This window comes from Lycium barbarum, chromosome 12, assembly GCF_019175385.1.
Source record: "Lycium barbarum isolate Lr01 chromosome 12, ASM1917538v2, whole genome shotgun sequence".
Classification (NCBI taxonomy): domain Eukaryota; kingdom Viridiplantae; phylum Streptophyta; class Magnoliopsida; order Solanales; family Solanaceae; genus Lycium; species Lycium barbarum.
The window spans coordinates 87,690,631-87,762,719 of NC_083348.1; the positions used below are offsets into that span (position 1 = coordinate 87,690,631).

Genomic DNA, 72,089 nt, shown 5'->3' on the forward strand with positions numbered 1-72,089 from the left:
GTGCTATAACGCAATATTTTAATGCGCTAAAGGTACTTTGATAACTTTTTTTTTGTTGGGATATTTTGGTTCAAAATAATTTTTTTAGGGACATTTTGGTTCCGGACTCCTCTGCCGTGCATACTTATTCGAAGGCTAGCTTAAGTGACGAAAGTGAATCTTTTTTGCAACAACTTTCAATTCAGCATCATAGCTTACCGAAAAATCAACTGCAAAGGTCAAATGTTCTTGAATTATGCGAAATAAAAATGATTCACTGATCGTTAATAGTTGGCCATGGGGATAAATATGTTTTCACCTCCATTGAAATTTAAGTATTAACTATGCTCTTATTTTCAAACGGCAAAAGCTTAACACACAGTAATATCATGTGTCCCGCAATTAAAATTATTTTCTTTAACAGGGAGCCAATTTAAACGTTTCACGTAATTCAAGAGCAAATTTGACCTTTCTCCCTAATTTTAAGTTTTTAAATTATTTCCGTTCCTCTTTTCTCTCAGCCCCGACACTATTTTTACCACCAATCACGTTTGTCTCTCCCCGCTATTATTGTCACAATCATTAGCCACGGGAGTTTATATTTTATGTATTGACAGAGCAAAAAGTATTTATCGTTCCAATCAGGTCACGTGTAAGGCTATTACAGATAATATTTTATAATAATTATTACTACTACTATTTAATAAATTGGTAAATTTAAAATAAAATAAAATAATTAACTTTTATGTTAAAACTCATTTTATGTATTCACTGTCATTATTACTCGGAATATAGCTTAATCTATTATAAGAATTTTTTACACTGTGGGCCACTCAAAGGATATTTATAAGTAAATATCTTTAATATGTGAAATTTATAATGTAGAGAACAAAATATGTTACCCCAATATGTAAAGGTGACCTAATGATGTGAAAATTCTTTACAGAATTACAGTAATGATGTATATAATTTAAATTCATAGTACATTAGTTATCATCAAGTTACTGATTAATGCAAATCATAAATATCTACCAAAGATCACGTTTTGTTTGTATGTAATGTAATTTTTGTTGAATTATGGAAAAATTCACAAGTAACGTTTTAAGACAACTCGTACTTTTTGTTATCGAAAAATTAATTAAAATAATCGTTTATTAAGGTGATAGGCAGAAAGGATGATCAACAAAATTGGCTACAACCATTGTGCTAGGTGATTGTTTCCAATTTCTAGAGGCTTCTGATTTCCGAATGTTTGACTAAACGCAATGAATTTGGGCATTCACAAAATGAAACAAAAGAGAATTCAATCAAACAGGCTGTCTGTGGCCAAGTCGCCCTCGAGGTTAAATAATTACACACAAACAAAATGCGATCAATTCTAAGGACTGATACAGCGTAATGAACAACGGTAGTGAATTTGTAATAAACTGCGTAAAACTAATATGGCTTGAATAATAAAATTTGGATGGTGATATTGCTTCTTAATAAAAAGTATGATCTGGTAAGTTAGTAGATATAATCTTTGGTTGAACATGCGGTGACTTAATAAAAAGGATTGTTTAGTTTCTATGCCGCTTTTTAACTTAGTCATGTTTGATCGGTATAAGATATGGGTTTGATTAATGGGTTTAGTAGGTTTCTCCTTTCGTATACAAAGGGGGATCACTGCATCTATACATGTTTTGCTCGAAAACCATGTGAAATGTTTTTTATTTTGTAGATGCAACAATGACGTGCCAGACAAAACATGTACTTATGAGTTTGTCACGTCGATTTTGGGTCCCACGTCCAGCTACAAAAAAATTGGTAAGTCCTTGCCTTTTCTATGAGCCCGTTTGGATTGACTTATAAGTTAATCAAATCAGTGTATAAGTCATTTTTTTTACTTATTTTAGTATTTGATAAAATAAAAAATAGCTTAAATTGAATTAAAAAGTGCTTAAAATAAGTCAAAATCAAAAAATTGCTCAACCCAACTTATTTTTTTTTTTGACTTAAAAGCCATTTTAGTTTGACCAACAACTTTATTCTTTTATTCCTTATATTTTTTGTTAATTTCAATATTACTCTTACTTCTAAAAACACTTTTATCAAAATACGTAACTGCTTATTTATAAAATAACTTTCAATAAAAAGTACTTTAAGCACTTATGCTTAAAAACCACTTTTTTCAGCTAATCCAAATGGGCTCATATCTCCTCTCCGAAATTTCTACTACTTGCTTACTTAATGTTTCCATTCACCACTGTTTCTCGGCCTAATTAACTCTTACTCCCAATTTAAGTGTCTTAGTTTAACTGTGCACGCAGTTTAAGAAATAACGAAAGACTTTTGAATTTTGTAGTCTTAAATCAAATATGTGTAGTTCTTTAAATCTTGTGGTCTTAAACTTGCCATATAAAATATTAAAATTTGAAAACCTACTATAAATATATATAAAGAGACACTCTTTTTGGGACAGACCAAGAAGAAAAGTAAGACACTTCAATTGAGATGATTAATCTTTTAAGCTATTATATCAAGCTTGCTTTGACAAGCTACTTGTTATTTTAAAGCAGTCACCCTGACCTCATAGTGCAAAAACCTATATATATATACACTAGATGGCCTATGCCCGTGCTGCGCACGGGCCCAACACTTTAGATTATAGTATATGTAGTTGTATTTGGATAGTGATAATATATATACACACGAAGCATGAGTTTTGTGCTCCGTATCTAAAACTTTATTATATTCGTGTTTGCTACGAAAATTTATTAATACTTTTTAAAAGAGAAGACTTGTTTAAAAGAAAATTATTTTCCTCTCTTTGAGATAAAACAATAGCAATATTTAAGCATCAATTGATACTTTCAATTTTAATTCGATTAATTTTGATTTAAAATACTTATTATTTTTTATCAAATTTTGATTTGGATAATTCTCATTCAAATTATGAAATTAATTTTACATGTTTGAAACGAAACAAAGGAGAAATTGATTTTCTATTTAAACGAAGAAATGGTATTTTTTATTTTTTGGTAAATATTCTCGGTTTAGTTTATTTTACTTGTCATGTTGTCTTTTGCATGGTTTTTTAAGGAAACGTGAATTAGAATTATAGTTTGACTAATTTACCTTATTCATTATTTGATCTCCATTTGATATTAATATGTTTTTACATTTATTAGACTAAGAATAAAAATGAAAAAGTAATTAAATTCTATCTTATTTTAAAATATAAATATTTTAAGTATATTTATTTTAGTAATCATAACAAATAAATGACATGGCGGAATAGCAAATACAACAATTATATATCTAGATTAGATCTTAGACTGATATAAGAAAAGAAAGAAAATTGTATGTATTTGCCTACTAAACCTTTTGAAGAAAAACAATAATATGGGGTCCATGTTTTTTGTTGTGCAATAATTTCATTTGCTCCCACTAATGGGTTAATACGCATGTAGCAATGAATCCACTATTATTGACTTGAGCGGAATGCTTTGGGAATTACATGAATATTGTTTGATTTTTTAATATATGGGGTGCACATATTTTTTTTTGACATTGTTTTTTTTTTAAATATGGGATTCACTTTTTTATGAGTTTGGAGAGGGCGGGATCAATTTTTTTTTTTAATGAGTTTGGAGAGGGTGGGGTCCACTTTTTTTTTTTTTTTAAACTATATAGAAGCACTTTTTTTATAGAAGCATCTTTTTTAAGAGTGACTGACGACAAAGCATGGGTAAACCGATGCTTCTATATAGTAGAAAAATAGAAATATAATAAAGTATTTCTATCTACTTTTTAAAAGAGTTGATAATATAAAGTATAAAATATCATTTTTTTGGCTTCAAATAAAAAGTGGGTGGGACCACAAAGGATTTTTTTCCCTTAAATAAAAAAGTGGGACCAAAGGACGGACGACGATCTTGCTTATAAACTGGCTCTTCTATATAGTAGTAAAGTAATATATATATATATATATATATATATTGTTTAAAACACGATTAATATAACATTGTAATTTGTGCTTCATATCCAAAACTTAATTATATTAGTGTTTGTTACGAATACAAAGTTGGCAAAAATTTGCTAATAGACTTATTCAAAAGGATACCGTTGATACTTTGAATTTTAATTCGATTAATTTAAAAGCGTAAAATATTATATTGTTAATGTATGTAGATTAGGCCTAAACAATACCTATTATTTTTTATCAAATTTTGATTTGGATAATTCTAATTCAAATTATTATATTAATTTTACATGTTTAAAATGCAACAAAGTAGAAATTTGATTTTCTATTTAAATGAAGAACTACTATTTTTTAATTTTTGGTAAATATTTTTTGTTTAACTCATTTTACTTGTCATATTTTCTTTTGCTCGATTTTTTAAGAAAACGTCAATTAGAATTATAATTTCACTGATTTACCTTATTAATTATTTGATCTTCATTTAATATTTTTTTTCTTTTATGACATTAATCTCTTTTCACATTTAGTATTTTAAGTATGTTGCTGTATAATAATTTCATTTGCTCCCACTAATGGATTGATACGCATGTGACAATGAATCCATCATTATTGATTTAATGAGATACTTTGAAAATTACATAAATATTGTTTGATTATTTAATATGAGATGCACTTTTGTTTTTTTGACATTGTTTTTTTTTTAATATGGGATTCATTTTTTTAATATTGCTTGATTTTGTTAATTTGGGGTCCACTTTTTTAATCCATCATTATTGATTTAATGAGATACTTTAGAAATTACATAAATATTGTTTGATTTTTTAATATGGGATGTACTTTTTTTTTTACATTGTTTTTTTTAATATGAGATTCATTTTTTTTAATATTGCTTGATTTTGTTAATATGGGGTCCACTTTTTTTTCCGTGAGTTTTGGATGGTGGTTCCACTTTTTTATTTTATTTTTAATATTGGTTGATGTTTAGTTGGGGCCCACAAAGTTGGCAAAAATTTATTAATAGACTTATTCAAAAGGATACCATTTTCTTCTCTTTGAGATAAAACAATAACAATGTTTAAGCATTAGTTGATACTTTAAATTTTAATTTGATTAATTTAAAGGTATAAAATATTCTATTGTTAATGTATGTAGATTGGGCCTAAACAATACCTATTATTTTTTTTATCAAATTTTGATTTGGATAATTCTAATTCAAATTATTATATTAATTTTATATGTTTAAAATGAAACAAAGTAGAAATTTAATTTTCTATTTAAATGAAGAATAATTTTTTAATATGGGATGCACTCTTTTTTTTTTTTAATATGGGATTCATTTTTTTTAATATTGCTTGATTTTGTTAATATGGGGTCAACTTTTTTTTTCGTGAATTTGGAGATGGCGGTTCCACTTTGTTTTTTTATTTTTTTATTTTTTTAATATTGGTTGGTATTTAGTTGGGGCCCACACTTTTTTTAATATTGGTTGATGTTTAGGTGGGGCCCACACTTTTTGTTTCCAGTGGAAACGGACGGCGAAGGATGGGTGGTCTATGCCTGTGCTGCGCACGGGCCCAACACTTTATATTATAGTGTATCTATATATATGTAGTTGTATTTGGATAGTGATAATATATATATATATATATATATATATATATACACGAAGCATGGGTTTTGTGGTCCGTATCTAAAAATTTATTACATTCGTGTTTGCTACGAAAATTTATTAATACTTTTTAAAAGAGAAGACTTGTTTAAAAGAAAACTATTTTCCTCTCTTTGAGATAAAACAATAGCAATATTTAAGCATCAATTGATACTTTCAATTTTAATTCGATTAATTTAAAGGTGTAAAATACTTATTATTTTTTGTCAAATTTTGATTTGAATAATTCTAATTCAAATTATTAAATTAATTTTACATGTTTTAAACGAAACAAAGTAAACATTGATTTTCTATTTAAACGAAAAAATTCTATTTTTTAATTTTTGGTAAATATTCTCGGTTTAGTTCATTTTCTTGTCATGTTGTGTTTTGCATAGTTTTTTAAGGAAACGTGAATTAGAATTATAATTTGACTAATTTACCTTATTCATTATTTGATCTCCATTTGATATTAATCTCTTTTCACATTTATTAGAATAAGGATAAAAATGAAAAAGTAATTAAATTCTATCTTATTTTAATATATAAGTATTTTAAGTATGTTGCTGTACAATAATTTCATTTGCTCCCACTAATGGATTGATACGCATGTGGCAATGAATCCATCATTATTGATTTAATGAGATACTTTAAAAATTACATAAATATTGTTTGATTTTTTAATATGAGATGCACTTTTTTTTTTGCAGACCCTATGATTTATGCTAATACTCTTAATTAATGAGTATTAATAATATTATTAAACTTTTGAAGTCAAAATGATACTTATGAACTACTCAAAGTTAACTGGAGTTGCTCTTGAGAATAGACTTCTTATTTTAATTAGTAATAAGCAACTCCAGGAAACATTTTCTCAAAAGGGATGTATGTATCTTTTGTGCTTACCAAACTCAAATTGACCCCTTGAAGAAAAACGTTGAATCGCCAAATATTAGGCCATTCACCATCTTAATTAATTATTAGTCATATTGGCCTGTAAAAGGTTTTGCGGGACTAAATTTATCCTTCTCTAATTTTCCCTCTAGTGTTCTTCAACTAAAGTCAATAAATGTTTTCACGTATTTCTTAAATAAAGATGATAATCCGTTTACATTTTTAATTATTCTCTTAAGAAGTATATGTCTGATTATCATATTTACAATATTTAGAAGCCAACAAGGTTGTGTGCCAACACAGCTCTAATGAGTTGTACATGCATAAGGCGGTATTAGTTGTACGGAAGGGTGTTCAAATTTTAAAACAGCCGTGAACTAATACTTTCCAGACACGAGTGTATTGTATTTATGAAACACGTGTACTTTCAAACACGTCTCCTCTCTCACTATTAGGTGTGTTTCTTAAACATCTTGTGACCCAAAACAATATCAAGAATGAAGAAATTGGATTTGGAACTCAAAAATCCTGAAACAATATTAGTCTATGCCGCTTTTTACCTTAGTCATGTTTGATCGGTATAAGATATGGGTTTGATTAATGGATTTAGTAGGTTTCTCCTTTCATATACAAATGTAATCTTTTAATCTAATTTCAGTTTCGGTGTCTATTGCTATCGCCCTATTTTTTCTTAGTGCCTGTCTTTTATAGAAATGGGGGAGCCTAACACTTTGCGTTTAGGAAAAGTAACTAATACTCCATACGTTAGTCCAATTTTCTTGACTCTATATTAAATGATTCTCTTTTTCTTGAAAGGTGTGTAAGTGCACGCAACTGACTGCTAACAAGCAAAATGATCACTTCATCTATAAATGTTTTGCTCGAAAACCATGTGAAATGTTTTTTATTTTGTAGATGCAGCAATGACGCGCCAAACAAAACTTGTACTTATGAGTTTGCCACGTCGATTTTAGATCCCACGTCCAGCGACAAAAAATTTGGTAAGTCTTTGCCTTTTCTATGAGCCCGTTTGGATTGGCTTATATGTTAATAGCGGAAAAACAAACAATACAAGTATAAGATCGAATCTAGGGTTTTAGTTATACATTTAGAAGAGAGAGAATTTATTGAAAGAATATGAAATGAGTCCCAAAATCTGATTACAAAATATCTGTGCAACTAGCTATTTATACACTGGGCCCAACCAGGTACAAATCAATAAATCAGAAGTGGGCCAAGCCCGATACAAAATAAGTGAAGAGAGAATGAGGCCCAAGTCATTAATCAGGAGGAGGGGGTATTATTCCAACACCCCCTTTCAAGTTGGAGAGTGACAGAACCCCCAACTTGGGAAGAAAACCGCGGTGACCAGGCCCAACAAGTGATTTGGTGAAGATATCAGCCAACTAAGAAGACGTAGGGGTGTGCAGTAGTTGAATTAACCCATCAGCCAGCTTGGTCCTTACAAAATGACAATCCAATTTGATGTGTTTTGTCCTCTCATGGAATATAGGATTTCGAGCAATATGGATGGCAGCTTGATTGTCACAGAACACGGGGATGGAAGAACAAGAGATCCCAAAATCAAACAGCAACCGAGATAACCAAGTAACCTCAATAACAGCCTTGCTCATGGCCCTATACTCTGCTTCAGCTGAAGATACGGACACAATGGGCTGCTTTTTAGATTTCCAAGCAACAAGACAACCCCCAAGGAGAACACAAAACCTAGAACCTGATCTTCTTAAGTCTGAGCACGCAACCCAGTCATTATCACAGAACACAGAGATTGAAAAATCTGGCTGGGAGTTGAAAAACACACCATAATCAGGGGTGCCCTTCAAATATCTCAGTAGGTGTAGAGCCGCATGCATATGGGGTAAATGAGTAGATTGCATAAATTGGCTAAGATGTTGAACAGCAAAACAGATGTCAGGCCTAGTATGGGTGAGAAAGTTTAACTTCCCCACCAGAGATATGTAATCTTCTAGTTTAGGTAAAGGAGAACCTTCACCAAGTTTGAGTTTAACATTCAATTCAAGAGGGGACACAACTAGAGATGCTTCTGAACAGTGGAAAATCTGAAGGAGATCATGGATGAACTTCTTCTGATATAGTAAGACTCCAAAATCAAAATAAAACATTTCAATCCCTAGAAAATAACTGAGATGGCCCAAATCCTTAATTCTGAACTGGTTGTGAAGAAAGGTCTTTAAGGCAGAGATTTGATCGACATCAGTCCCAGTAAGGATAATGTCATCCACATACACACGAACACCACAATGGAAGAATCAAAGACTTTTGTGGATAGGGAATAATCATTGAGAGAATGTGTGTAACCCCTTGAAGAAAGAGCTTGAGATAACTTGGCATACCATTGTCTAGATGCCTGGTGTAAGCCATAGAGGGATTTTTGAAGCTTACAAAATAGAGGAGGGGACTGAGAAGGGGCGGTGATGGAATAACCAGGTGGCAGCTTTATGTAAACTTCTTCATCAAGGTCACCATGCAAAAAAGCATTGTTAACATCTAATTGGAACAAGGACCATTTCTGTTTGACAACCACAACAATTAGAGATTTGATAGTGATCATTTTGACCACAGGAGAAAAGGTCTCATGAAAATCAATGTCCTCAACCTGAGTGTCCCCCCTAACTACCAATCTAGCCTTAAACCGTTCAATTGAACTATTAGCTTTATATTTCACCTTATAGACCCATTTATAACTTATAGGTTTCTTATCGGGGGTAAAGGAACTATAGACCAAGTCTCATTAGCTTCCAAAGCAGTAAATTATGTCATTATGGCACCCTGCCAAGCAGGAATGGAGGCAGCTTGACTGTAAGTGTAAGGCTCAAACACAGGGTTTGCAAAAGTAGATAGGAGGGATAAAACAGACTTGGAGCATCAGTTGGAAGAGGTAAAGGAGCATACAAAATCATCAAGGTAGGCAGGTCTGGTATGGGGTCTAGAAGAAGCTCTTAGAGGGACTGCAGGAGGAGGAGGGGAAGGGGGAGGAAAGTCAGGAGAAGAGTGAACAGGCAGAGGAGAAAGATGAGCAGATGAAGGGGAAGGACTAGGACTGGAAGGCAGATGAAGGGGAAGGACTAGGACTGGAAGGAGGCGATGAACATGAATAAGGAGCAGTTGTAGGAGGAGAAGAGGGTATAGGTGCAGTAAGAGGAGTATCAAAATGAATAGGTGCAGGAGAAAAAACAGAGGAATGGGGAGATTTTTGACTCAATGTAAAAGGAAAGATAAGTTCATGGAAAACAACACCCCTGGAGATAAAATAGGATCTGGTTTGTAGGTTGTATAATTTGTAGCCTTTCTTGGCAAAAGGGTAACCTAAGAAAATACAGGGGACAGACCTTGGAGAAAATTTATCCTTGTGAATTTTAGGAATGGTGGCATATGCCAAACAACTAAAAGCCCTTAAGTGACAATAATAGGGGGTTTTCCCATAAAGAACTTTAAAAGGGCATTTATTGTGTAAAGAGGAACTAGGGAACCTATTAATGAGGTATGTGGCAGTTAGAACACAATCACCCCAAAAAGTGAGAGGAAGAGAGGATTGAAAGAGTAGGGCCCTGGCAGTTTCAAGTAAATGTCTATGTTTTCTTTCTACAACACCATTTTGTTGTGGTGTGTGGGGACATGATGTCTGGTGAACTATGCCATGATCAGAAAAATATTTGGTACCAGAGATGCTAGATCCTAGTTCAAGGGCATTGTCACTTCTAACTGTCTTGACAGTGGACTGAAATTGGGTTTGTACCGTGGAGATAAAAGCTTTGAGAAGATCAAAAGCATTGCTCTTAACCCCTATCAGATGTGACCATGTGGCCCTAGAGAAATTATCTACAATTGTAAGAAAATACCTAGCCTAGTGGAGGTGGGAGAATGATATGGTCCCCAGGTGTCTATATGAACTAACTCAAAGGAGGCAATGAAATGATGAACACTATCAGGGAAAGACAGCCTAGTTTGTCTGGCTAATGGACAAACTGAACAAGAAAAAGACTGTTTGGAGGAAAGATATGAATTAATTATATGAATATCTTTCATCCTAGAGAAAGGTATGTGCCCAAGGCGAAAATGCCAAATAATATCCATTTTATTAAGACTTGTACCAACAGTATTACACTCAGACACAACAGTAGTAATAGAAGGATAAACAGAAGCAGGAATACAAGTCAAAGGAATGGAATCAGAAGCATTGGCAGGTGCAGGAATTCTAAGTTTGTATAAGCCATTGTCCAATCTACCAAGAACCAGTGGCTTCCTCAGAGAAAGGGCCTGTAAGAAATAGAACAATCTATTAAATTGTGCAAAACCATCAAATTGAGTGACCAATTGATGCACAAAAATCAGATTATACTGAAAACTTGGCACAAAAAGAACATTATAGAGAGTAAAATTGGGTAGAAGGTTTAGAGAACCAGTGCTAGTAACTTTTACTTTATAGCCATTAGGGAGAGACACAAGACAAGGAAAAGTAAGGGTTTGAATATTGAAAAAAAGGATATTTGGGAGGTCATGTGATCAGAAGCTCCAGAGTCAATTATCCAAATAGATTTATCAACTACTTTTGAAAACATACAAGGTTTGAGCAAAACACTGTGTATAGCTAACCTACCAGCAAAGTGAGCAAAAGCCATGAGAGATTAGGAAGCATCAGGATGGAGGTGAGTGTTTTGCAAAAGCAGCAGCAGTTGAGAGTGTTGTTCCCTGCTTAATCCAAGAGAATCAATACCGTGTCCAGACTCAATAGCTTGACCAGAAGAGGACTCAGCAGGATCAAACACTGCATTTGCATTTGCTTTCCTTGCACCAGAATTCTTAGTGAACTTAAAAGATGGAGGATAGCCATGAAGTCTATGACACTTCTCCATGATATGGCCAGATCTTTTGCAGTATTTGCAGAAAAGAGATGACTTCTAAGAATCAAAATCCACTCTAGGAGCAAATGTTGTCTGGACGAGCCAACATTGGAATGGGCATATGATTGTCTAGGGTAACTAGCATAGGAGGGTGGATATTGTTGTCTACTAGTGTTGTATTGTTGCTTAGTGTGGTTGTAGGAGCTGCTTGCACCAACATGAAAGGAAGCAGACTCTGATGTGAATTGAGAGTGAGCAGACACTTGTCTTTGCTTTTCATCATTCAAAAGAACGCTGTAAACAATGTCTATGGAAGGAAGGGGTTTCATCATAAGGATATTGCTTTTTACTTGGATATAAGTCTCATTCAAACCCATAAGAAATTGATACACTTTTTGTTCAACCTTACTCTTAAGACTGCCACCACATGTACACCTATACGCAGAGGTCATAGAGATGGAAGCTAACTCATCCTACAACTGTTTTATCCTATTGAAGTATGAAGCAATGTCAGAGGAACCTTGAAAGATATGTGCTAAGTCTTTCTTAAGCTCAAACACCCTTGCACCATCAGCCTGTCCATACCTATCCTCTAGTTCTTTCCAGATATTCTTTGCAAGTTTAGAGTAAACAACACTACGATGGATCTCTTTGGTGACAGAGTTAGCAAGCCAAGCAACTACTAGATCATTGCAACGTTGCCATTGGCGGAGTAGAGGAGATCCCTCTAGAGGCCTCTCATAGGTACCATAAATAAAATCGAGCTTATTTCTAACTGATAGTGCAATTAAGATAGATCTACGCCAACTTCCATAACAAGATTCATCAAATAGTTCAGTCACCAAAGAAGAGCCTAACAAATCTGAAGGATGAACACATAGAGGATGGCATGGATGCGTATAGTCATTAACTTCGAAGGGTAAACTAGAATTAGGACCAGTAGATTTACCTAAACTTAAGTTTGTATTATCAAAAACATTTGCTGGAGATGAATTCTCAGGCATTTTCAACACAACACCAAACACAAAACATGAATTGAAAGTCACAACAAAACCTAAATCAACTATGCAACTCAGAAATTGATGAATCAAGCCCTAAATCAGATACTCAGCTCAGAAATTGATGAGTCAAGCCCTAAATCAGATACTCAACCTATAAATTGGGGAAAACAAACCCTAAAATAAAAATAACGAACCCTAGATCAAAATATGAGCTCGAAATAGGCTTGTCAAGTGGGCCAGGCCAGCCCGAACCGGCCCGGTAAACCCGACCCACCACTGGCCCGGCCTAGACCCACTAAGAGGTGTAAGAGGCTGGGCTAGGTGGGATTTATTAGGGGGTTGGGCTGGACAAGGTGGACAGCCCACCAGTAGCCTGGGTGATGGCCCACCGAGGCACCGACCCGGCCCACTTCAAATAAAAAAAAAGATATGTACTACATTTATTACTAATAATAAGTATTTTAAAAACATTGTATCCCAATAAATTAGGAGTCTCTTTTTACGGAGCACTTTAGTTTTCTTTAAAATTGTATTTTAAAGCTAGAAAATCTTGTTTTCTCAACAAATATACCTTTGATACATTTTCAGTATATAGTATATATTAGATTGTGATAGTACTTATCTCAAAATAAATTTGATAAATCATTCAGTTCAATTTCATGCCTTTTCACAAGTGTCTATGCAACACACCGATACCCCCCTCCACCCCTCACCCCCCTAATAGGCTAATACCCGACGCTCCGGACTTGTGGAGATATATGTCACCACAATGTTAACATTTAACATGTTCTTCATTTACTCGCTCAACATGCATCCACACCGCACTTGAAGTTGATCTTCGAACTCGAGGAGAAGGTGGAAGTGAAGTAATGTACAATAGTTGAATAGCAAATTTAGATAAAGAGAGAATTGTGAAAGAATTGTGTGAAAATGAAGAAGAATGGAGGGGTATTTATAGTTTGAAAATATGACCAAAGTGTAGTTATTCATAAATTTAGGGGTTCAAATAAAATTAGCAACGACTAGTTTTTAAATTTACAATGGCTAGCTTATTGAATTTGACGACGACTAAACTTTTTTTAATTTAGCAATTTTATCATTAGTTGTAAATGTTAATTTTATTATTATTAGTAAATGTAAATGTCTATTTTTGGTATTAGAACATAAAAAAAAAGAGGCCCGACCCACTAACTATGGCTCGGCCCGGCCCCATGTGACCCCCATTTATATGGCCCGGCTCAGCCCACTTGGCACCCTTAGCTCGAAATTGAAATGATAGTAGGGAACGAGTATACCAGGTTTCGTCAACACCAGAAAATTGTGAAATCGACCACAAATCGATTGAATCGATTGAAATAACCACCAAACATGCGAAATTGCACCGGGGAAGCATCGACGAACACCGTCAGAGAAGGAAACATAACCAGAACCATCATTATCCAAGATCTGATACCATGTTAACAGCGGAAAAACAAATAATACAAGTATAAGATCGAATCTAGGGTTTTAGTTATACATTTAGAAGAGAGAGAATTTATTGAAAGAATATGGAATGAGTCCCAAAATCTGATTACAAAATATCTGTGCAACTAGATATTTATACACTGGGCTCAACCGGGTACAAATCAATAAATCAGAAGTGTGCCAAGCCCGATACAAAATAAGTGAAGAGAGAATGAGGCCCAAGTCATTAATCAGGAGGAGGAGGAGGAGGTATTATTCCAACATTATAAGTTAGTCAAACTAGCTTATAAGTCATTTTTAATTATTTATTTGAGTATTTGATAAAATAGAAAATAACTTAAATTAAGTTAAAAAGTGCTTAAAATAAGCCAAAATCAAGAAGTTACTCAACCTAACTTTTTTTTTTTTTGACTTAAAAGCCATTTTGGTTTGACCAACAACTTTATTCTTTTATTCCTTATATTTTTGTTAATTTCAATACTACTCTTACTTCTAAAAACACTTTTATCAAAATACGTAACTGCTTATTTATAAAATAACTTTCAGCACTTAAAAAGTACTTTAAGCACTTATGCTTAAAAGCCACTTTTTTCAGCTAATCCAAACGGGCTCATATTTCCTCTCCGAAATTTCTGCTACTTACTTACTTAATGTTTCCATTCACCACTGTTTCTCGGCCTAATTAACTCTTACTCCCAATTTAAGTGTCTTAGTTTAACTGTGCACGCAGTTTAAGAAATAAAGAAAGACTTTTGAATTTTGTAGTCTTAAATCAAATATGTGTAGTTCTTTAAATCTTGTGGTCTTAAACTTTCCATGTAAAATATTGGAATTTGAAAACTTACCATAAATATATATAAAGAGACACTCTTTTTGGGACAGACCAAAAAGGAAAGTAAGACACTTAAATTGAGATGGAGGAAGTACTATTACTTAATCTTTTAAGTATTATATCAAGCTTGCTTTGACAAGCTACTTGTTATTTTAAAGCACGTCACCCTGGCCTTATAGTTCAAAAACCTACTCCCTCCGTTTCAATTTATGTGAACCCATTTGACTGGGCACGGTGTTTAATAAAGTAGAAAAGACTTTTAAACTTGTGGTGTAAAATGAGTCATATATATTTTGTGTGGCTATAAATCATTGAATAAGGGTAAATTGTTTCCAAATATAGAAAGAGGTCATTCTTTTTGGCACGGACTAATAAGGAAATGAGTTCACATAAATTGAAACAGAGGGAGTGTATATATACTGTATTTCCTTGTTCGTGCACGCAACTTAAACTCCTAGTTTTCTTCATTAGGTTAGCCATGATATGGACAAATTGGTTGGCGAGAGGTTGTCTTATTTCAGCATTTTCCCTTCATACAGACCCTATGATTTATGTTAATACTCTTAATTAATGAGTATTAGTAATATTATTAAACTTTTGAAGTCAAAATGATACTCATGAACTACTCAAAGTTATCTGGAGTTGCTCTTGAGAATAGACTTCTTATTTTAATTAGTAACAAGCAACTCCAGTAAACATTTTCTCAAAAGGGATGTATGTATCATCTGTGCTTCGCAAACTCAAATTGACCCCTTGAAGAAAAACGTTTAATCACCAAAATATAATGTCCTTAGGCCATTCACCATCTTAATTAATTATTAGTCATATTGGCCAGTAAAAGGTTTTGCGGGACTAAATTTATCATTCTCTAATTTTCCCTCTAGTGTTCTTCAACTAAAGTCAATAAATGTTTTCACGTATTTCTTAAATAAAGATGATAATCCGTTTACATTTTTAATTATTCTCTTAAGAAGTATATGTCTGATTATCATATTTAAAATATTTTGAAGCCAACAAGGTTATGTACCAACACAGCTCTAATGAGTTGTACATGCATAAGACGGTATTAGTTGTACGGAAGGGCGTTCAAATTTTAAAGCAGCCCTGAACTAATACTTTCCAGATGCGTGTATATTGTATTTATGAAACATGTGTACTTTCAAATACTTCTCCTCTATCACTATTAGGTGTGTTTCTTAAACATCTTGTGACCCAAAACAATATCAAGAATGAAGAAGTTGAATTTGGAACTCAAAAATCCCTGAAACAAGAAATTGGATTTTGGCCAATCCGACAGAGTTCCTTCATCTACGTCCACTCTGTTTAATCATCAGTCTCTTTAGGTTTCTGATTGGGGAATGAATGCATCTCCATGGAATGAACAAATTTTACTCGGTCTAGATCTTTCAGTTGACTGCTTTATGCCAATTTCATCAGATACAACAGCTCAGAAAATTTTAAAATTCGATATAATTTTCAGAATGTAGATGACGGGCTCCGTTCTTATGTTTGGTTTCCTCTCACTTATATTGGTTTCATTCCAGAAATAATCCCCACAAGTAAAGTGATGATATTGATATGAATGTTTATTTTGACGAGATATTGAGTAAGAAGGGCGGAGGTCGGTAAAAGTCTGAGTTGTGCCAGACTTTCTTCTGTCATTCCTTGGGTCAACCGACTGGCTGCTGACAACATTTAACTTATTTTTATTTTTGATTTCCATTTGCTTACTATACTTGATTAATTATTTCATGCAAAGTCAAGTTGTCACAAACTAATCGCTTAGCAACTTCAATAATATTCTTATGGTAATCACTAGGTTTACTTTGGAATCGAAGTTGCAAGAAACTTCCCCCCCCCCCCCCCCCCCCCCCCCCCCGCCCTCAAGCTTGTGAGATTACATGTAATCTGTTTAAAATAACATTAAATCATAATTGTTATGAGATAATATTAAAAATTACACGACAACAAAAGATATAGCCGAAGAAGCTGAGGGAGAGAGATATTTTATTGTTCCTTCAATTGATGTACAAATGAACTGAATTGACTTCTTATTTATAAAGGAACTGAAGCTGTAAGCTACTTCAAAGAAGCTATTGTGTAATCTACTGTATAAGCTACTTGCAAGCTGTCTGCTTGATTGTAAGCTTATCCATGAGAAGCTACTTGCAAAACTACTTGCAAGGTTTGTGTAATCTACTTATAAGCTGCCTGCTTGATTGTAAGCTTATCCGTGAGAAACTACTTGCAAGCTGTTGTGTAAGCTACTTGCAAGTTGTCTGCTTGATTATAATCTTATTCAAGAAACTGTGTATTTGAATGGACATCCAAAATACAGTGTATTTATAACACTCCCCCTTGAATGTTCATCAATGGATAATGTGCCTTGTTAAAATCTTACTTGGAAAACCCCAATGGGAAAAATCCAAGTTAAGGAAAAAGAATACATATCTAGTAATACGCATTACAAGCTGCCTCATTAAAAACTTTACCAGGAAAACCCAAATGAGACAAAACCTTGGTTAAGTAAAAAAGAGTACAATGCGTATTTTACCCCCTCTGATTAAAGCATCACATAATTTTTGAAGAAGAGGTACTTCGATCTTGTATACCAATTTATCATATCTTGAGGTTGGCAAAGCATTTGTGATCAGATCTGTCAAATGATCATTTGACGAATTGGTTGATCATTTGCATCTTCATTCCTTAGATAGAGTTAAATCATCACCATATAATATTGCTAGAATAACGCCAAGTACATTCCTGGCTTGCTTTAACTCGTATCTTTGTATAATTTGAATGTCATGTAGAATAACATAGCATGACAAAAACCTCCCATGGGAATAGATAATATATCTAGATCGAACTCTTACGTCGATTAAATGAATGCCATGTATACCCAAAAAGTATTAACAGTTTTTGTTAGGATAAACACATTCATGTCAAGCCTTTCATTTGCAATATGCAATTTATCCTATTTCAACATTTCTATATAAGAGAGAGATTCTATCATGCTTATAGTTACAACAAGATAGATAAATGCAACAATTGCACAAATGTATGGTACTTTAGAAGCAATCTAATCTCTCATTTCAACTTCTTTTAGTAGATAATCTACTGCTTTTGGAAACTCTTCAAGAGCTCCAATAATATTCAAGTCATCAACTTGCATAATAATATGAAAGGTTCTGATTATCATAAAGAGACAAGGGTAAACAAGATCATCTTTGTTCCCTTCGTTAATGAATATTCACTAAGGTGATTAAATTACATTCACCTTACCTAATTTAATGCATATAAGGATTATGAACAAGTTCCCCAAGAACTTGTAATGTCTGGACTCCAGGTCCAATAAAGTTTAAGCTTACCAAGATGTATGATATCACTTGGTAATTATTTCTACGTCAGCATGCTTTAAGAGACGTAGAACTCAGATCCTCACAATCTTATACAATATTGCGTGCCATATTGTATCAAAGATATCATCGACGAGATATTATTTTGTATCGGGTCGCAATTCAACATAACTTACTAAGATCTAATCACTTCATTATTTTCAGGTACATGAACCTCCCATATGGTTTCATGAAGTGTTATGTCGTAGGCTCTTCAAGAGCACATTGCCTCTTTATTATGATCTTAAATCATTTGCTCCTCACCCTTTTCAAGGGTTATTGCATTTGGAACCGATTCGTCTACCATGCTTCATGCATGCTATAGACTTGTCCTTCAGGGACATTCAATAGGAGTATTTTGCAGTGAAATAAGAAATAGTTGGGTCAGCAAATGCTTCCAGCATTTGACTTTAATTATCTGATGATCATACGAATGATAATTCACAACATATTTCTTACCTGCTTATATCTCACCCTCTTATGTTAGAAAAACTAACATATATACCCACCTTATTTGGAGGATCCAATGGTGTGCATCGTGGTAGATCCATTACGCATATACCGCACAACAAAAGCTATTAGATGGAAATATTTGGTTCCTGACCCTGAACCATTTGTATGGGAAGAATTTATCATAATTTATTGGTCTGGCACATATAAGTGTCGTTGTATGCAATATATCATATCTCATACCAACACCTGAAGCTTTGTTCACATAAGCAATGGTTTAGCTATATTACAGAGGCATCCAATGCTAAACCAGCTTAGATATAAACCAGTATTATCAAGATGACTTGTCTTGATTACATATTCTAAAAATTGTGCTTCCAACTCAATTATTTTCAGCAAGCAACTTCGTAAATGTCAAACTGCCAGTTGACAATAAATGTATATGTTACAGCCTCATAGATGCATCTATTTAAGACATCACATTGCAAGTGAAGGGTCCCACATTCACCTTTTATATTTTTCATAATTAGGGGATTCAATCTCAACGTTACCTGGTGTAATCAACTTGTCATGAGAAGAAGCAACACAAACGAATCCTTGAAGAATATCCTAGTTCTTTAATGTATTTCAAATATTCAATTAGCACATCAGATTTAAATCAGGACAACCAAAATGGTCTTATCAACTGATAAAATTATCTGTACGCCTAAACTTTAAGTTTACCATGACATGTGCTATTTATTTTAGTAAACTTCTGGTTTACTATTGCATGAGATTTTATGTCATAAACTTTTGGTTTATAGTGATATGTGATCCCATCATGCTCGGGTAACGTATCACATACGTATTTCTTACCCGTAGTAACTTGAAGATATTCAATCTTCCAATCATTTGTAGTCTCAATATGATAACCATTTTTCTCGCTAGTAAACTTCAGTTTACTACAATTTATTTTCCAATCGTAGTAATTACGATCTAGGATAAACGGCGCTATCATATATAACCTCTTCAAGAGACTTCAATTTCATATATCTACTACTTCAAGAGTAGATTTCAAGAGTTCTACTGCTTCAGGAGTAGAATCCAGAGTCTTACTATTTCGTGAGTAAGTTGCAGAGTTTTACTACTTCAGGAGTAAATTTCAAAGCCTTACTACTTCAGGAGTAAAGCATAAAATATTCATAATATTTCTTCTCAAATAACTCTTCCGGAGGTCAGTCATGATATCTTCACAACCAAGTGCACGTCTGTATTGATAAGCTTTACAAAATATTATCACATTCACTTCAAGGAATAAATCTATATTTTTAGCTTTTATCAAAAGTTCTCATTCTTCAGGAATAGAACACAATCATTTGAATGTGCCTTAAGAATATCAAATCGTGATATCTTAAAACCTCTTTTAAGATATTTCTACTTCAGGAGCAATTCGAGGTATACATATGATGTAGAGATTTTTTGTCTAACAAATCTTCAATTGTTGCCACAACAATACATAGAAAATATTGTCACGTCTGGTGATCATATATTTCTTGCAAATGCTCATTTAGCCATTAAGGGATAAGAAATTAACATTATAATCCCTCTTAACATTATTGTTCTTTAGGAACAAATTTGAGGTATAAATGATCCAAAACCAATTAGGTTCCCATGGACCCGATAAATCCAACAACTTGTGATAGCCATATATACTCTTTGTGAGGCCATCCTTTTCATTAATAGCCACATATATTGATTTGCTCATAATTAAAGTCAAGTAATCAAATTTGAAGAATTCATACGAGATATAAACAAATATAGCAATAAGCTTACCTGAAACACTCGCATAAAGCTACGATGTTATCAATACTTACGGTTGCTACAATTTATCATCTCAACTGTAAGCCCAAGAAGTGCTCATGACTTTTTATGTCTTTGGAGTGATTCTCCTTTCTACCCTATTCACGAAATAGAAATCAATCTCAGAGTAAGTGCTCAAAATGACAGAGTCTTATGCTGATAATGTGTTATGAAATAATATTAAAAAGTACATAACAACAAAAGATATAGCCAAAGAAGCTGAGGGAGGGAGAGAGATTTTATTGCTCTTTCAATTGATGTACAAATAAACTGAATTGACTTCCTATTTATAAAAGAACTGAAGCTGCTCTGTAAGCTACTTCAAAGAAGCTGCTGTGTAAGCTACTTGCAAGCTGTCTGCTAGATTGTAAGCTTATCCATGAGATGCTACTTGCAAGTTGTTGTGTAAGCGACTTAGAAGCTGTCTGCTTGATTGTAAGCTTATCCATGAGAAGCTACTTGCAAGCTGCTGTGTAAGCTACTTGCAAGTTGTCTGCTTGGTTATAATCTTATCCAGGAAAATGTGTATTTGAATGGACATCCACAATTTAGTGTATTTATAACAGTAATTCTTATATAAAGTTGCATATAGATAAAAATTTAATTTTGACTATGCTACTTTGAGAAGGTTTTTTTTTTACTGCTTATAATGTCACATGTGAGATTTCAAAAGTTGAATGCATCTATAAGAATTCATAGTATATGTGCTCAAAACCAAAAAAGAAATCTAAGAATCTGTAATGTAGGTTCTCAACAGCCAAAACAATGAACTGTCAATCATGTCTTTTTTAGATGTCATTATGTTGTATATGTTGGAAATTTGGTGTTGGAGACTAACTTATCCTCCATCTTAAATACTTATTTTGGTGAATGATGGATAAATACAATTTCTTGTCTGTACGCTCGGTTATTGATAGAGTGAATAGATCTGTCATTTCTTGAAATCTCTCTTCTGATTCAAAATCGTAGTGTAACGTGTATCCACCCCTGTTTCAGTCATGAAATAAATCAAAAAATGGATTTTTGTTCAAGAATGAAATCTTATTGGAACTCTTTCTCTAGGGGATTGTTGTGTAACAAGCGCATAATGTCCACTGGAACGTCCATGGATCTTATCATCAACTTGATAAATTAATTGCAAGATCACCTGTGAAAATAAGTCAACAGATCTTAAATTGATTTATTCACTTGGTCTTGCTCATGCCACTTTTAATTAGTACTTTTAGAAATATTACTCTTCTGGTAACTTTTTTATTTCTTCTTGTTTATAAATAGGACGAAAGGAGAATTGTTTCATAGACAAAGGAATAGTCCGCGCAAGCGCGTTCCTACATCATCTATCGACTACAGTTTGTTTCTTTTCTATTGAAGGGGAGTGTTAGAACTAGAGCAACCCGTTATATGATCAGGATGTCATAGGTTCAAGTTATAAAAGCAACTTCTTGCAGAAATGTACGGTAAGAATTCATATAGAAGTGGCTGCAACATAATAGTATGTGACGAGTTCATCCCAATCTGTTATTTCCGACGTGGAACATAGATTTATGAGTGAAGATCCACTAAAATTTTAGCAAATATTTGATTTTTATTTTTAAAAGTACTATACGATCCCTCTGTCCCTATTTATGTGCATTGTTCAGATTTTTTAGAGTTAAATATTTTAATTTTGACTATGAATTCAGACATAGAATCTTTAAATTTTTAAAATAAATTCTGTAGTTTTGGAACTACATAAGTAGTTTCGGTCACAATAATGAATAATTTAAAATTTTGAAAGGCACATAAGCAAATAACGGTAAAAAAAGTTCGTTTAACTCTCAAAATTAAAAAATTATCACATAAATTGAAATGGACGGAATATGTGTAAAGTGCTATGAGCCTTATAAGTTAAATTTATGCAACTTTAAATCCTAGATTCATTGTTGATTGCGCACAATAGACCCAATATCCGGCCCATCCCAAACTTTATAGCGAGAGCTCAATACATGAAGCTTTATAGCTTTCTTGTTCATGCATAATTACAACAAATTCTAGAAGGCATGGAGAGATTGTCACGCGATTATGTAAGAGATTCAACCAAGCTGACCAAGATGTGATCTCGAGTTTCGCCATCTTGAACCCCAAATCCATCCCCAAATTGGTACATGACAAGCGCCATTCGTGCTTCATTTATCACATGCTTAACAAGTTTCCGATGTGATGTAGAAAGGGTATTGAAATGGTAATTGATCTTCTTCCAAGAATCCAAAATTATGCTTTCGATAAGCTCTCGGGCTACCTCCTCTGAGACATTTTCTTCTTGCATGTAACATAAAATTGATGAAGCGACATCACCTCTCTCTAGCTCTGCCTACATGATACAAATATTGTTAAAAGAACTAGCACAGATCAAGTGGTTGTGGGGGTGGGGGTGGGGTGGGGGTTGGGGGGTGGCGCTTTTATTTGAATAGAATGAAAAAGAAATGAGGTAGGAGTTTGAGATTTTACTGTTGAGGTACCTTTGTCATTGCAAAGTCGAATTATCACCGAGGTATGATAAATAATTTCTTTGCAATTTTTGCATAAATCAAGGGTTTCATTTGTTATTTCATTCGTCAGACCAAAAATCACATGACAGGAAAGTAATGGACCGGAGGAGGAGATCCACCCATTGTCAAGATACTCTTCAAGTGTTGGCATATGGCCTTTGTGATACCAGGTTGCTTCCACCAGCAAGGCTTTACAGAAGTTGACCCACTGAATTGTTGAAACATCAGAAGACTTTGGTCAAACATGCATGAAAAAACATAGGTACCGGAAAAATTTGACTTTTCCAAGTATAGCTTAATTTTTTATGTGACGACAAATTGGCTCTTTTAGGGATTGATGTGGTGCTCTTTTTCATCCTATAACATAAATAGGCGATAAATAATTATAAAATTGACAGAGAATACTAGTTTTAAGGCAGTAACCTAGCAACTTAGGTTGATACTCCTATATAGTATTTTGGAACCACGTTTCTTAAATTAGCTTAGGCTACATTATTGGTATTTTGCACCGCATAAGGCCCACTAATTCATGGAAACCCATGTACAAATTAAATGCACTAAAGAATCACATATGATGACTGTCGAGAAAATAAAACACAACTTTCGAAGAGAAATAGGGGACGAAATTGGACGCTTTATGCAAGCAAGAGATGAAATAGGAAAAAATCTTGTTAGTTTAGCAGATTGAGAAGGATCAGGAAGAAGGATTGAATTTCATTTTTTGGCAAAAAGACCAAAAGGTCCTTCTAATTCATGTGGACTTAAGATAGTATTAGGGACATTTTTGTGAATCAAAAAATGAATACATTGCTATCCTACAATCTTCATATTGTAGGTTAGCAAATATTGATTTCTTAACACCAGTTTTGGCTTTTAATTTAGGCACTTCAGTTTGGCCTATAAAGCATTAGAACATATGTTGTACTAGTATTTATGAAAGACTAATTTAGTACTAACCACTTGTTTCAGATAAGGTAATGCTGAAGGGCCACCCTTTTGTTGTTGAATTTCAACAGATATCTCTTCCATTGTATCATGCAATGTTCTGAAACAAATCTGCATTGTACTTCATTTGGATCCCACCTAAATGTGAAAAATCTCATTTTATGATTATTATGCATTTAAAAAGTAACTACTTAATTAATTTTAAATTGACATGTATTAGATGTTGTTAGTAGCTTATGAGGACCTACTTTTCTATGGCACGAGTGAATTGCTCCACGTCAGGTAATGAACCATAAATATCATAAACATCATCTATAATTAAAATTAATTGAATCACTTTGGTGAGCCATTTTCTCATGCTTCCATGTTGAGGCTCTGAGGTAACTCCAACAGCGTAAAAGAAGCTTTCTACTATCCTGTCCCTTGTAAAGCACAAATCTTCAACTATGCAAAGATTCCTCCACCATCTGTGTAATTCAAAATAAAAAAATCAGATTGGAAACGACAAGAAAGCTAGGTAACGCAGATTCAATGAAATAGTTAAGGCGAGCGCAAAGACATGACGGTTTTGAAAAATAAAAAGATGAGAATGAATTTAAGTAGTTATCATTTGACAGCTTTTAAATACCTTATCACATGTTTGAGATCTTTTTGGTGTGTGGCTTGAATAATATTGAAGTTAAGTTTTGCCAACTTCAACAACATTGGATTCGTGTAACACTCTAGTTCTTCTTGAGCATTAAGGTGTCTTCTAACATCGTACCATCTCACTCTCAATGCCAACGGATAGTACTTCAAGCTATTGCTCAAATATTCCTCATTAGTACTAAATCTGTCAACATTTGATGTAGATAAATTCTTGAGGTTTTTGGTTGAAAAAATTCTTTTGTCGTTTAGTAAGTTTTCATCATCCATGCTCAGATATGACCCTTCCAAAAGTTCCAGTAATGTTTTGATATCTGAGACTTTCTGTGTCATGAGTTTCCCTTTGCCAGCGAACAAGCCCTTTAACATATCTGTAGTACAACAACGGAAGTATATATAAGAGAATAAAAAGAGGAAAATAGGAGAAATGTCATTTTCCGTTGTAACATATTAAAAGTTAATTTCTCAATTGGCCATCCAATATTGTCTTTTTTTTCTCTGTACAAACCACTAAGCTAGCTTTAACGAAAAATAATTTGTCGCTTTAAAATCATTCTACTTGCTATAGTAGTGCTATTTTCCTCAATAGCGAATAGTGGAGGTATATAACCTCGGCAAATTGCAATTTCAACTTCCGTATATTATCAATTTTTTTGTATTGCTATTTTCCTCAATAGTGGAGCGACCTTTGTCTGATGGGTGTCAATTCGCTGAAAAGGTACACTTTATAGATAGGTATTTTGTTTATGTATACATATGCTATATGTTGAATTTCCTTAATTATTTCTTCGTGTGTTAATTAATTTCTTTATATTTTGACTTTCCTTGGTAAAAATCCTAACTCTTCCATTGATTTTTCTACAAAAGCCACAAAACTAAATTTGATAATTCCAACTTACCATTTTTACTAAAGTCACTTTTTTGTTTTTAATAAATAACGTTACAATTAGGGTACAAACTATACGGATCCTAGACGATGAATAGACACGTAATTAAGGGTGAATTATAGTAGTAATTAGTTGATAACCTTGTGAAGCATGGTAGCCATGTTCCCTGAGGAGCCTGAAGCACAATGCAGTAGCATAGAGATCCTCATCCGTTGAGCTTGAATAATTAGCACCACTGTTCATGCACTTAATTATCTTTTCCAAAGCTTCCTTCGTTTCAACCTCGAAGTAACTACTGAGGCCAAATTTGTCAATTCTATCAACAAGTTCCAGCAGGGCCAGTGGACTAACAGTGTTTGAAAAAGTGCAACTCACTTCCTTTTTCAGCTTCTTAGCTTCAACTTTGTACTTCTTTTTCTGCATGCACCAGCAATTATTAGTAATAAAATTTAAGAGATGATGATAAAAGTAGATTTTGATTAACGATAGGATTTGGAAAATACTCACAGAATATTCACTTGTAAGAGAAAGTAAATGATCATATTTCCATATGTTTGGTTTATAGGTAGAGATCCTCCTTTTAGGATTACTTTGCTTTTCTATGGTATGAAGATTTTGTGTCTGCATTGTGGAAAGAATGGTCATAACGTTTCTGCAAGCCATGATTTGAGATAGTGTCATATTGGCAAGCAGGGGCGGATCCACCCTTTGGGGTGGGGGTGACATGGCACCCCCTCGATTAATATTTTTTTTTATATACTTACGTTGCAATTTGCTTAAATTAGGTTAAATATTTGATCTTGTCATCCCCAATCGCAAATTAGACAAAGGTGTCACGGCTGGTAGACACAAGTTTGAATATACCTTTAACATTTTCCGATTCCCGTTTTTCTTTGCGCTTTTTACTTCATTTGTACCGGTAATTCCCTTTTCGGCCCTCCCAATTTTCTATTTATCTTTTATTAGTTATATTGCCATTCCTCTTTTCTATTATTTTATCTGTGATCTTTAGCGAGAACACACAAATAGAAACTTCAAAATCTTAAATTAAGCATTTTTCTTAATCTCAAATCTGTGAGTATTTAATTCGAAAAACTTGGGTTTCAATGGGAATTTTGGATTGAGATGAAAATTCATTTTTTTTTTAATAATTTCTTTTGTTTACTACTTTGTCCGTCCATGTTTACTTGTCTATATTTGACTTGGGACACTCTTAATAAGCAATAAATAAAATGAGAAATGAATTGGAGTACTTACTAATAAGGGTAAAATAGATATAAAATGGTAAATTATGTCTTGGTTTTTCAAACTATATAACTTACAAGTAAAAGTGGACATATAATTTTATTATAATGGACAAAGAAAAATGGACGGAGGGAGTGTATTATAAAAATTTATGCTATTCTATAATTGTTAAATTTAATTTAAATCACTCTACTACTTAAATTGTGATGGAAAGTTCGTAAGCACTGCTTAGAAAAAACATGAAATTTATGATTTATTATTGAGAACTTGTAGTTTATCTAATTCTACATTTAACTTGTAGTTTATCTAATTCTACATTTATGAGGTGTATTTACATATTGAAGAGTTTTTCTATTATTTTTCTTATTTTGATTGGTGTAATTCCCTTATTGAAGATGTTATTTTACTTGTGCAAATTCATTTTTTAATATACATAAGAGATGCAAGTTCCTCGGTGAAAATGTTGATTTTACTTCTGTTGTTAATGGGTGTTAATGAGTGTGATTCCTTGTTTAAGATGCTAATTATGTTCGTTTCTTGATTTTTGAGATGTAATTTTCATATTTGCAAATAAAAAAAACCCTATTAAGTTGACCCGAATAAATTAAAAAGAGATGGACCCGACCCAAATACACGTTCCTAACAAGATGTACATTGAAAAAAATTGTGGCGCCCGCCACCTTCAAATCCTAGATCCGCCTCTGTTGGCAGGTACATAGGATATATATATATATATATATATATATATATATATATATATATATATATATATATATATATATATATATATATATATATAAGATTCAAATAGATTCGTACACAATAAACAACTGCGATGAGGTCTTTCGACATTTTTCTCATGAATCTCAATATATGCCTAAAAAAATAAAAATAACCATCACTTAGTCAATCATTTTAACATTAAAGTAGAAATGCTAAATTACTAACAACCACGATAGTGATAGATATGTAACAAAAGAAATTACACTTGGACCATTAAAAGACAAAAACATATAAAGAGCTGTAGAATTTTAAAAATAAGAAAAGAAAAATGTTCAGCAGTGTTCTTGGAATTATAACGTTTATTGTATTTTGTGGTCCATCTCTGCGGTGCATCCTTACTCGAAGGCTAGCTTAAGTGACGAAAGTGAATCTCTTTTGTATCAACTTTTAATTCAGCATCATAACTTACCGAAAAATCAACGGCAATGGTCAATTATGTTCTTGAACTATGCCAAATAGAACTGATAATTCACTGATCGCTAATAGTTGGCCATAGGGATTAATATGTTTTCACCTCCATTAAAAGTTAAGTACTAACTATGCTCTTATTTTCAAATGGCAGAAGCTTAACACGCGGTGATGTCATGTGTCCTGCAATTAAAATTATTTTCAAATTTCCAAATGTTTGGTTTATAGGTGGAAATTCTCTTTTCATGATGACTTTGTTTTTTTATAGTGTGAAGTTTCTGTGTCTGCATGGTAGAAAAAATGGACATAATGTTTCTGCAAGCCATGGTTTGAGATAGTATAATATTGGAAGGTGTAGAAGATATATATACGAACAGTTGTGAGAACAAATACATAAACCACAATTTTTTTTATTAATGTCTTCATATATAAGTAACACATATAACTAGGTGATTATATTGCTTCCCATCTATCTAAACTTTGGTGTACAGATTTATATGGTGAGAGGTAGCAGGTATTCCATGAAATTAGTCGAGGTGTGCACAAGCTGACCAAGATATCACGATTACGAAAAAAAAAAAAAAGTAAGAAGGAGAAAGAAAAAAGAACAAAAATGAAATTGGACTCCTTAAATTCGAAAACCAACTAAAACATACAAAAAAGTTGTAAAGGATGCAAGATGAGAAAATTATTGTTTGGACTTGGAAATATTAACAAATTTTCCATTTTTCTGGTCGAGAGAGGAAAAACGTTTCCTGCTTTTCAGATATATAAAAAAAAATGTTTTACGTTTTCTAGAAGTACTGTTTAACTCTATATATCGATTAGTACATTCAAGGAGTGTTTTACTAAAAGGCCACTCTCAACACTTATTTTGACAAAAGACCATAAGTCTCAAAGAATTGGCTAAAGGGCCACCAATTTATGACATCATCAAATAAAGTCTCCCATGTTGTCACCCCTATACCCAAAGTTTAAAAAAATACAAATCAGCCCTGAACCATCAACATTTAATTACCCCAATTTAGCATCCCAATTTTATTTGTTCCCTCCCTCCAAAAGCTGGTTTCTCCCCATTTCTGCACTTTTCCGATCCCGTTTCCTGCCAAATTTCTGGCTTTTCATCTGAAAATCAGTCCCAAAAGACGGATTTCTTCCCCACTTTCAGTCATTGTAACTTAAATCTCTTAGAAATCATTGAAAATAACCTCGAATTATTTTCACCATTGTTGTCAAAGATCAATTATCAGGTGCCAATACCGTCCGCGTCTACTGGTAGTGGATTTTTTTCTAATCCTCTTGTGGAGTCAATTCTCCATTAAAAGAGTCGTATCCCTGCTGTTTTTTTGGTCTGAATCTGGTACTGTTCTAAGTCTAGGCATCGACCAATTATATATTTGGATCATGTGTATAATGGATGGGGACTCTAATACGGTGTAATCAAGTGTTAATATACTGTTAAAATAGCATTAAGTCTTTTTATTTATTTTATTTGATTTAATTATAGCCTTTTTAGGCAAATATTTGGTGATTAAGAACCATTACGATGGGGACTCTAATAATAATAATCAAGTGTTAATATAGTGTTAAAATAGCATCAAGCCTTTTTATTTATTTTATTTTACTTTATTTAATTATAGCCTTTTTAGGCAAATAGTGGCCTTGTTTATATATCAACTGCTATTTGGATTTAGGATGTATGATGAATTATTAAGAATATGAAGCAAATTTTATTTATATGAGTTTGCGCATAAATCTTAGTCATAGTCTGTAATAATAATCACGTCTATAATAAACATTCAATACATACTCATAATCGATAATCATAAAGATTAACTCAAGTCTATAATAAACAAAAGCACATTCAAATCCACAAAGCAACAACACAGTTAAATAACCTTGTCATAAATTACCACTTACAAAAATTTGCCCGTCCAAATTCACAAGGCAACAACAGAGTTGTCATAAATTGTCTGTTAAAGTAAAAAACAGTTAAAACTAAGCAATAAAATTGTTTGTTATGAACCACATGACGAAGAACTAGGCCTATGCACGAATTGGTTCGGTTCGGTTTTGGCCATCATCGAATTGAAATTTCGAATTTCGAAAATTCTCACCCAAACCGATCCATTCTAGGTTCAATTCGATTCGTTTTTTATTATTTCGGTTCGGTTACACAAATCGATTTGTTTGGTTTATTCGAAATTTAAACAAGTAACTATTTCATTTCAGTTTCAGGGTAAACATAACAAAAAAATAATGAGATCCTAAATTTGAAACCTTATAACCAAGAAAAAACCATAAACTTGCAAGCATAATAGCATATAAATAGCAAAACAAGAGTTTGATAACTTGTGCAAGCATACAAATCCGCCAACACCACATTACATATACCAAATTAGTCATATTAGTCACTAGTGGCATATAAATGCGGTTTGTTCGGATCGGTTCGATTGATAATTGAAGCCAACCGTATCCGAACCGTTAAACCGTAATATTTTACAATTGCATTTGTAAATCGAAATCGAATTGTATTATCCAAATTGAATTATCCGAATTGTTTCAAATCGGTTTGGAAATTCGGATTGAACCGATTTGTGCACAGGCCTACGAAGAACCGCATAGTGCACCAACATTCCATTGAATCTATTGAAGTGTTCTGATATTTTTCTTAAGTGACCAAAACAGGAATGCCTGAACATTTTCCTAAGTTTATGATCTTTTATCAATGTTTTAAAATCAACAAGCAATGTCAGCCTACTCATAATCCAAACTTTTGCTGGAAACGATTCGTAATCATCCAGCCAATTGATCAGACCATACTTGTCGACGTCAATTGTCCTTGCACAATATGGCACTGATAAGGGATCAGCATTTTCATCACCACCAGACTCCTCAGAAACATGGGGATCATCTCTTTCACCTTCCTCGACACTATACACATCATTATTCTCCTCCAAGTACGCTTCATTTTTAGGTTCTACAGTTTTTCTTCTTTTACCTTCTCGATTAACTTCTCTAGTTCTAACCATTTTTTATAATCTATATACAAACAACACAGTGACGTTGATCAACCACGACAAACAAACAAGAATAATCGACCAAAAGTCTATTAATAGACCATACTTTACAAAAAGCAAAAACAGAAAACAAAGATCGAAACAAGCAAAATAAGTAGAAATAACACATATTTCTAGCAAAATGGAGCTCTAAATGCTCTGGAGGAGTTGCTAAATTAAAGAAAATTCCTGGAATGGAAGGTAGGAGCGTTACCAAGATTGGGGGAGAGGGAGAATTCTGATGGAAAGTTCAGTTTGGTTTAGAGCGGGAGTTGGAAGAAGTGGGGAGAGAGAAGGGATTTTGTATATTTTAATAATAAGTGAAATAAGGGATTTTGTGAGCTAAAAAGAATTTTCACTTGAGTTTCAAGCTCATCTTCAGTATTTTTTTTTAAATCAAACCAATATATAACCAAACTTTGTTTTGAATAATATATATTAAAAAAGGGGGAAAAAGTTCTACTGACAAATGACTGGTGAGTGCTGGGTGTACAAGTAAACGAATTTGCTCTAAGACCAATCCTTTTGTTTCTAAACCTTGCGGTCTTTAATTAAATCAGGAGAAAAAAAAGCATTCAAATGTGAAACATCGTAAACGATTTATACGAACCTCAAAATTGATTTGAAAAAGGCTTTTGATCGACTTGAATGGTTTTCATTAATTTTACCATTACTTATTTCAAATATTGAGAAATCTTATCAAGCCTATCATGTCTTGAATTTCTACTAACAACATTTCCATACTCTTCAATGGTTCTCCAACAAACTTCTTGCAACCATCCAGAGGAATACAAGGAGATTTGCTATCTCCGTACATCTTTATCATGTGCATGAAAGTTCTATCACACAATATTCAAGAGCCCGCAATTTTTTTTAACTCAAAAATTGTCTAAAGTTTCCAAAATACCCTACTAAAAAAAAAACCAAACTATCTTCTGCGCACAAAACTTGTGCGCAATGGTAGTTTGGTAAAATTCCCATGCCTTTATTCTTTTGAATAGTTTTGAAATTCACGTGTTTTCCGTACTTTGACCAAAGATTAGTCATATCTAAAAACGCCGGAATATCAATATAATATATAGAACCTGATATCTTTTTCTGTGAACAATAATGTAGGCTCAGCGTATCAAGTATACCTCTATGTTTGGATCGTCATTTCAGGGGTTGTAAAGTTCCCCAAATTAAGTTTTGTTTGTTTGGAAACCTGTTATCTTTAGGTTTAAGTGTTTTATTTTACAGGGTTTTGATTAATTTAGGACATTGCACGAGTTACTATTAAACAATCATAAAAACTAAGAAAACTAATTATCATTAAGAAAATAATACCAAAAAAAATATAATATTAACATAAAATGTAAATTTTATTTACAAATATACAATCTCCATCCCCCTAAGTCCCACATGTGGGAGGCTTTAGAATAACCTTAGGTCTAAGGCGAACCCCACCACTCTCACCATCATCTCCATCCCCCCTCTTTCTCTTAATATGTGCACGCTCTATGGCGTGATCATCCTGCGTTTCCTTCCTAGAGGGCTTGCTCAAAACATGCTTCCTATGGGAGACGACGATGGCCGAAATGTGATCTTCAGGAGATGACTCTATCGAAGTAGGAGAGGGATCCACAGGCACAGAAGAATGTACCTGAAATAATATATAATCAATTTAGTTTATTTTTATGCTAAACTAAACATAAAATAACATACAAATAATTAACTTAATACATTATTTTATTGTAAAAAATCAAACCTGTATGTCGATGGGCTTCTGAGATGGCTGGCTTGAGGGATCCTTAGAGGGCTCATGAGCCGGCTCCTCAGCTGTCTCCTCAGTGGGCCCCGAAGCCGGAGATATAGATGGTGCTGGAGCAGGAGACGGGTCCACAGGCAGAAGGATAAACCTGAAATAATAAATAAACAATATAGTTTAGTTTTATGCGACACTAAACATATAATAACATATAAACAATTAACTTAATACATTATTTAATTGTAAAAATTCAAACCTGTGTGTCGACAGGCTCCTGAGATGGTTGGCTAGAGGACTCCTGAGATGGCTCCTCAGCGGGCGCCTGAGCGGGCTCTGGAGCCTGAGACATGTCGAAATCCTCGAATAAGAAATCGAAGTCCAGCTCCGTACCACCCCGTAGATCACGAGCTGGCCGCTCACCTTGTGGATGACGAACTGACGGTTGTGCAGGCGATGGCCAAAACATGTGACCTGAAAATAAATTTAGCATATATACAGGTGTCGATAGGATCTCTGAAGTCGACGGAGGCTGCTGGGTTAGAGCTGGGCCTGGTATATGGTCGTTAGGCTCATCTACTAGACCACGACCCCCTCTGGCCCCACACCTTCTGTGACCAGCCTCTCTGGCCCTACTACCTCGGCCACCAACCCCTCTGGCCCTACTACCTTGGCTACCAGCCCCTCTGGCCCAACCACGACCATCCGCTGCCTGATGCGGGACCTCAAGAGCAGGCTCGTCGACAAGTCCGAGCTCCTGCGCTTGCTGCATACCACCCTCGGCTGGCTGAACCATCCGCACTGTATATCCTGCTGTCTCCGGGGAATCCATATGGTCCATGCTCTCCTATTGCATCCCCTGTACGGTCCGTAGCTGCATTTGTTTGCAAATATGATTGAATAAATTTGTAACTTAATACATAAAACGATTAATTAAGTTTAAGACTAATAAAACTTACCAACGCCTCATACTATCCTGAGAAAGCTGTATATCCTCGACCATCTACACGAGGCCTCGCGGAGTTTCCAATCAAGCTGCGAGTGATCCGAGCGTACCACTGTATGTATGTCTGGACCGGAGTCGTATGTCCGACCACCGCTAGCGTACCCACCCTCTGATCGCAACGGTGGACATGGAGCTGCATAAAGGCCCGCTATGCATCGGTGTCGGCCATACGCTAGTCTCGCGTGTAATGGTCGTGCTCCCAAGTCGGCTGCTCAGGTAAATTCTGTACATGGCCAAATTGTCGTAAGACGCGGTCGGGCGCATGCTCCTCAACGATGTCCATATGTATCAACGGACACCGCGACCTCCACGAGGGCTCACCAGCCCTACAAAATGCCGGTAGCTGATCGAAAAGCTGATCATACGGTGTCCATATAAAAGCCTATAAAAATAATTGAATTAGTTAACAATAAAAGGCTAAAATAGTAAAAAAAAAAAAAAAAAACATACTAATGTTAAATCAAAAAAACTTACCGTGTCCGACGTGATACGATCTAACTGATCCCTGAACGGGAGAATACTGTGGTGCGTATCTGCATCTTGGATAACGCTTCCTCTCGTCAATCTCCGCGCGTATGACATCGCCTCAACAATATAATCAGTCGTCGTTTCAAAAAGCTATTTTTAGAATAAAATTACACACACTTAAATATGATACTTGGAGGAGCGGGAAAAATGCAGCGATATCGGTCCTCACGCCAATAGACGCTCAACAGAATCCACGATACATGAAAGCCCGAACAGCAGCGCCCCAACTGTAACATCCCAACTCGTCCAGATGCTCCAGAAAGGGAAAATACCTCGTGCTCACATGCGAACCCGATCTGTTAGGGAACAGAAAGCCCCCAAATATGACGAGAAGGTACAGACGAGCACGTCGGTCAACATCAACCTGAGGTGTGTCCTCTGTAATCGGATGCGGCATGTCTATGAGGCGCAAGTGCTTGAAGAGGGAAGAGATCAACAACCGACTATGTCCCCATTTATGACCCTCCTGAGGCGCGAAACCAGTGAGCCTGGTCAACTCCTGCCGATACGACGACATCTGCTGGGGCTTCTCAATATACAAAGCACATCCATCGACCTGGAGACCGTAAAAGGACCTCCACGTCCTGAAGGGTGATGGTGGCCTCACCAGTGCGGAGATGAAATATATGGGTCTCCGGTTGCCATCGCTCAATCATGGCAGTCACAAGAGCCCTATCATGCTGTACGTGACCAGCAATGACGCAACGGTAGATACTGCCCCGATATAGTATCTCTAAGATATGAGGATGTAGGGGCCCAGCTACTAAAATATTCCATGCTTGCTCCTGTCACGACTCAATTTCACTGAATCGCGCGGGTACCTACCCTTCCTACCTCTGTAGGCGAACACTTAACTCAACATCTACGAATAATAGAAAATAACGGAAGAAAGTAAAATAACGTAAGTCTCGCAAATATAATGTAATATTAACAAGTGCGGAAGTAAATGAAATCCACCCCGGTATCGGGTCTGGTCATACAAGAGCATCTAAATCCAAGTACTAAAAGTCTGAATAATGATACATAAGTAGTCTCAAATCATGTCTCAGAATGGAAAGCAAGACATAAGAAATAGAAGAGTCTTCAAGGTCAGCAGATGCTATGCTTACCCTAGGAAACTCGAATGGAAGCTGAAGAGTCGATCAACTACGGATCAGAGAAGTAGATCCGACCTGGTACCCTGCATTCATAAAAGAATGCAGCAAGTGCAGGTCAGTACAAACCATAGTACTGGTAGGCATCATTGGACGACTAAGCATAGTTAACACCATTTAGAACATAAAGCAGATAAGCAAATAAACCAGCCAAGCATGAGACAATATAATCACAACCGAGTATCCGTCATCACCTATGTAAGCATCTAAACCCTAATATGATAAGTCTGAGTATATCCGATCCAATCCAATAACCACAATAGAATCGACACAATCCAATCATCACAACAGAAACATCACAATCCAATCATCACCACACCTCAATTAAGTAATAATGCAATGCAGTGCAATAATGGTATGAATGTGATGTCGTGCCATACAAATGAGGTGTACACATGTACTCCGGATGGAAATATCAATGTCGCAGTAGCACAACCCAGTGTGACTCGCGAAGTCTAAGTGCCACCCGTCTTGGATTTTTGCCCAACAGATAGACGGGACCCTGGCTAATTGCTCACAGGGGGAATCTCACCGGCACCACCCTGGGGGACCCGATGAGTCCATGCACTAACAATGATTCTGGGATAACATCGGAATCAACATGCAACAACGATGCCCGAAATAGCTCATCGGACATTGGCCTCCTCACAGTCACTCAAATAAAAGAGTCTATCAATTATCAGTTTCACACAATCAATGATTCCGGAATTGAATCTCGGACATCGGCCTTCTCACAATCACTCAAGTAAAAATGTTCATCAAATATCAGTTTCATAAAATCAACAATTCTGGAATGGATCTTCGGACATCGGTCTTTTCATAATCACTCAAGTAAAAGAGTTTATCAAATATCAGTTTCACTTAATCAACGATACCAGATCATCACCGGGTATCGGTCATGCATGAATATGAGAGAATGCATGCAATACATATGTCAATCATCAACAATGAGTTTTAATATCACAAATACCACAACGAGGTATGCCAACAACGTATCGCCTCACAATACCACAGTGGATACGCCAACATATATCAATAACTCAAGTACCAACAGTGGGTATGCCAACATATATCAAGCACAAATACTAACAATGGTATGTCCATTCTATCCAAATCAGGACGACAAGAAGGACTCGATATCTATCAACTACACATGGCATCAAGCCAACACAATTAACCAACCAAACACACATAACGGGGTGGCTAGTCCCAACACACATCAGGGCCCAACCTAAGGAAATATCCATCCAAACATCATACCTGAAGGTTCACATATTGTCTCTGACCTCATAATCTAAATATGTAATTAACTATACTAAGTCTAATCAAAAGTAAACCATAACCTACCTGGACTGCCGAACCGCAACACCAACAAGTCACTATTTTGCCTTGCCCTTCCTCTGAAGCTCAGAACCAAAGTAGTATAAGCATAATCGAATTCTAAATTAGAAATCATGGAGAAGGATACTAATATTGCTATGATATCAATTAGGTCCATTTTAACCCTAGAAATTAGAGAAATGGGCCCTCAAGGGCAAAACGGAAAATTCGCGGGCAAAATACCAAATTAAGTACTAGGTGATCATAACCCAACCACTAATTGTTGATTTAAATCAAGGATTGGCCTAAATCTGATTCCAAGTAAAAAAACCCCAAATTGGGTATAAATCCTAAGTCTCCAAATCCAAAATTCAATATTAAAAGTGGAAGATACTTGATTAATCAGCTTAGATTAGTCAATATCTAACATGACCGTCACCAATTTATCATTAATAATCTAGGGAGATGTTCTTTCAAAACCCTCTCTCAAATTCCATCCCTAAGAGATTGTTAAAAGGCAGGGGAAAATCTAAGATGATTGTGATTAAGGAAGAGTAAAGAATTGAGCAAGTTTTACCTCCAAGAATTTCTTCAAATTATCTCCAAGAACAGTTTCTACAAGCTCCAATATCGAGATAGGAAATAATGAGGGTCTATGACTTATTTAAGACACATCCAATATCAGTGGTAATTGTCACGACCCAGCTAGGGGACGCGACGGGTACCCGGGGCTAACCACCGAGCACCACTCGTGCTATCATTTCCTCAACCCATTCTATGATCATTCATCGATTTCCTACTAACTTTAAAAGAGACTGCCTCTCATAATAAGAAGTACGGCTTTAATACAAGAACATAATTCAATATACTTATTTACATGCATACTACCCACATTGTGGAACCACATAACCCACATCTAGTACCTACGAGCCTCTATTGAGTGGCATACACGATATATATATGTACACAAAAGAATCCACAAATTAGCACCTCCGGAAGATGGAGTGCTCATCGGTTCAGCTGGTAACTCCTATTAGTCTGGATCGCTTCCCTGTCTACCTGTGGGCATGAACACATCATCCAAAAAAAGAAAAGGATGTCAGTACGAGCATTGTACTGAGTATGTGAGGCATACATCAAGAAATAAAGTAAGAATGAGGAAGTAAAGTAAAACAAGAGGATAACCGATAACTGCTTGCCTCTTAAGGCGGAGCCATGCATGCGTAATAGTACTTTGCTGCGGAACGCGCAGCCCGATCCATATGTCAATACAATGTTAGTGCCGAGGAACGTACGACCCGATCCATAAATAAAAATATGTTAGTGCCGAGGAACGTTCGGCCCGATCCATAACCCGCATATCCCGCGTCCGGGCATCCCGCGTCCCGGCATCCCGCGTCCGGGATGGAATCATGATATGCCAGCTGATCAGGTGGCTATGCGTCTATAGCGCCTCACCTTCTCCATGTCCCCTGAAAACATACTTATATATATATATATATATACTCATATAGCATACATAGCATGCATGAGAGCCCAAGGAAAGGCCATGATTCTGTCGGAGTGACGTAAGGTCGGTAGCCTCCGATCATATTATGGAATACTCATCATAGCTTTGCCTCACCATGAAGGAACAACTATTGTAAGGCGAGACTATCAATGAAGAGTAGCATTAGAAGAACCTAGAATAAAATCATGAATCTCACAAGGTGTCAGTTCATATGCTTTGGAGTCTTTAAAAATAGTCAACATCCGTGAATAAAATTGAGAAATTAAGAAATAGCTCAACATTCCTATATCTTCATTGAAATCATGATTTGGAACCTTTAGCATGAAATCGTTCTCATCGTAGTCATCATAAAAAAAAAGACATTATCATATTTGCCATCGTTGTCATTGTGATAAAATATGTTCATCATTGTCGTCACAAGAGCTTACAAAATCACAAACCATTGCTTGGAAGGATACAGGTATTTGGAAGACATTTACGGGTTATCAAGAAAGGAATCATGCGTTGGAATTATAGAACTCTAACTTTATTGAAAACAAGGAGGTCATGGAAGAATTTATGAAATCGTAACATAAGATTCATGCCTTTGAAAGAAGGGAATGAGCCTCAACATACCTTTGCCGTTTACTATTCTTATCGCTTGATCGTTCTCCCTTACCGCACTTGTACATATACCTTCAAGAAGATTCGTAACGGCGTTAGCGAAATAATTATAAAAGCGGACTACTATTTCTAAGGAAAATTGGGTAGCATTTCCTTTGTTTCTACCACGTTTCCCATATTCTATTTTAGCTCCCAAACATATGCAACAATATCCACAATATAGAAATCAGCAATCATCATTTACATATGTTTAGCAAAATCCACCAATTTCCTCTAATTTCTCCACATTTAGTGGTCTTAGCTAATCGTCACATTTTCTCGTACATCACACTTATTTCGTAGTCTAAACATCATTTATAATGTATTCATAATCATATCATATCAACTTTCATGATTTCCATCCGACTACCACTCAATTGTGACACTTCACATTCTTTCAAAACCCATTTTCCATGTTATTTCTATATCTCAAGCATCTTAGCCTTCCAATACCTTAAACAACATAATGAGATCATGAAACATACCTTAGATGATGATGGGACAAACTTAGAGTGGAATCCTTCCTTTTGCACCAAAACCCTACTTCACCTTTCTTGGAATTTCTTGGTTTAGATGACCTTTTGATGTGTTCTTACACTTGATTTCATGAATTTAGTGGTGTTGATCTTGATGTTCCCTTTGATTCTCTTGAATTCTTGTGGAGGAATTATTTGAAATGTTCCAGAGGTCTCTTGAAGTGTATGGATGAAAAATGAAGTGAAATGAGGCTTAAGTCCTTTTTAATAATCACAAAATCTGATGTTTAATGAACCTTCGTCGGGGTGAACAGTGGTAGTATATCGCAGTTTACGGACCGTATTGTGGTTTACGGTCCGTCCTCCGCGATCGTTTTTAAACATTTCAAAAACAGAAAGTTTGGCTAAGGGACATGGCACTTTACGACCGAGGTTTACGGTCCGTAAACCAGTTTAGGGGCCGTCCTCCAAGTCGTGTTTAACCATCTTCACAATTTACAGAAGGTTGAGATTGTTGACAGGCTGGAGGACGATTGCACTATACGGTCCGTAAATCACTTTACGGGTCGTATTGTGCTATACGACCACTGAGCTGAGTGATTTTCTGCAACTTCTTATTTTCAAAATTCATGAATCACCACCCCTTACTTAGTATAATACCACACACCCATACCCTTCGTTGGTCTATTCCTTGTACATGTACGGGGATTTTTCCGAGGTGTAACAGTAATGACTAAAAGTCATTGACCGCTCCAATGGTGTCGCTGCCGCGGTGCTGGTGCTCGCTTTCAAACACCAGAAACTTAACCCAAGATTTCCTTCTGATCTGATTTTTTGACTAATTCTTGAGGCCATCTGATCACATACCAGACACATAGTCCCACATAAAAACGCTCTACGAACGCACCTATGGCCTCGGAATTCCTAACGGAGGTGTCGTTGATCAAGTCAACCCCCGATGCCTTAATTCCAAATTTCCCTCCCAAGTCCCGAAATGCACTCAAGTGCATTGGGAACCGAACCAATTACACATACAGGTTCTAAATGACCATCCAGACCTCTCGGAATCGACGAAATTTCAAAAAAGGTTCGTTTGCCCAAAAGTCAACTTTTGGTCAACCATTTTTCACTTTAAACTTATATTTTTACCCAAGTTGCCCGAATCTGGTCTAGACACCTCGAAAAGTGTGTTAACGTTCCCTTAGGATCAAAAGTGAGCTAATCATTGCTCGGGAACGGGCAAAAAGTCGAAAAGACTATAACGGCCAAACGGGTCGTTACTGCTCTACAACCCTAGGACGGACCACGGGGGTAAGATCTACATCTGAATCCCATACTAGTTGGGACCTATGTTGTTGTTTTAGGTGAAGCACCTCTGGCTGGAGGGGCTCCAGATGAAGGGGGCGGGATCTATGGAGGTGTTGTATCTGTTTTACGCATTTTTAATTAACCATTAACATGTACTATTAATTATGTAATCTTTAATCGAAAAATTATAGCTCCACTCACTGGTCATTCTGAGACCGAATATGCAACCGCATACCAGACTTTGCGGTGCCGCATACTGAACACATATTCAGCTCTTTTCCTTCTTTTTACGCCATTTTGTCCTTTTTGTGCCCTGGACTCTATGCACCTGAAATAATAGCAATACACACCAAGAATAGCCTCATATTATAGATTAAAAACACAAAAACCAAAGCAAAGAGACTAAAATAAGTGGTAAAATCACCACTTATCAATTATACTAAGGATGTTCAATCCTAAACTAAAGATGTTCGGACCTAAACTAAGGATGTTCAATTATACTTACTAACTAAGACTTTAACGGGAAATTATATTAACTATCTAAATTTGCGAATTAATAATTGTAAATTAATTATTATACTAACTACAATTAACTAACTAATATTATATTAATGCTATTTTAACTCTTAAACTAAGGATGTTCAAACCTAAACTAAGGATTCAATACAATTAACTAACAAATAAATTAAGGATGTTCAATTACACTAACTAACTAAGACTTTTATGGGAAATTATATTAACTATCCGAATTTGCAACTTAATAATTGTTAATTAATTACTAACTACAATTAACTAACTAATATTATATTAATGCTATTTTAACTCTTAAACTAGGGATGTTCAAACCTAACCTAAAGATTAAATACAATTAACTAACAAATAAACTAAGGATGTTCAATTATACTAACTAACTAAGACGGGAAATTATATTAACTATCTAAATTTTCTAATTAATAATTGTTAATTAATTATTATACTAACTACAATTAACTAACTAATACTATATTAATGCTATTTTAACTCTTAAACTAGGGATGTTCAAACCTAACCTAAGGATTAAATGCAATTAACTAACAAATAAACTAAGGATGTTCAATTATACTAACTAACTAAGACTTTAACGGGAAATTATATTAACTATCTAAATTTTCTAATTATTAATTGCTAATTAATTATTATATTAATTACAATTAACTAACTAATATTATATTAATGCTATTTTAACTCTTAAACTAGGGATGTTCAAACCTAACCTAAGATTAAATACAATTAACAATTAGCTAGCAAATAATTAACAAATAAACAAATAACAATTAGCTAGCAAATAATTAATAATTAATTAATTAATTAATGAAACTATTAACAAATATTTAATAACTAATTAATAAATAAATAATTAGTTAATCTGACAATTAAGGTTACGAAATAAATAGTCAACTAATAAATAATTACCTAACAAACATTTAACAATTAATTAATAAAAAAAAAATAAAAAAAAAACGAACAAAAAAACAGTGGCTGCCCATTGCGCACAAAAAAATGGACAATATTTTTTTTTTTTGTAATCCACAACTATTACACAACAATCATGCGCAGGATAGTAATATATTGAACAATGTAATACAAAATTCGTAGTGAAATACCTAGAATGAAGGTGGTTTTTAGTTTTTGAAATCGAGTTTTACGCTGCTTTTATTCCGAGATCAAAGCTTTGAAACTTGTTCCTTGCTTTGAATATATCAAGAATATTGACTGTTGGGTTAAAAAATTATTCAAAAACTATATTTTTAGTTTGTGGGGACCACTAAAAACTAGTGGGATGTATTTTTATTTTTTTTTTGAAAATGGTGGGGCTGGTCGGGTGGGGAAGATGAGTGGGGTTTATACCCAACCCCTATTGCGCACAGGCCAAAGTATAAATTTACACTTTGGTCCTATTGGGCATCAATTTTGTGCGCAGAAGGTAGTTTGGATTTTTTTTTAGCGGGGTATTTTGATAACTTTAGACACTTTTTGAATTAAAAAAGTTGCGGACTCCAATATTCAAGGTGCTGTACACCAAAAAATTAAGCAGCATATATTAAGATTCCCTTAAAGGCCGCCACATATCTCTTATTTATTTTTCACGGATGACCTTACCCTCCTTCACGAGCCATTACCAAGAATTGTGACACTATCGACCATCACCACTATCCTTTTAACCACTACAACTATGCCTACGGACAGTTGATAAATTTTGCTAAATGCATCAAAATTCGATCCCAAGAAGACATAGACATCCATTTCTAATGCACTCAGCATCAAACCTAGTACTTCCTCCATCCCAATTTATTTGACATTCTTTTCTTTTTAGTCAGTCGTAAAAAGAATGACACATTTCTCTATTTAGTAAAAAAATCAACTTTAAATTTACTTTTTTACCTTTAATGAAATAATTTCCATACATATGAGGTATATACATTGAAAATTATCCAAATAGAGGAAGACAAATTTGCATTTTTATGATTGCTAATGGAAACAAATGTTGAATTGTGTTTACAGTGGGACGAAAAAAATTGATATATTCCCATGTTAAATGTTAAATTTGAGTAGCACCAAACCCTTAACGTTGTGGCATGACCTTAATTAATTTATGTATCATAGAAGATTTGACGTAAATAAAAAATAAGGACAGGAGCATATGTAGAAAACTAGTTGTAAATTGTTGAAACTTTAAATGGTCATAAATTTGCGCTTGGATGTCCGATTTACGCGATTTTTTTTTTACTCAGGGTATTTTTTCGAGATCTATCCGGACAAGGCGGTTTGGCCGAGCCCGTTTTTAAAAAAAACACCTGTTATCCCATTCAATTTGAATTTTGCTCCAAATTTGTGCAAAAATTTCATTCATCTTTAGTAAAAATCTAATGATCAAAAATATATTTCGAGATGCTAATCCCGTGGTAATGATGTTTTGAATGTCAATTTCGAGGTTTGAAATTGAATTTATGAAAACGAGTTAGATAGCATTAGTGAACATTATAAAAAATAAAGTGTCTACTTTGTTGTTTTCACCAATTTGGCTTGGTGGTTTAGCCTCTCTTTTTTACTTACTACTTTTTTATGCCAACAACATGGGATCAAACCTTGGTGGGAGCATTGAATGAGATATATTATACCTTGGTTGAACCTCTCGTATTCAATGAATTATTTTTTAATATAATATTTTTATTTGTACATTCGACTTGCCTAAATAATAAAACACTTAAATCAAAACCCTATAAAAGATGGCACTTAGATCTAAAGATGACAAGTTTCTAAACAAACAAAACTTACTTCGGGACACTTTACAACCCCTAAAACGACGATCCAAACGTTTAGGTATACTTGATGTTACGAGCCGACGTTATTGTACGCAAAAAATATATATTAAGTTCTATATAAAATATTGATATTTCGGAGTTTTGAAACATGACTAATCTTTGCCCAAAGTATGGAAAAACGTGATTTTGATAGCTTTAAAAAAAAAGTAGCCTCTTACCAAAGTTGCAGTTTGGTCCTTTCACGCACAGATAACTTTTTTTGTTTGTGTTATTTTGGTTCCATTTTTTTTTTTTTTTTTGTGTCACTTAAGTCGCTGACTCAAAAACTAAGTGTATGAATGGACGTACTATTCTATTACGAAATAGAATTCCATTGACAGAATCCAACGAAACTTCAGATGATGGTCAACAAATTCCCTCATGAAACTCCAACTTCTTCATTGGAAAACTATTACGTACCACTCCAAAAAATTTGGGTGGTCTTGGCTTGCAGCAAACGATTTCTAAAAATCAGGCCTTGATTGCTAGTCTTGTGGGGCAACTTTTTAAGAATCCTAGGTCCTTTTTGGCGTCTATTCTCATTAATAAATATTGTCGGCCTCTCACCTTCTTGGTGTAACATTCTTAAGGGTTGGAAAATTTGTGCCGCAAATCTGGATTATAGAGAATAATTGGATAAACTTTTGGAATGATCAACGGAGACTACACCAATTGATCCTTAGACATAAACTTGAGGGTCCCTTTAAAAAACACGAAGCAAATTTGACAATTAGTCAAATCCTCACAAGGTAGCTAAGGAGTAAGGTCCTCGTAGACAACTCAAGGGTTGGAAAAATTGTGCCACAAATCTGGATTATAGGGAATGGTACTTGTATAAACTTTTGGAATGATCCATGGAGACAACACCAATTGTCCCTCAGACAACAACTTGAGGGTCCCCTAATAAACAAGAAACAAATTAAATTTGACAATTAGCCAGACCATCACAAGGTAGGAGTAAGGTCTGCGTACATACCACCTTTTCCAGACCGCTTGTGAGATTATATTGGGTATGTTATTGTTGCTATAGCCAAACCATTGTTAATGGGGCATGGGATTTGTCAAATTCACTTTCCTACTAATATCATGAACACCATTCTTGCTACTCCTTTAACACTACAACAGCAGTGCATTGACTCCCCAATATTGTCTCTTACCCTTAATGGGATCTTTTCTTTTCTTTTAAAAAAGAAATAGAAAAAAGAACTGCTTAGATGCTTGTCAGAGGCTCGAAATTGCGACCCCCTTAATGAGATCTTCTCTACCAGAACTGCATATTTTTCGTTAATGGGCCAATTCACCAACCTAACTACCGTTAAATAATACTTTTTCGTGGATTTGGAAATTAAATACGCCTAATAAAATCAAGTTCTTTTTATTGCTTTGTTAAATATCATAATCGTTTACCCTCTAAATTCTATCTTTATCATATTGCGATTGCCAAGATAATATTTGCTCAATATGTAATGCATCCCCTGAAACTCTTGAACAAATTTTCCTAAGCTGTTAAAATGTTGTTTCGTTCTGGCCTCTAGGTAATGATAATTCCAGCTGGTTGGATTGTGCTTCAGTCATATTGCTAAACTTAAGTATAATAATAATTTGACATTGAAGGAGCTCCTTCCGAATTTTTGTTTATTGTATATTAGGCTTACTCGCAATTTTAATGTTCATAAACAAGCTTTACATGTGAAACAGCATCCACCTAAACTAGCTACGGATCAATTTAAATTCTCCCAGGCCCCAGGAACTTGCTTCCTCTGCTACCTTAGTTTGTAAAGATGCATATTAAGTTTCCTTTTTCAACCACCCAAAAAAAAAAAAAAAAAAGCAAATTCTTTTTTGTTCTTTGGGAGAAAACTGTGTTCAGTCAAATCATGGATGTACAATTTTTGTCGAAGAAAAAACGTTCAACTAAATAGAATCTATAATTTTCAATTCATTACACTAAAAACATAAATTAATATTAAATTTATAATGAAAAAATAACTCAACTATGTCTATAGACAGCAGAATTTTGTTTTTCTTTTAAAAGGAATGTTTGGGAATGCTAATATGGTCCCAGAAAAGCCGGTAAGATGTCATTTTAGCAATTCACCTTATTTATATTTATATTTATATTTATACTATATTAGAAGAGTCAGCGAGCCACATGGATCGACATGTTAGTTATTGGAGATTAAAATTCATTTTGAGGGCATTTAAGCCATTACAAAAGAAGTCATGCGTGGGGTCCTCGATGAAGTAGTGATATTTTGCATGGATCGGATCATTACTGCTCCATTTATATAAGCATAAATATTTACGGTAAGCTTTTTTATTTGTTTCATTCGAAGAAAAAATTTCAGATATAAGGTATGATTAAATTTTACTTCCACACTAGTGTACTTGTCCGCGCTTCGCGCGTCTAGAAAAAATTAAATATTAATAGAATAATTTTATAATAAAAAACTTATCTTTCTTAATAAAAAAGTTTTTATGACTTTACTATCTTTCGAAGATTCTACTAACATCCTATATAAAATTCTGACAAAATAAATTTGTAAGAAACATCTATAATGGAATAATCCATTTTCTCAGTAATATGAAAACTTGAATAAAAGGTTCCAAAAAAATTTAAAATACAAAAACAAAATAAGGTAATTTAAAAATTTAGGTACTGCAGACCTGAAATATCATTTGCTTTTTTCCTTCATGCTCTTTGTTTTCTTATTATTTTGTTTCTTAGTATAAATTGTTGGACACTTGCGTTTAATGAAGTTAGCATTTTTCATGTCTCTAAAATACCCTTGTTCCTGATACTTTTCTTTGCATTTTCTCTTCCTTTCCTTATTACTTGTGTTATATTTCTATCTTTTCTTTTCATCCTATTTTTATTTCAACAGTCAAAACCCCTATTGATGTTCCCTAAATCATAAATGACAATCCAAAACCTATGGCTCATCAAATTGATATCAATTTAATTGGAGAGAGACAGAGAAAGAGGTGATCTAAACTCTAATCTGATAAAAATGATAACTTGCTATAACTTGTTAAATTACTATGACAATATAATTTTTTTATCTTGTCTGTGTATATAATTCAAATCCTTAATTTTTTTTTCAATAACATATAATAAAGATAAGTTTCAGAATATAACAAATCATTCTAAACTCACCTTAGAAATATGTAGATATTAGTGCATAAGTATGCTACAAACTTGGCTAAAAAATATACGTTCAAAAGTTTATGGAAGTAGATGACGTCTTTCATGAGTTATATTGACATCTTCACATCGGCCAAATGTATATCTTTCAAGAATATTGTATTTCACAAACTATTGACATGATTCATAGTGGTTCTTATGGCCATGTAATCGTTATACATAATGACCAGTTATGGTAAGCATCATGGCCTTTTAAATTTTAAACATCATGAGTTATATATGTCATCTCGGAAAGGTCATATAAGCAACAACTTAGGAACATGAAATTTAATATAGAGGAAAAACTTTTTTTTTTTTTTCAATTGCCTGTACCCAACTTCACATCACAGTATGTGTTTTGAAAATTAAAGAATCTATACATAAAAGCATAAAAATCATGTATTAATGTACCTTTTCTACATAAAAGGATATAAATCATGTATTAATGTTCTTTTTCTTCAATGAATGTCATATTTAAACTTATCAACTCTTCATATTTCTTAGGATTAATGGAATCCCACATCCTACAAATTCTAACTCGAAGCATTAATCCTGATCAACATCCAAATCTGAAAGAAAAGAGTACGACATTCTTAAAATTCAATATCAGGTCAGAGTAAGTAAGCTATAGCATGCAAAAAATCATTTCCAGTCTATATATCTATATATTATTAAAAAGAGGATAGTTTGGCCTAAGATTGTGACAAGTGGCATCGTAGAATTATGACAAGTGGCAGTTTTAGGACAAATAATAGTTAATTAGTTAATAATTAGTTAGTACTATTTTTTAATTTGAAGTAAATTAAATATCTTATATTTTTTAGGAAAAATACGGTTAAAACAACTGCTCTATTTATGCACAATGGACTCCTAAAACCGTGCAGCCATAATTTAAATTTAAGGCACGTTTTAGGACTTTTTTTTCCGGAAGTTCTCAGATTTTTTAAATTAACTATTTAATCAAAATGTAAATTCTAACTAACTAACTTATTTGAATTTAGGTTAAAAGATATATATTGAGCCCTAATTGTTATTAGGAAAAATGTGAATTCGAATTTTTCTGAAAAAATGCAAATGCACATTCACGTTCCCCATTTTCACATACACGTCCCCCACTCCTCACTTTTGAGAAGTACATTCTAATTTTCTAATCACAACTGCTCATTGCACTTTCTCCTATTAAAAAAAGAAAAAGAATGAAGATACTTGGCGAGTGCATGCAGAGTCAGGACTGGGACTTCTCCTTTTTTAAAATTTAATTTGTGAGTTTTGGTGGGTGTGGCTGGGAAGATGTTCATAAATTCGTGTGAACCAAAATCATATACTGATTTTGAAACAATTGCCGATGGCATTTTCGTGAGTTTTCTTTCTTCTACACCCTGATTATTGCCTCATTTTCTATTTGTTTCTTGTCTTTATCTTGATCTTGGATGTTGGATCAGGTTGTGTATAATGTATCCTTTCCTCCCTGTGAATTTTTTAAACAGTAGAAATATGTAATATGCACTAAATTTCACTTCTATGGCAGATTTAGAAATCATACGTGTGGAAGGCTTAAATTTGTGGCACAACAACGTAACTCTGCCGAGGTTAATGATGAGCTATTCAAAGAATTCAGAGAAGAAAATACAGAGGGGAAACTACACGAAGTTTTGGCAGGTAATTCTCTTATATGCCTGGAATTTATAGTCTCATCATCAATACTGAAAGTTGGTGTTCAACAAATAGTTTTCTTATAGATGTGAAGTTATTTATTTAATTTAATTTAAAGATTATTCATCTGATTTCTTTGTGCAGGTATATACGAGATATGGAGATCCAGTTCCTTACCGGCAGGACTTGACAACTTTTGTCCGTAAGGAAGGCTCCTATGGTATGTTTAATGTTTCATCTTTTTTCCAAGAAAGTTTGTTTTGTGTGTGTGTATATATATATAATTTTTTTTTTTTATAGTATCATGAAGGAACAACTTTTGGCAGGTTTAAAGTTTTGATTTATTTACCGCTTGTCATGGTTCCTCCCACTTTGATTTATATCAACAATCTCATGTCATAATTAAATAAGATTAAGTGTGCACGTTTCTTATATTTTACTTTTTGATGAAATAATTTTAGTTTGTTTTTTTTTAAAAAAAAAAAGAAGCAACATTCCCAATTTTTTTCCTATTAGTGCTTGAAAAACATTTTTGTACGAATCACACTATGTTTTAATCGATTGGAATTTTATAGGCCAAGAAAATAAGTAGTTGGTGGCAACTCTTACTAAATATCCACATACAAGGAGTCGTATGCAGCGACAAATGATTTTATTACGAAAAAAGGCAGGGAGAAGGATATTTAGAAAGCGTCTATTGGGGTAAAATAATTAATAGTGGAATAATTAAAAATTTTGAATCTAAATTGAAGATAGGTATTAGTTTCAAGATAAAACCTAAAGTATATTTTTAGCTTATTGTAATTATAATGAGAGTTGATGCCTTTCTCCTAATTCCTACCATTAGGCTAAAATAGTTTTCAGGTGGTTTCCGAATAGCAAATAAATCTTTTTGAGTTGTAGTTAGTGTTTTGGTTAGGCCTCAGTGATAATTTCTTGTTCTGCAGGTTTAATGTAAGTTGAATACTCAAGTTTCTTTTCCTCTAGGTTGAAAATTCAGTACTAAGAGCCTGTTTGGATGGACTTATGCCTATAAGCTGTTTGCAGCTTATAAGCTAAAAAAAATAAGTTGGGGTAGTCTAACTTATTTTTTTTGGCTTATAAGCTGTTTTCAGCTTATAAGCTGCTTTAGATAAGCTAAGTCAAATGGGCTCAATTATTTTTTTGAGCTTATTTTAAGCACAAAATGACTTTAAGCTGGCCAGCCAAACACTCAAAAAAACTGAAAACTTATAAGCAACTTATAAGCCAATCCAAACGGGCTCTAAATGGTGATTGAGATTTACATAGATGAAGTAAATAAAAGAAATAATTTATTTACAGTCATAGATGATACTAATAGTTTAGACCTAATAGAAAGGAATTTAGCTATCTACTCAACATTCTTGTCTTTTCCTTTCCATCCTAGGACACAAGAACGTTGATTTTTAGAGTTTAAAAAAAGTGAGTTTATTGCTTTGAAATTGTTAAATATTTCTAATGCATTTCCTCCTTACTAATTTGGCTTTGGATCACCAAGAAAGGATCAATTTGAAGTCTCTTCTCTTGATTCCCAAACTTAATTTAGTATTAATTTTTTCTAAAAGAAAATGAAACAAAAAACTAGAAATTAAAAATCAAAATTTGAGATGCTTGATGATAAATCTGAATTCCACATGCTAAATTAAAAAAAAAAATGTGTTTATGTCAATTTTGATAGTGACTTTATTTAAAGAACAGGAAACGCAAAACAAAAAAAAAAATGTTGAGCATAAAAATATAGATAGTTAGTCCAATTTAATTTCAGATGATAAAAATTTATTGAAATTTACATGCAAAATTCTAAAATAAAAAGTAAAAAAAAATCATTTTCATCTTCCAACTTTGTCCTAAAAATAAGCGCCTACACTAACCTGAATTTCGTTATATTCTAATCCATTTATGTGCAAGTTGAGAGCTTGGCCAGGAGATCAATGCAGAATGAAGCAAACGTTGTGGAATGTACCGTTCATAGTTAAAAAAAAAAAAGTTTACAAATCTCCTTTTGACTCTACTTTTTTTGTTTTGTATTCCCTCTAAATCTTTCATATATAATAGGTAATTTCATTATAAAAAAAAATTATTATGATTTTGCCATTTTTCTATATCCTCTGGGGTCTGGATAGCTAAATGCAAGATATTTTATTTTCATGTTCAATTTTTTTCCTTACCTTAAAACGTTGTTTAATGAGTGCATAGAATTATAATCAATGATATTGTCTCTAATTCAATTTGTTTTGTTATTTCCATTTAGTCAATTGACCTAAAAGTTTGTATACTGTTTGATGAAATGGTTTGTAATGAAGCAATAGCAGTTATACATACCATATAAAATGTTTGTAATAAGATCATTATTTTATATGTTTCTACTATCTCTCCCTTCTTTTTTTCTTTGAAACGATCTGCGCATCGCGCGGGTACGTATACTAGTATAGGTAAAAACTAAAAAGAAATAGAGTATCAAGATGCAGAGGAACTAATTGTCATTGTAATTATCAGTGATTAATACACATTAGGAATCATTAAAATTAAATGTCTTCCTGGGAATCAAAATAAGCATATTGCCAAATGATGAAAATACCTTTGCATCATAGGCAAACAATTATTTTTTGGGAATGTCAACCAGTGCTCGCGTATGCAGTTCCACTTGGAAGAAGCAATTGGTAAATGTCAAATTGATTTACTTCTCGAAGTTACTGAAAGCCAAACTTTGGTCAATCGTAATGATTTAGCATGAAAACTTAATTTGTTAAGGGAAGAAGGAATTCTGGAAGCTGGGTTCAAAGAAGAAACGCAAATAGCAGAAGAGGTAATATCTGGTTTCTAGTCTCATACCCAATTTATTCTGTGTCATAATAATGTTTGCAGGATCACCATTAATTTTCTTCGTTTGGTACCAGAAAGTGAAAAGGCATTGGAAATGAAAGGTTTTAAAAACTGTAAATGGGGGCAGCAGATTGTTGTCATGATAGATACCTCAAGTAATTACTGTATTTACTAAATTTGCTATTATATTGGCTCCATAGGTGTAAAATAAATCATAAATGATATTTTATTTATTACTGTATCATGTATGCTCCGTGGGCTGATTATTGTAAGGAGACATACATTTAAGATAAAATAATAAATAGAGAATTTATGGGTGAAATGTTACTGCACGTCTGCACTCTCAAAGGGATGTGTTTCCTTGCTAAATGGGTAACACATTTAGACACTTTCAGTTTTGTTTTCTCATTAATTGGGTAATGTATTTAGAGATTTTCAGTTTTTTAAAAATAAGATAAATAGCAAAATTAAGATAAAAACTCAAAAAATGAGAAAAAAGATAAATAGAAATAGTGGTCATAGAGAGGTGTCACATCACCTTATCTATGTCTAGCTTTATAATATATAGGGAAAAGGTGCAAATATACCCCTCAACTTTGCGATTTAGAGCAGATATGCCCCTCGTTACAAAAGTGGTGCAAATATACCCCTGCCGTTACAAAAATGGTGCAAATATACCCCTGCAGTTACAAAAATGGTGCAAATATACCCTTTTCACTAACAGATTTTTTTTAAAATCATTTAAGTTATTTTTTAATTAAAAAAAAAGTCTTCCTATATTTTCTTTAGTAGACATAATTTTCTAAAGCCACATGGTATTTTTTTTTCTGGTGTGTCGGGTCTGGTAAGTTTCAAAAAATATCTCCGTGACTTAAAAAAAAAAATTAAAAGTCATTTATTTTTTTACTTTAATTTGACTTCTTCTTTTTTTTTTTTTTTTGGTACCATTAGAATACTTTCTTATCCAACATGTGCTTTGAGATCGTACTCGATTAAATAAAATTAGTTGCATGAAGCAGCATAAGTGCTAACCTGATTTTAAAAATTAAAAAAAATTAAAAAAAGCTAAAACGTTAGGTTATTTCGAACGTCAAGCATCTGTAGATCTACTAGTGATGAGGTATACATAGGTGGAAATAGACTACGTTAGGTTATTAGGAATTTTTTATTTTCTGTGATTTTATTGAGATGTCGTACCGTATAGCCATCCTTTTAGTCTATTTCCACCTATGTATACTTCATCACTAGTAGATCTACAGATGCTTGACGTTCGAAATAACCTAAAGTTTTAGCTTTTTTTAATTTTTTTTAATTTTTAAAATCAGGTTAGCACTTATGTTGCTTCATGCAACTATATTTACTTAATCAAGTGCGATCTCAAAGCACATGTAGGATAAGAAAGTATTCTAATGGTACAAAAAAAAAAAGTCAAATTAAAGTAAAAAAATAAATGACTTTAATTTTTTTTTAAAGTCACGGAGATATTTTTTGAAACTTACCAGACCCGACACACCAGAAAAAAAATTACCATGTGGCTTTAGAAAATTATGTCTACTAAAGAAAATATAGGTAGACTTTTTTTTAATTAAAAAATAAATTAAATGATTTTTTAAAAAAATTCCGTTAGTGAAAAGGGTATATTTACACCATTTTGTAACTGCAGGGGTATATTTGCACCATTTTTGTAACGGCAGGGGTATATATGCACCACTTTTGTAACGAGGGGCAGATCTGCTCTAAATCGCAAAGTTGAAGGGTATATTTGCACATTTTCCCTAATATATATATATATATATTTGGTTATTGTACAAAATTAACAGAATATTAAAAAAAAATGTGTTAATTATTACTATTTAAAAGATTTTTATATCTTTTAATAAAATAAAAGTAAATTATGTTTAAAGTGTAGGAAATTATAACTAATAGTCTGGTATACCTTACTAAGTAAGTTGTATTCATTTCTTATTAATAAGTTTCTAAAGATACATGTTTCAGAAATATGTATTCTCTATTTTAATCAAATGCGTGAATAAAGATATTCAAAGAAATATTTATCTTCTTTATTAAATTTCATAAAATAAATATAAAAAAGCTTCTTATTTATAATTGTAATTTATTTTTAATAATTACATTTTAATATACTTAGTACAAATATACCTCATAGGGTGAAGGTGTATAATTTTCGTAGCATAGGAGGTATAAGTGTTTGATTTTAAAATATAAGGGGTGTATCCGAAACTGAGTCATAATAAGTTCATGAAAAACTGGAGCTAAACATAGAGAAAATTAAAAGAAAAAGGTGGATTTAAATTGAACCCGAAAAACACTAAGATGCGTGTACACATTCCTTTTTTTTACACATATTCTTTAAAAAGGATTAAGATACAGTAGTTGTTTTGTACCTTTTTTCAAAAAAAAATTCTTTGTATTACATCCGGAAAGAGAGCAATTAGGAAAAAGGAATTATACGCGATTAATGGGATTTGAACCAGTGGCGGATCCAGGATTTTCATTCAGGGGGTTCGGAAAAAATAAAAGCTGAATATAAAAAAATAATGTTCTCAATGGGAGTCGAACCTAGGACAATAGAGACAATTTTGAACACCCTGGACCGCTTGAGCTAACCTTTTGCATTTGTTCAGGGTGTTCAAAAGTTAATATATGTACATAAATACAGAAAATCTACCTTATATATACACTGTAATTTTTTGCCGAGGGTGTTCGGGTGAACCCCCTCAGGCCCCTTTAAATCCGCCCCTGATTTGAACCCTTCATTTCAATCGTGGAAGGCAAGGAGCTCGCCAAAGCTAATGCTCAACCCGTTAGTCTGTACACGAAAATATAGAATTATAACAAATGCTATTTGAATTGTAATTGTATTTATGTTATAAAACTTTCATAATTTTATTATCATACCAACTCATTTTTCGTGTTGAGCCCGTGCACGGGCTTCCCATTATCTAGTGTAATATATAAATGACACACATTTTCAACCCCTTAATTTTTAAACTCCACGATAAGTTACATGGTGAAAGAAGATGTTAGGACGGGTCGAAGAATATTTTTTAAAATTCTTTCAAATAATGCCGTTTTAATAGCTGTAAGGTGATTACCTACTGACATGACTAAATTTATATGGCAAGTTAACACATGCGGGCAGCCCCATGATATGATGACTCGGACAGTCCAGTTATCTACACCTAGTTGTGAGTTGGTAATGGAGACAGAGGCAGATATAAAATTTATGATATGATGACTCGGACAGTCCAGTTAAATTTTTTAGGAATTATCTACACCTAGTTGTGAGTTGGTAATGGAGACAGAGGCAGATATAAAATTTTAATTACGAGCTAGTTAATCCAATAGTTAGTTTTTCATATTCTATATATGTGTTAAATTTATATGAAGATAAATATTTGATTGTGAAACCATAATTATCATTGTAAATTAATTTGAAATTATTATAGGAATTCATAAACTTCAAATCATATATAAAATACAAAACAAAAGACTAAATTCTTCCAACTCTTCTTGAAACAACTCGATCCAAACACCAAAATTAAAAAAAAAAAAAAAAATTGTTTGAAAGAAAAGGAAAAATTTAAGAGAACTATTTTAATTCTTCAGTTTTTCCATATTTCATTCTTTATGGTCGATTCTGGAAGTAAGTTGGTAAAACATCGTTGTAGAGTATTAGTGTCGATCATAAGGTTTGTGCAAAAAACTTTATTCTTGCCTTCGTGTAGGATTAAAATTTGTTCAATTATATCGAAAATCTTTTTAACTTGAAGGAAATATAGAAAAATAGATTTTAATTTGTCCTGTTGTTATTCATAGGTGCAAAACGAGAAAGGTGTGTGAAATGAATAGTTAATGTGGTCCACGTTCTGAAAAGGTAACCTGTATCCTTTAAGGGATGCCATAAGAACTAAATGAAGATATTTTGGTTTTTAGCTTAACCCAATTACAAAGTCCAACTTTCATCCAGCTATATGCAACATACTTTAGCACGGTAAAAGGCGTGTTAATTGGAAGCTCCTCACTTTGTCGCTGTTTAAAGGGAGGATATACAATACATTATTGCCGAATTTTGTTAAATCTTATGTCAATAATTATATAGCCCCTTAAACTTGTCAACATTTTTCATTTAGACACTTAAACTTAATCTTGTTTCTATTGAATATCTGAAATCAAGTTAAACTGTGTCTGTTAGACACGACACGCTGATCTGGTAGAGTGCGTACTTCCAACCATTTCCCAGCACATTAAAGCCTTGAAAATGGCTATTCCATTTTAAATTTTGCTTTATTTTTTTAATTCCTTTCCTCGTTTCTCCTTCTTCATCACTCTCTCCTATCACCACCTCCACACTTTCCACCACCATCCACCTCCTCTCCCGCCACCCTTCCCTCTTCCTTGTCCATCAGTCACCATCTCTGGCTGAAAAAGCTTACTTCCTTGACAAACCCGCTCTTTCATGACATTTAACGACATTTAGAGCCTTTTATGGAATGTTAATTGCAGTTGTGTTATATGGCATATCTGAGGAGAAGAGTCTAGTTAATTCATGTCTTGAAACAATAAAAGCGATTTAGTACATATTCACTATTTCTTTTTCTTTTTTCTTAGCAATGTAAATATGCGTATTGCATAGTACTGTTTTCTCTCATTCGAGAGGTAGAGATTCAATCAAAGAAGATAAGATTTGTTGTTGAGTTTCTCTATCTTGAACACCAAATCCATCTCCATTTTGATAAATGAAGTGTGTGACTCGCGCTATATTCATTATGTACTTTATTAATGGTCCCAGTGATAATGCTGAATTGTCAAAGCAATATTTGTTCATTTTCTTCCAAGTCTCCATCACCATGTCTTTGATATCCTCCCTTGCCACATCCTCCTCAACATCTGCTTCCTTCATGTAACACAAGACAGACGATGACACATCACCTCTTTTCAGTTCAGCCTGTTAATTAAGCACATGAAAATGTGAGATAATCATAACTTCAAAAAAAAAAAATTAAAGAATTCACCTTTTACACTTGATTTTATTTTTTACAGTATCAGATCACCTAATAAATAAAATAACTACAAGTAACTGTTCATAATAAGAGGAATTTGTAACTTGGGAAATAAGGAAGGTAATTAAACAACTACAACAAGTTAAAAATATACAAGGATAGCGTAAATGTTTTGGTAATTACTAACTTATAAATTATTTTGTAAAATACTTACTATTTTTTTAGTGCTTTGTGAGAGTAGCAATTTGTGTTTGGCTAAATCATTTGAGAAGTATTTTTCTTAATAGCTTGTGTTCAGCCAATATTTTAAGTGTGAAATTGCCAAAAAAAAAAAAGAGAAGAAAAGAAAGTTACTTAGTACGAGTTTTAATTTGGTAAAATTAATTTTTTTGATATAGGTAATATTGTCTTAAAAAAATAAAAATCATTTACTTCTTGGAGAAGTTTTTTTGTCCGCCGTTGAAAAGCTAAAAGCAACTTCATCTACTACTCAAAAACGTTTATTTCTTTAGCAAAACTTGGCCAAATATTTCATTCCCCAAAATAAGTAATAAAGGAAATCGAAAAATAAACACTTTTCGCTTTTAAAAATTTGACCAAACATGTCATAGTCCATAATAATGGCAGGAATAGAAACTGAAAATATTACTCCTGCTAAATAATTATGTGCTCCCTCCATTTCAAAATGTTTGTTTTACTTTCCTTTTTACTCCGTTAAAAAAGAGTGACTCTTTCCATTTTTTGGGCGATTCTTTAATTTCAGTTTTCCACATGACATGTTTAAAATCACAAGATTAAAAAGCATTTTGGTACATTCTAGCTACATATCTTTTGTTAATAACACAAATTCAACAAATTTCTTTATTTTCTTTTACTTCATGTCAAGTCAAAACCAGACAAACATTTTGAAACGGACGGGTATTACTTACGGCTGAAGTCCCAAGGTCGTTGCAAAGTCGGATTATAAGGGAGGAATTGTGTATAAGGTCGTATTCATTCTCCAGAAAATCCATAACTTGTGTGAAATCTTGAGCTAAACCAAGAAGAACATGAAGAGAGAGCACAGGGCCACCTGATGATTTCCACCCATTATCTAAATAATCAGAAAATGATGGTGTATAACCCTTTGCATCCCATTTAGCTTCCACAAGCAGTGCTTTGCAAAATTCAGCCCACTGAAAACGTTTAATTTTATTTTCGTGTTAACTTTGTGTCATGTAGTGATTAAATTAAATCCTAGACAATAATTGAATTAAGATAATTAGAGAAAAAGTAATTGTATATATACCGCTTTTTGTAGATATGTGGACACTGGTAATTTCCAACCTTTTTGTTGCTGAATTGCAAGTGCTACATCATTTGTAGTATCATATAGTTTCCAAAAACAGGTTTTCATACATAATGGAAGTTGCTCAACCTCCTTAGGGTCCCATCTGAAAAGAGGAAAAGGAAAAAAAGAATGAAAATAGACAAAGAGTTGAAATGTTTCATGTTAAAGTTTTAGGCTTGAAATTAATACTCTTCTTGAATTGATATTTGTCACATAAATAATGAAGAATCCGTACTTCAGTGGAAGATAATATTTTCAAGACATTTAGGCCATAGTTGGCACGATATTAAATCTTTTCATGGAAGATGATACTTTTTGTGGTGTTGGTTATCTCTAGTTGTTTACATGCGTTTCTCTGAAGAAAAAAATTGATAAATAGGAAAAACAACTTGTTCCTCAGTAATAAATTATTCTTCACTCTGTTCTTATATAATTTAAACTCTAGTAGTATTACATAGTCTAACACTATTATGGCAGATCAAAGAGGAATGAATGATCTGGAAAAAAATCATTTTTTTTGTAAGATGTATTTTTCAAGAAATTACAAGTACTTTCCACCATTTTACATCATAGGAAAAGGCAAGAATAATTAAGGTTTTAATGGTGAAATACTTTTAATTTAATGTAATAAGTATACCTGACAACAGCATTGGTGAAGAGTTGTAGGTGTTGTAAAGAGCCATAAATGTCATAAACATCGTCAATTAGTATAATGAAAGTGATGGCTTTGGTGAGCAAATTTCTGAAATTAGAATGTTGAGGCTCGAAAGCAACGCCAACTGACCACAAAAAGCTTTCGACAATTCTATCTCTGCTGAAGCTTAGATGTTCTATCAGTCCAAGTTTTCTCCACCACCTATTACGAATTAACAACAGGACAAGATGTCAACTTTGTTGTGCACAATTATTTCCTGTTTTTACACTATCAATACATAGACTTAAACTCTTATTTTGTAGGTGACCTGCCAGCGTAACTTTTTTCTCGTTGTCAGCGTATGAAAGCTAAACTCTATAACAATATTAAACTCTGCATGATAATTATATACACTGACAGTGTTAAAGAAAATTAAATAACATTATCAGTGAATTGTTACCTTTGATAGTAGGTTAACTATTTACCAAATTACCCATTAATTCTTATCAAGAGATTGACATGTAATTATCTTATAAATCAATACCCCAATAGTGTAAAATACATTTGCACTAACAATTCATAGAACTTTAACTGTACCTCAGAATATCTACCAGATCTTTCTGATGCTCAGCTTGGACCATATTAAAGTTGAGTTTAGCTAGTTGAAGAAGTTTAAAGTTTGGCCCCCTTTGTTCATTTTCCTGTTTGGATATTTTCCCTCTGGTGTTGTACCATTCCACCTGCCAATGCAGTGGCATTTCCATTGGAATAATATTTGAACTTTTTAGATTCTTAGTGCAAAATATTCTAGCCTCATTCAACATATTTTCATCCTTTAAAGCCAAGTGAGAGGCTTCAAATAGTTGCACCATTGTTTTTGGATCCATGTTTGCGTCTACCTCGAATTGATCACCCAATTTATCCATATAGCTAAGGAATACATCTGTTTCAAAAATATGTAAATATGTTAAAAACTAAAGCTAATGCTATTTAATTTTTCAATATTTGGCACTCCCTGTTTCAATTTACGTGTCTTGCTTACTATTAATTGGAGAGTCAAAGGATTATTTTTTTTTACCAAGATTTTTTCAAATACTTTCTAATTTTTGTATTTTTTTAAATTTTTTTTAAACCATTTTTCACTTACTTTCTAAGATATTTGAGTACCTTGTGTCACTTTATAGCCATGCTGCCGAAAAATTCTAAAATATAAGGCAGTAGAATAGAGATACATTTCACCGCCAGAATCCTTCTTCTTTGCATATTCCATGTCTTGTAGACACAACATGATCTCCTTCTCAAAGAGATGGGAGAGAGCCATTTTATTTATGCTGTCTATAAGCTCTAATTTGGCCAATGGATTCACCATTTCTGCCAGATGGCATAAAACTTCCTCTTTCAACTTTTGAGCTTCTGTTATGTATTTCCCATCCTACATATAAAAATAAACTCTAGTTATTCAGCAATCATCATGTAGCATAAGAAATAAGAATTTAAACAAGCCACTTATCAAAGAAAGTCTTAAGACTATTATACGTTGATATTATTAACGAACTTTTGTACTATCAGGTCTTGATCTGAAAAATAACTATAGATAATTATATAGTACTCATGAAAAAGTGAGATCAGTCACCATCAATAAAACAAGTTACCTGTTATCAAAAGTTAAAATATAGTAATACAATTTCTTTACATTATTAGTATATATAAAGTTAAATGTCTTCATCCGAAATATAAGACAAATACTGTCTTTTCCTGAACTTCATTTACAGTCGCGCATTGCCCACGTCTTACAAGGAAAACCACTTGTGACTGTTGCATTTTCCCACTAAGAAGAAACAGAAAAACTTCATCCAATTTTGCAAAGTTGATACTTTAATTTAATATTGTGTATATATTATTGTAGAAGTCAGTCAAAGTCTTAATTAATTTGTAATTAAACTTTCGTCGATTTGCTACTCCTCGTGCATGACGTGGTTAAAAACTAAGTTAATAATAGTAAAAAATCAAAAGGGGAGTCCACATGGCTAAAAAACGACTACACTTACTGAATATTCGCTTTTAAGAGACTGCAAGATGTCGTAATTCCAAATGTTTGGCTTGTAATTAGCATTTCGTCGTTGAATGAGGCTTTGATCTATCTTAATCTCACCAAATGCTTCACTCTGCATTTGGTTACAAAAGACAGATTGCTGCTCACTTGCCATTCTTTTAGAAAAGATATTGTGCAACAGTCTGGAATATATGATACAAGGGAAGAACAGAAATGTGATAGACCATATTGATTAATGTAACGATTTATATAGACGATGAACTCTATGCAAGTCAAACATCAAATGATATTTGAGCCACAAATACACTGATATTAAATTTTAACAACCCCAGAGCCACAAATCGTACATATTTGAGCCACAAATACACTGATATTAAATTTTAAAAACCCTAGAGCCACAAATCGTATATTTTCTGATAAAGGCATGGTCCTCAATCCTTATTAATTGTTGAGTATAGATGGTGTTCACAGAGACTGAAGAAAGACCCTACAGAAGTTCTATGTAATAATAGACATACGTTGAGATACACGTTTATTTGCTTGTTAAGACATGCTAGATTTTAAAAGTATGCATAACTTTGAGACGTTTTATTTAGAATAATTATGGTTTGACGAGCTCAAAGTTTACATATTTATCAGATAGAGTTTCCATAGGGGTTTTCTTCAGTTACAGTCTAGCAATTTCTACTTCTTCTATATCCATACTTATTAATGGTAAACCTACTAATTATTCTTCACCCACTAGGGGCATTAGACAAGGTGACCCTTTATCACCCTATTTGTTCATCATTGGTATGGAATCATTGACCAGACTTATTAACCATGCAATTCACCTAAAACTTTGGCAACCAGTAAATATTGGTAGAATAGGCATGCCCATCTCCCATTTACTCTTTGCCGATGACCTTATATTATTAGCTAAAGCTGACTCTACAAATGTCTCGACAATAGTCCATATCTTTAATACGGGTCTTCGCAATCTGGCCAAAAAATAAATTTTGACAAGTCTAACGTTATTTTCTCTGCCAATGTTTCCCTTGACGATAGAAACGACCTTTCGACTATGCTAAACATTCGACAATCCGCCAAAGTGAGTAAGTACCTAGGTCTTCCGATTACTAATCATCACCCTAAAAGTTCTGACTACCAATATATTATAGACCGCATGAATAATAGACTCAAAGGGTGTAAAACTCGTCTATTATCACTGGCAGCTTGTACTACCCTTATTAAATCTGTGCTTGCGTCTATTCCCACCTATGCAATGCAATGCAATTTGCTGCCCCAAACCACTTGAAACATATAGACCGCATTTAAAGAAACTTCCCTTGGGGTTCCACCACAAATAAAAGGAAAATTCACTTAGTTAATTGGGACTCTGTTACTATGTCTAAGCATATGGGTGGACTGGGTATTGTTAAAACAATAGGCAAAAACCTCTCCCTCCTCACAAGTTTAATATGGCGGTTCAAAAAGAATAGTGATCAGCTGTGGGCTAATGTTCTTTCCAAAAAATACCTCCGTTTGAGAAATCAACCCCTATTAAATCATAAACCGTCTATGTCACGCCCCAATTTCACTAAGTCGTACGGGCACCTACCTTTCCCACCTCGGTAGGCGAACCCTTAACTCAACATTCACAATTTATAGAAAATAGCGGAAGAAAGAAAAAAAACGTAAGTCTCACAAATATAATATAAATAAGTGAATACGGAAGTAAATGAAATCCGCCCCAATATCTGGTCTGGTCATACAAGAGCATCTAACTAAATACTATATGTCTGAATCATAATAATACATAAATAGTCTCAAAGATCATGTCTCATAATGGAAATAAAGACATAATGATAGAAAGAGTCTTCGAGCAGTGAACGTCCTCATGCTCACCCTGAAGGACTCGAATCAACAATCCTCGAATATCAGCCACGAGGAGTAGAAGTCGAACTCACCTGGTACTCGACATTCATAAAAGAAAGCAGTAAGTGCAGGTCAGTACAAACAACAAGTACTGGTAGGTATCCTAGGCCGACTAAGAGTAGCTAACTTATATAAAGACAACGAGCAAGATAAACACGTAAACCAACAAAGTACAAGTCAACACGAATCCTTATCCACGGTACAAGTCGTCACCTATGTTATAACATCTAAAACCAACTGTGCCAAGTCTCAGTATAATTAATCCGAACCAATAAATCACAATCATATCACAACAGTCATCACCTATGTTATAGCATCTAAGCCCAACTGTGCCAAGTCTCAGTATAATCAATCTGAACCAGTACATCACAATCATCTCACAACAATCATCACCTATGTTATAGCTTCTAAGCCCAACTGTGTCAAGTCTCAGTATAATCAATCCGAACTAGTACATCACAATTATATCACAACAGTCATCACCTATGTTATAGCATTTAAGCCCAACAGTGCTAAGTCTCAGGATATGCAATCTGAACCAGTACATCACAATCATATCACAACATATCACAAGAAACCAAAAGGTACAATGCAATGCAATAATGTATGTATGATGAATGCAATGCATATTCACCGTACACATACTCCGACGATGGAACATCACATCTCGACAGCATAACCCATGGGGGACCCACGAAGTCCATGTACCACTTGCTTTAGAAAATAGCCTCAGATCACGAGCCCTCTCTCAATCCCGACAAGAAACCTTAGGCATCGTACACTCATTCGTTCCTGGAAAGAAACCTCGGGAAACATACACTCAGTCGTTCCCGACAAGAAATCTCCGGCAACATACACTCAGTCATTCCCTGCAAGAAACCATGGGCAACCTACCCTCAGTCTTCTCCGGTAAATGACCTCGGATCACAGACTCACAACTTTTTGATAACGTCCAAATACACTCCTCAAAGAGAAAGTGTACACGGTCGTATGCAATATATTTACCCAACTATGAGTCGGGGTCGATCCCACAGGGAACAATATGCTAGGCGATTAAGAAAGTAAGGAACTTTCACCAACTAAGCTAAAGCCAAACGATAAATGGTATTTTGGTTTTTTTGTTTGAGAATTATAACTAATGCGGAAATGTAAAATTACCTAGAAAGCGAGTAAAATGATCAATGGCCACAAGCATGGATAATAGGAGATTACACTCAAGTAACGATCCAATGTATTTCACGATTTTACAACTAAGAACGGGTTTATGTCAATAGATAATGATTTCTAAAATCTCATTGAAAGTCTTCCAACCAAATCAATGAATTTCACTCTAAGCTTTTCCAAGCCTTAGAGTGTGATATTAGGCACAATCAATTTAACCTCAAGTAACTATCCTCTTCCGAGCTCAAGTTATTAGATGAGTTTAATGACCCAAATTCTTGTTAATTAATCTTTCCCAACCTAGATTTCCTTTTCCAAGCTCAATCTAAGTAAATGGGTGAGTCCTAGGGTTATCTAATCCCTTTGGAAACATTCAAGAACGACATTAATTAAATCAACAAAGACCCACTTCAATAGCAATAAGAATCATTCAATACATAAGCAAAACAAGAGTTTCAATCCAAACTTTAACAATGTATACTTCCATAAACAAGGTTCAAGTATAGAAATGAAATACTACACACTAAAATATTCAATACAAAACAAGGAGTTGAAGAAAGGATTAAGAATTATCTCATTAAAGTGCTTCCAATCTTCTCCTCCAATGGTGTAGGTGAAACCCTAGCCTCCAAACTTGCAAAATGTCAAAAGATGACAATGTTTTGCCTCTTATGTTCCTTTTATAGTCCCACAATTTCCCTAATCAAAATTAGAACAAAATAGCCACTGATTTTCGGAATTGCAAATCTGTCCCGTTTTTGCAAAACTGTCCACTTTTGACAGTTTTGCAAAACTGTCCCATTTGGCCTCTTTTTGACTTTATTTTCACTTGGTTTCTCTTGATCACTTCTAAATCATATAAAATCAACTTATCAGACTCGCAGGTCACGCTTCTTCTATCTTCGTATGTTTTGCTCTATTTTGCTCCATTTTGATCCATTTTAGTCCATTTTGCTCCGTTATGCTCTCCGGGCATCTTTTCCTACAAAACAACATAAAACACACAAAAAGTAACAACAAAAGTGCTTAAAGAGTCACAAAAACTTAAGGAATTAGCATCGAATATCGCGTAATTTCACGACTCATCAACTACCCCCAACTTAAAGTCTTTGCTTGTCCTCAAGCAAATCAAAACAAAAATCTCAATGAGGAACCACTTAAGCACAAAAACATGACTTTGGTTGGTACCAACAATTAGGCTACAAGCATGTGAAGCTTCAACCAAATAACTCTCTCATTTCAAAATACAATTTCAAGAATGCAATAGAGATTTAAAACTATCAAGCAACAACACTCACGTTTCAATAAGTGACTCAAAACTACTAGCTTACTAGATATGCTCAGTTGACTCAACTTTGGATTTTTCAACATCACCAATCTATCGTAATCCATATGCCCTCACAAGAAAGAAAGTCCCAAAATCACTGTATTCACAACAACAACACAAGGGACAAATACACAAAGTCACTCACACTCAACAAAGAATTTCTAGTGCTAACAAATATCACACCATAAGCTTGCCCTTATTTTCAATCATCACTAACTCAAGAACATTCAGTTGGAGATCACATAGGGACTTTTTAAGCTTGTAATGTAGGCTTAGGGAAGGGTAGGATAAGTATTTGGGATACAAGTGAAGTGACTACGCCCTCCTTGAACACTACACAAAACCTTTCGTCCACTTTCCTCTTCATTTCAAAACAACACTCCTTCCTTTGCATACTAGTTTCCCCAATTATTCCAACTTCCTTTATAAAGTTTCAAAATATAATGTGCTAGCACATGCCACCCCCAACTATAAATGTTGCAGTGTCCTCGCTGCACATAATCAAAACAAAACATAAAAATAGAACAGAATTTTTTTTTTTTTTTACTCACTGGCACGACCTGCGACCCCACATGCGAATCGCAGGTATGACCTGCGAGTCGCAGGTGATGTCACCTGCCAATTTTTTTTTTTTTTTTTTTTTTTTTTTTACAAAGATACATTTTTTTGCACAAAAAGTTTGCAACCTTTTTGTATTTTTCAAATTTTCTTCCATTCTTTTGACTTTTTCACAACATCAACCTTCACCACTCTCAAGCAACACTAACACCCCCAACTTAGGTTTTTCGCCTCAAATTCACAATTTCATGTTCAATGAGGGAAAGGTTCAAAAAAGAAACTTTTCATCAAAAAAGGGTAAAGGCTTGTAATGCGGCAATCAAAGAAAAGGTCATGCGCTCAATTGGGGTTACTAGCGATATTGTTTATGCAATGGTAGGCTAGAAAGGCTAAAGAGGTTTATTCACAAAGATAGCCCAAGGTCATCTCTCCAACCCACATAATCAAAATTAGCATTGAACGACATACCGGGCAAGTTCTAGATGATAAAAGTAAACACAAGATTTATTCAACAAACACTCACACACATGGCATATGAACTAGTCAAGATGGATCAATTTCACTTGCCAAGCAAGAACAACTAGTGCAATATCTCATAATCCAAAGTCAACACACTAGTAGGTAAAGAGTCACAAAATGAGCCAAAAAGTTGTCACAAAGATCATTCTTTCCTATGCACCTTGCTTTTTAACTTTCACAACAATTTGGAGAGGTATTCACATTTCAATTTCACATGCAAGAGACTAACTCTATTAGTACCAAACAAGTCAAGAGTTTTCACATTTTTCCTCAAAGGAGAACCTACACCTAAACTTACAAGACTAATGAAAGAAAATAAAATAATAAGAGTGACCAATCCACAACATGTCAAAAGAACAAAATTTTCAGAAATTTTGAACAAGTTTCAAAATATAATGCGCTACCACGTGCCACCCCCAACTATAAACATTGCAGTGTCCTCGCTGCACATAATCAAAACAAAACATAAAAATAGAAAAGGAATTTTTTTTTTTTTTACTCGCTGTCACCACATGCGACGCGACATGCGATTCGCATGTATGACCTGCGAGTCGCATGTGATGTCACCCGTAAATTTTTTTTTTTTTTACTCTCTCTGTCACCACATGCGACGCGACATGCGATTCACATGTATGACATGCGAATCGCATGTTATGACACCAGAAAAAAAAATTCGCAGCTTTTACTGGTTTTGGGGGCTGTCCGGGTATCCGATATGCTCAAAATAACTCCAAAAATTCTAAAACTTTGCAGATTAGTCAAAAACCATAAACTAAACTATTCTAAAAAATAAAATTTCAAAAAAGATTTAAAACTTTTAAAACGATGGGTTACCTCCCACCAAGCGCTTGATTTAACGTCGCGGCACGACGGTTACCTTTACCACTTTTCCTTCCATTTGGAAGATATGAATTTGCGCCCCAACTTTGAATCAAGAGCATGATGACGCTCATGGGGCGGTGGTAGAAAAACAAGGAGGCCAACTCTCGGGTGTCGCATTTTGCACTTCTTAGCCCGTAAGTGAGGCATGCCATTTTGTCTTCTTGGCATAGCAAACTTCAAAATGAAAACGCTCTGATCTTCATCTTCAAAATTCTCCATAGGCTCGGTTAGTTCAACTTCCATATCATCAACCAAGCACAATGTTGAAAAATGGCTAGAATGAGGTCCAACGCGCTCAAATTCTAAATTTTCATGAATTTTGACATCCTCACCCAAAAATGAACTAGAGTCTTCAAAAACCATTTCATGAACTTTTTTATGCAACTCTAGTATCATTTCTTCAATATTGGCATCTTGCATTATTTTTGGATTGGTCGGTTGGCAATTCATCATTAGCTCTTGAAAATCAATGTTGACCACTTCTTCATTGGAAACAAACTCAAAACTACAATCCATGGCCCTTTGATATTGAGCATCACATGTCTCAATCTTTGCATTCAATTCGGCCTCCAATTTTTGGATAGTAATTTCAAGTAGCTCCACTTCTTGACTTTGCTCAACATGTCTTTTTAGAAATTCTTCCATCATCCATGAAATGCCTTCACGATGATCTCCATAGGCTCCAAGTTGTTGAGCTTGAGTCATAAGCCAATCTTGGCTCACAACTTCCACTTTGTCAAGACTTTCTTCAAGTTGAGGGTCATTCAAAGCTTGTAAAAATCCACCCTTGGATAAATTCATGTTTTGGCCGCTTTCTTGTCTACTTTCAACATCCTCAAGTTGTTGAGCATTATGAATCTGAGCCAATAATTTCATTTGATCCTCCAAGGTGTGAATAGCTTTGTCATTGCAATTAATTGCTTGCCTCAAGTCATCAAGTGGTTGCCTCAAGTCCTTAACCGCTAAGTCCTGTTTTTCAACTTTTTCAAGGATGGTCTCCAACATGAGCATTATCCTCTCATTTTGAGCATTTGAGGCTTCTTCCATTTCCATATCCCTACTATCATCAAAATCAAAACTAGAATAGTCATAGTGGGGGTTCGGGGAAGGGAAGGACAAATAATCACAATTATCCCAATGACCATTTTGACCACCACACCTATCACATATACTCCACTCATAGGTTTGGGATTGTGCGCACAATCCGCCCCCGGGAGAATTCAAACAATTTTGCCATGAGTATGGTCCTCCACAATAAAGACAAGGGTCATCAAAGTATGCATAACTACCATCCGACCAATTTTCATTATATGATGCCATTGTTTTTTTTTTTTTAATTTATTTTAGCAAAATAAAAAACTGGACAGTTTTGCAGTTTTGCAAAAACTGATCAGTTTTTTTTTTTTTTTTTTTTTTAAGATAAAATAAAGCAATGAAAGTTTGAACCAAAGCAAGTTAGCTTAAATCCCAAACTAACTCAAATACGCCAAATTGTTCCCCGGCAACGGCGCCATTTTTGATAACGTCCAAATACACTCCTCAAAGAGAAAGTGTACACGGTCGTATGCAATATATTTACCCAACTATGAGTCGGGGTCGATCCCACAGGGAACAATATGCTAGGCGATTAAGAAAGTAAGGAACTTTCACCAACTAAGCTAAAGCCAAACGATAAATGGTATTTTGGTTTTTTTGTTTGAGAATTATAACTAATGCGGAAATGTAAAATTACCTAGAAAGCGAGTAAAATGATCAATGGCCACAAGCATGGATAATAGGAGATTACACTCAAGTAACGATCCAATGTATTTCACGATTTTACAACTAAGAACGGGTTTATGTCAATAGATAATGATTTCTAAAATCTCATTGAAAGTCTTCCAACCAAATCAATGAATTTCACTCTAAGCTTTTCCAAGCCTTAGAGTGTGATATTAGGCACAATCAATTTAACCTCAAGTAACTATCCTCTTCCGAGCTCAAGTTATTAGATGAGTTTAATGACCCAAATTCTTGTTAATTAATCTTTCCCAACCTAGATTTCCTTTTCCAAGCTCAATCTAAGTAAATGGGTGAGTCCTAGGGTTATCTAATCCCTTTGGAAACATTCAAGAACGACATTAATTAAATCAACAAAGACCCACTTCAATAGCAATAAGAATCATTCAATACATAAGCAAAACAAGAGTTTCAATCCAAACTTTAACAATGTATACTTCCATAAACAAGGTTCAAGTATAGAAATGAAATACTACACACTAAAATATTCAATACAAAACAAGGAGTTGAAGAAAGGATTAAGAATTATCTCATTAAAGTGCTTCCAATCTTCTCCTCCAATGGTGTAGGTGAAACCCTAGCCTCCAAACTTGCAAAATGTCAAAAGATGACAATGTTTTGCCTCTTATGTTCCTTTTATAGTCCCACAATTTCCCTAATCAAAATTAGAACAAAATAGCCACTGATTTTCGGAATTGCAAATCTGTCCCGTTTTTGCAAAACTGTCCACTTTTGACAGTTTTGCAAAACTGTCCCATTTGGCCTCTTTTTGACTTTATTTTCACTTGGTTTCTCTTGATCACTTCTAAATCATATAAAATCAACTTATCAGACTCGCAGGTCACGCTTCTTCTATCTTCGTATGTTTTGCTCTATTTTGCTCCATTTTGATCCATTTTAGTCCATTTTGCTCCGTTATGCTCTCCGGGCATCTTTTCCTACAAAACAACATAAAACACACAAAAAGTAACAACAAAAGTGCTTAAAGAGTCACAAAAACTTAAGGAATTAGCATCGAATATCGCGTAATTTCACGACTCATCACTTTCTTTTACGCGCCCCGGTAGAAACCTCGAAGGCTACACTCTCTCACTAATCATTATTAGTACCATAACCATGCAATACCAACGAATCATGAAAATGTGTATGAATACGATGCAATGTAATATCAACAACAAATTCAATACTACACAGGGCACACAAGTAATATCACTAATAAGGCTACACAATAAGCCACAATGAAATCACAATCTCATCTCAATATCAATCATAAGGCTACAGAATAAGCCACAATGGAATCACAATTCTCATCTCAATATCAATCAAGTAAAGTACCGCAATATCATAGCCATGATATATCACTAATCACCAATATCCAATGTCTCAACGTAGCAACGATCCAATAAGTAAATAGAACAAGATAAGTCAATAACACAACGGGATGGCTAGCCCCCAAATCACACAACAAGGCTCAACCTAAGGCAATATCCAATCCAACTTCATACCCGAAGGTTTACATGCACTTTCTGACAATATCATCTAAACATACTCTTTGCTAATCGAAGTCTCACCATAAGGTAAACCATAACCTACCTGGAGAGCCGAACAACAAAGTCTCTAACAATCAAACCTTAGCTTTTCCTTCCTTTGAGCCTCGAGATAATGGAAGTCTAAACATATCCAAATAATGAAATTAGAATCAAGAAGAACATCATTCAAACCTTACTTCTATTCAAGACCCAAATCCCAACCTATGGAATGGGGTTTATGAACTAGAAAGATGGAATAAGGAATCTATAGGTCTCAACATAAAATCAATGCTCTAGGTGATCAATTCCCATCAATTATAAGCTAGAAGAACTAGCAAATCACTTAAATTCGGAATCTAGGCAAAATCCCCAAATTTGGGTATAAACCCTAACTTTAATTCTCACAAATTGGTCAATAATAGTGAAGGAATCATGTTTATATAGTTACTACTCAAAATTTCCATGCTTAATCAAGCTTAATCCACAAAAAAAAATCAAGGTTTTATGATTGACAACCTATTCAAGAAAGATACCCAAAAAACTCTCTTATTCTCCAAGTTCTATGGAGTTACTAGCATGAATTCTTACTTAGGAAAGGTAATGAAAGAGATTGAGATTAGAAAACTTAACCTCAAGAAAAATCTAATCAAACCCTCTTCAAATTGCCTCCAAGATGCTAAGGAAATGTAATATAAGGAATGGAAAGAAATAAGGGTTTCCGAAGGCTTTTAAATCAGAAAACTGGCCGTCGGCCGCTTTTGCGGTCAACAGGGCCGCTGGTGCAGCACTGCTATAGCGGTCAAGAGGGCCGCTATTGCGGCACCGCTATGGCAGTCAAGGGCCGTCCTAGCGGACCACCAGACACCAGAACTTTTTGGTGCCTTCTAAACTTGGAATCGACACCCGGAAGCACCTCAGAACCTCCCGAACACAAACCAAATAGGCAGATATATATAAAAACATGCCACGAACGCACTCCTGGCCTCGGAATTCCCATTGGAGATATTTTTGACCAAGTCGACCGCCGAACTACCTAAGAGAAACTTTCCAACCTAAGTCTCAAAACACAAGAATCGACGGATTTTCGAAAGAGGCCCGTTTACTCAAAAGTTAACTATGAGTCGAACGGTTTTCACTAAAAAGCCAAATTTATCAAAAGTCCCATCAAAACTCTAATAGATGCCTAGGGAACCGTGCCACCTACCCTTGCGGGTTAAAATGGTACTAATAGGGCTCGGGGACCGGTCAATGGTGGCAAAATGGTCAAAATGCTGTAACGACCGAACGGGTCGTTATGATCTGATTCTTATATATGGAAAAGTCTCTCACGTACCATTCCCTTATTCAATAATGGCATATCATGGAATGTGGGTCTTGGAAATAATATTAATCTTTGGACGGACAATTGGCTCGAATCCTCCCATACTCAACGAAGTTCTATTCACGGACCCCTCAACTCATCCGAACATAACCTCTCTATAGCCAACATTTTTGCTAACAATGTTTGGGACGTGTCCAGATTATCTTTCGATTTACCACAAACTATTTACAACTCCATCTGTAATACTTACACGCAAATCTTGTCTCCAAAGAATGATTCGTATTTTTGGAACCGTACCTCCGATGGATCTTTCACCACTAAAAGCGCTTACATGCTGTATCTTTCAAATCTGGACCACTCTCAAAACAACCTTACAAACCATTCTAACTGGCTTTGGAAAATGCAAGCTACCAATAGAATAAAAAAATTCACGTGGCTTCTTCTTAATAACAAATTTCCTACTACTTCTTTCTTGTTCTTTAGGAATATTATTACCTCT

The 72,089-nt window shown here is 34.1% G+C and overlaps 3 protein-coding genes across 3 annotated transcripts; all 3 read right to left on the minus strand.

Annotated features, from left to right (window-relative positions):
- Positions 1–11,841: 11,841 nt before the first annotated feature.
- Positions 11,842–12,372, minus strand: LOC132624612 (uncharacterized). Its single transcript, XM_060339366.1, has one exon. The coding sequence runs from the start codon at positions 12,370–12,372 to the stop codon at positions 11,842–11,844; it is 531 nt and encodes a 176-aa protein (XP_060195349.1).
- Positions 12,373–24,057: 11,685 nt separating this feature from the next.
- LOC132624614 (alpha-farnesene synthase-like) lies at positions 24,058–30,822 on the minus strand. The gene is made up of 5 exons (XM_060339367.1): positions 30,409–30,822; positions 25,862–25,975; positions 25,495–25,771; positions 24,451–24,838; positions 24,058–24,289 (listed from the first exon to the last, which is right to left on the minus strand). Exons 1-5 carry the CDS (start codon positions 30,820–30,822, stop codon positions 24,067–24,069), a joined length of 1,416 nt encoding a protein of 471 aa, XP_060195350.1. The 3' UTR covers positions 24,058–24,066.
- A 25,309-nt stretch (positions 30,823–56,131) lies between these two features.
- On the minus strand, positions 56,132–60,801 carry LOC132622302 (alpha-farnesene synthase-like). Its single transcript, XM_060336888.1, has 7 exons — positions 60,593–60,801; positions 59,712–59,976; positions 59,142–59,487; positions 58,548–58,766; positions 57,869–58,013; positions 57,510–57,755; positions 56,132–56,525 (listed from the first exon to the last, which is right to left on the minus strand). The coding sequence occupies exons 1-7, from the start codon at positions 60,749–60,751 to the stop codon at positions 56,226–56,228; spliced, it is 1,680 nt and encodes a 559-aa protein (XP_060192871.1). The 5' UTR covers positions 60,752–60,801; the 3' UTR covers positions 56,132–56,225.
- Between the last annotated feature and the right edge of the window lie 11,288 nt (positions 60,802–72,089).

Bases quoted from the DNA above. Each gene is read 5' to 3' on its own strand.
- LOC132624612 (XM_060339366.1), bottom strand. From the start codon at position 12,372: ATGCCTGAGAATTCATCTCCAGCAAATGTTTTTGATAATACAAACTTA.
- LOC132622302 (XM_060336888.1), bottom strand. From the start codon at position 60,751: ATGGCAAGTGAGCAGCAATCTGTCTTTTGTAACCAAATGCAGAGTGAA. The intron at 58,014-58,547 runs GTATACTTATTA...TCCTCTTTTCAG, and splicing joins TTCACCAATGCTGTTGTCAG to ATGGGACCCTAAGGAGGTTG. The intron at 56,526-57,509 runs GTAAGTAATACC...CTTAATTAACAG, and splicing joins ACGACCTTGGGACTTCAGCC to GCTGAACTGAAAAGAGGTGA.
- LOC132624614 (XM_060339367.1), bottom strand. From the start codon at position 30,822: ATGGTTAGAACTAGAGAAGTTAATCGAGAAGGTAAAAGAAGAAAAACT. The intron at 25,976-30,408 runs GTTCTTCGTAGG...TCCACAATGCAG, and splicing joins GAATGTTGGTGCACTATGCG to ACACAAAATCTTCATACCAT. The intron at 24,839-25,494 runs GTTATCAACTAA...GTTGTACTACAG, and splicing joins TGGCTACCATGCTTCACAAG to ATATGTTAAAGGGCTTGTTC.